The following is a 72,089-nucleotide window of genomic DNA, read 5'->3' as shown; positions in this document are numbered from 1 at the left end:
GGCTTGGAGGGGGCTGAAATATGGATGTCTTCGAATTGTCGTTTCTGCAGTAGAAAGGTAACTGGATAAGAAGAGGACATCAATGCTGTCGCAAAGTGGGCCGCAATATATTGAGCAAGAACCGACACACAGATACAATAACTACCCTGAAGAATAAGAACCAGGACAGTTGTTGTTAGTTGGCGCTTGGCCCACACCTGGCCATACGTTCCCAAGGAGAAGACGTATCGCTCCCAGCATTTCTGTTTACTGCTTTTAATTAGACAGCGAGCCTTACCACGAAGTTGCTTAAAAATTCAAAAAGTGGTTCAAATGGCTCTGAGCACTATGGGACTCAACTGCTGAGGTCATTAGTCCCCTAGAACTTACAACAACTTAAACTTAACTAACCTAAAGACATCACACACATCCATGCCCGAGGCAGGAATCGAACCTGCGACAGTAGCGGTCGCGCTGTTCCAGACTGTAGCGCCTAGAACCGCTTTTTCTTTTTATTCTCATTTTATTCGTTTTCGTTCGTTGTATGTGCTCAGGGCAGGCGTCGTAAGACATCCGTTTAAGTTCGTCTTTGATCGGTTAACTCAGTTTTTTTTATTACAGAGGGCTGCTAACCCTCCGACCGAACACGCTGAGCTACCCTGTCGGCAAACGCTCGGCCACTCCGGCCGGCTGCTTAAAAGTGATCAGGTTGATGTGCAAAGGATAGACAGGCAACTGCTCCTTGGCATTCATGGGGAGCTATCAGCTGAGGTGTCAGCAGGATTAACAGAATGTTGTCAGGGGGTCAACGAAAGGGGTACATAATAACAGAATGGCTACAGTGTTGGCTTTGAAGCGAAAATACGAGCCTACACAAATTTGGTGCCCAGGTGATGCTTAACACTGCATGCAGTGGCGACCATCTATGGTGTTCTTCCTCAATTGGTCCATTCTTCAGAAAAATTTGGAAAATGAAGGCAAAACACAGAACAGGATCCCACATTACTTCACTCAAAAGCTGGTGATGAAGAGTATTATAAGAAAGGGAGGCAGAACCACGGCAGTCGCTAGGTCAACATCAGAACTGCCACAATGACAATGAGAATGAGAGAAGTTAGCATAGTCAGAGATGAGAGATTGCAGCACAGGGGAGGAAATAGGTCCTGCAAAAGTTTAGGAGCTCGTGCACGCCACGCACATTCTCTCCAAGGGGTCATGAGCCCCGTGAGGGCTATTTCCGGCCACAACTTCCCCCACTGTTGTGCCTTCCTTAGATGGTCAGGAAAGCTACGGTTAAAATATTTGCAGTCGGGAATACAATATCGAAATTTTGTTTCGATACTGTACCAAATGTAACGACCATTTGGGAAATATCGATATTTGTATGTTAAGATTTGTTTTTGAAACTAAAGGAAAATATGGAAGTGCGCGCTACAGTTATTTCAACAAATGTTCAAAAATATTTTGTAACCACCAACACATGTGTCCAACAACAGATGTTCCCTCCGTTTTGAGAACATCAACGTGCTGACTGTCATCAACTACACTAGCTCTAAGGTAGTTATACAACAATTTTTGTACATCTTTGAAGAATAAGATTCCTTATAGAAAAACGTACCGACTGTAATTAATTAGCTTTTGTGGTATCCTGCCCATTCATGCAATATTGGGTGCCTAGGAAGCTGCTTTCTGTGAAAGCTAGACACTTACAAGCAAACCATTTTAATAGAGTTTCTTTCAGTAATTGAATTGACAGTTCTTAACTTGCGTATGTACAAAGTAGTGTCGCAAGCAATTGGCGACATGCAAATAATCGGTGCCCTTCGAAATATACAATTTCCATACGAGTAATTGATGTGGATCGCAAATCACAGTTCGTCTCCTAGTGCGCTCGATGCTAGGCGGCGAGTCACTTTTATTGTTTTCGTGTAGAGGCCTGCTGTAACGTTCTTGATCTTCGTGCCGGCGCTTGTCGTTACGCCGGAACAACTTTTATGTGATTTCGATTCCAATTCCTATAAAGTTTTCGTTACTCTACTTAATTTTATAACTCATTTTTTTCCTGATTAATATGATTTTAAGTTATTTTATCGATGTTCTCATGTCATTTTACTGACAATTTCCAAGGTCTTAAAAATCTGTGCCCTGCGGTTATCGGCTCTTTTTTTTATATTTATTAACTAACTGAATTCTCACTAGGGACAGCTGCCCCCACTACCTGCCCTCCCCCCTCTTGCGGGCACCCCAGTCTCTGTAAAACTATTTTCATCTTGACGAAATCACAAGCTCTTTCGTGGAAGGTTTTGCTGTGGTTTAGAAAATGAATAAAATTATCTTTGAGGTTCCATCAGAGTGATAACTTTACCAGATAGCCGAAATGCAGTTATAAAATAAAGATACGAGTGGATTCAAACTCTCGACTTTGGGTCTACACTGCTCTACGTACATCGTTTACTACGAACAGATACAGCTCGAGCGCAAGACAACACTTCTTCCACGTACTTCCGCCCTCTACCATGTTGCCAGATCGTGCAGATGGCCGGACTTATAATTCTGAGGGACGGCGGGTTTTTGTCCTGTCTTTTGTACTTGTTTCGGCTGTACTTATGGATGTGCTAGATATAAACTTTAAAATATAAGGGAAATCAGCAAACTAAGTAAAAAAGTATTAAAAAATTATGTGGCATTCATGAACAGCTGAATAATTCACATAGAAATATACTGAAGAGCCAAAGAAACTGATACACCTTTCGAATATCGTGTAGCCCCCCCCCCCCCCCTCTGGCATGGACTCGACTAATGTCTGAAGTAGTGCTGGAGGTAACTGACAACATACATTCTGCAGGGCTGTCCATAAATCCGTAAGAGTACGAGGGGGAGGAGATCTCTTCTGAACAGCACGTTGCAAGGCATCCCAGATATTCTCAATAATATTCCTGTCTGGGGAGTGTGGTCGTCAGCGGGAGTGTTTAAACTCAGAAAAGTGATCCTGGAGCCACTCTGTAGCAGGTCTGTGCATGTGGGATATCGCATTGTCCTGCTGGAATTGCCCAAGTCCGTCGTAATGCACAGTGGACATGAATGGATGCACATAATCAGACAGGATGCTTACGTACGTGTCACCTGTCACAGTCGCATCTAGACATATCAGGGGTCCCATATCACTCCAACTGCACACGCCCCAAACCATTACAGAGCCTCCACCAGCTTGAACACTCCCCAGCTGACATGCAGGGTCCATGGATTCATGAAGTTGTCTCCACACTCGTAAACGTCCATGCCCTCGATACAATTTCAAACGAAAGTCGTCCGACCAGGCAACATGTTTCCAGTCCCGTCAACAGTCCAGTGTCGGTGTTGACGGGCCCCGGCGAGGCGTAAAGCTTCGTGTCGTGCAGTCATCAGGAGTACACAAGTGGACCTTCGGCTCCGAAGGCCCATATTGATGATGTTTCGTGGAATGGTTCGCACGCTCACACTTGTTGATGGCCCAGCACTGAATTCTTCAGCAATTTGCGGAAGTGTTGCACTTCTGTCCCGTTGAGCGATTCTCTTCAGTCGTCGTTGGTTCCGTTCTTGCAGGATCTTTTTCCGCCCGCAGCGGTGTCGGAGAGTTGATGTTTTACCGGATTCCTGATATTCACGGCACACTCGTGAAATGGTCGTACGGGAAAATCCCCACTTCATCGCTACCTCGAAGATGCTGTGTCCCATCACTAGTCGGTCGACTGTAACACCACGTTCGAACTCACTTAAATCCTGATAACCTGCCATTCTAGCAGCTGTAACCAATCCAGTAACTGTGCCAGACACTTGTCTTATACTGGCGTTACCGGCCGGAACGCCATATTCTGCCACTATCAGTTTCTTTGCCACTTCATTGTATTATTTCTTAGAAACGTCTCTATCATTACGATTATTTTTCAACTTAGCGTTTACGTTTTTCAATAAAAAGCTTAGAACAAAGGCAAGTCATAAACTAATTCAATAGAAGAGCAAGTGCAACTTTATTCAATGAAAAATACGTAATAAAATGCATTTGTTTCTGAATATAATCGAAGTTGGGTTTAGTTCTATGTCATTTCTTCTTGCAAAGAAACTGTCGGTTCCATATTAACTCAAAACACAGGTTACGGGCCGAAAATGTGGCCGATTAAAGCTGGAAGTTGATGCGCACACGTGCAGCGTGTTATTGTTGGTTTTCCGCTCGCTACAACCGTATTTGAGACCGCAATTATTCGATTCGTGGCTTATCTGAAGCTCTGCATAGAGACCGGCTCAACCCGAAGCCGCACTCCAAGGGGAATAGTTCTTACACTAACAGCTCGTTCATTTGCAAACCCATTTAAGAGAGAGCAGCACAGTTCTATATTTGTCAACTAATCTACACAACCGCAGTAGCTATCATAGCAGTAATGTCACGCATGTCGAATACCTAACAGCCAGGCCAGCTGATGACCCTTTCCAGAAACCGTAAGCCAGCATAAACCCAAATCCGCGTCTCAGCAGTTTACGTGCCGTATATTTAATGGCGAGAATGACATAAAGGAAAAAAAATTATAGAATGGCTACTTTTTCGTAACTCTCGGGCGAGACGAATTTCCATCTCCGGTGGAAAGAGCCTTTGTGAAATGACCAAACACGGTACACAACAGTGAGTGCCGATAGAACAGTGCGCGTTTGTAGAATACCTACTGAAAGAAATCTATCTACGTGTGTATCTTATGGAATGACATTTTAAGGGAGGGCAACGCGGTGCTGTTTCTCATCGAGAGCGCTTTGTGCCTCCTATCTTCCTTTGTCGTTTCTTCAAAACACAGTTGTGTGAACTTCACATGAATGACAAGGTTTGCGCATGAACACTGTATACATCGATGGGGTAGGAGTATGCAAACCCCAAGAAAAGGTGACGCAGAAACTGAGGGTTGGTTTGAACAGAACAATACCAGGAGTAGTCCTAACAGGAGGTGAAAAGTTTTAGAGACTACGAAGTACCACTGTCAAAGGGCCTCTTCAGGGTGGTCTCTCGAACCGACTCTTCATTTACAGGACAGACTGCAACGCTGACATCCAGAAGGAAAAAGACCGTCATCCTCACCTGCTGTTATCGCGAATGACCGCTGGTCCCCAGTAAAGGTTTTAGCATATGGTGCAAGGATTGATGAGAACGCAGAGGATGCCAAAACAGTCGTGGACCAATGACGACACCACATAAGCAAAGTTTGGCTTCCATTTAAGGTAGGTGCACGTAAGTAAATGTCTTTTCACGATGTATTATAGCTTTTGTAGCTATTATTTGATAATAAATAAAAACTCGAACAATCATCGATGGCTTGAGGAATTAAATTTTGAATTAACACTAACTGGAAAATTGATGTAACAATGACGATACTAGATGATCATGCCACTGAGGTCAGAACTAATCTACACAACCGCAGTAGCTATCATAGCAGTAATGTCACGTGATATAGCTACGTCGAATACCTAACAGCTAGGCCAGCTGATGACCTTTTCCAGAAACCGTAAGCCGGCATAAACCCAAATTCGCGTCGCAGCAGTTTACGTGCCGGATATTTAATGGCGGAATGACATAAAAGAAAAAAAACTCCCGCGACATACATCTGCAGGTTTCTTAATGAAAAGTAATGAGAAGCGTGAGAAGATTTGTGTGATCTGGCACGCTAGTCACTGATCACAGAGCAGTAAAACGCGGTGCAACCCAAGCCTAGCGGTGCCGTGCCGTCGAGCGAGTGGTTTGCAGGTAATGTTTCGCTACTGGAAAAATGTGGTCCAACAGGGTGAGTCGGTGTTACGTTGCTGGCCAGTGGACCACTGAATCAGAAGGCGATATAGATAGCGCGGCTCAGTTAACGCCGCTGCCTACAGGCCGGCGGTGGTCCTCCGCCCGAGGCCCTTGCGGCTGCTCCCTCCTAGTTTATTGGCGTTACCTATAATTTGTCACCAGTCTAAAAGACTAAGTGCACTATTGCGACTGGAAATGCAATCGTAGAAACATAGATGCGTCGGGAACGCAGTACATCTGTATTGATGTCTATTAACACTGTACGTCACGTCAAAACACTCCAGGATGTATTTTAGGTGGCGGCACGAACGTCGTTCGTCGAGGGAAGGGACAGGACGGAAAGTAACGCAAGTCAACAAGCCTCTGGAAAAAAATTTTGGCGCTGAAGGGACGTTGGCTTCAGGATACCATTTCACCCAGCACATTCCTGTCGTCTGCTATCTGATGTTAACGTACTGTCGCCATACTTTGTCGTCTTACAAATGTGGATTTTGTGGCTCCTATTTTATTGCTTGCTGTCCTTGCGTGACATATTGCCAAGGTTTCGCTAGGAGTCGGACGTAATCACTCTGGCTCTGAGCACTATGGGACTTAACAAAGTGGTTCAAATGGCTCTGAGCACTATGGGACTTAACAGCTGAGGTCATCAGTCCCCTAGACTTAGAACTACTTAAACCTAACTAACCTAACGACATCACACACATCCATGCCCGAGGCAGGATTAGGACCTGCGACCGTAGCGGTCGCGCGGTTCAAGACTGAAGCGCCTAGAACCGCTCGGCCACACCGGCCGGCTCGGACGTAATAAATAAAAGCGAAACAGCATTTACGTTTTACCGTACAAGGATAACTAAAAAGCTTACACAGAGCATGAGAAACTGTCTGTATCTACATCTATGCTCCACAAGCCATCTTACGGCGTGTGGCGAAGGGTACTTGGTGTACCACTGGCACTTTCCCCTATTTCTGTTCCAGTCACGTAGGGCTCGAGCGAAGAACGATTGCTGGTAATCCTTCGTGTGTGCTCGAATCTGTCTAATTTCATTTTAATGGTTTTTTTTTCGCGAGATTTATGCAGGAGGAAGCAATATATTGGCTGACTCTTCTAGGAATTTACGCTCCCGGACCTTTAACATACCGCATGGAACTTTAACATGGCGCGATGCAGAAAGCCTCTCTTGCAGCATCTGCCACCGGAGTTTGGTTGAGCACCGCCCTCGTGCTCTCGCGCTCACCAGATGAACCTGTAAAACTTTAATCTATGAAAATTAGCTTATCAGGAAGCTCATCTGAGGAGGAAAATAGTTTTTGAAGTTATTTCACAGTTTGGAAGAAAACAAGGTGCAAAGTGTGAAACAAATGGGCGACATGAATTGTGTTCTAAGTATTGTTGTTGTGCATAAGAGTTCTTCATCAAATTAATGTTGATGTTTTGACCCATGAGAAGCGTTCCTGTTCTTTACTTCCCCGCAGTGCGCAAAATTTACCGTATGAGCTGCAAATAACATTCATTATGATTTTTTTTTGGTCATTAATAAATGCAGCTACTACTATTGTTCGGTCGCCTGCTTAGCTCTGCAGTCGGCGAATCTGACTGCTGCGCGGAGGAAACTGCTTCAGTTTTCGGTACAGCAGGTGGGATGACTGAGACGGGGTGCACTCAGGCTCGCAACGCCAATTCAGGAGCTACTTGCAGAAGAAGTAGTGCCTGGGAAGCTGAAAATGGCCGACAGAGCTGCGTGCTGATCCCATACCCTCCATACCGCATCCAAATGACGCCGTATGATATAAGAACATCGCATGGTCCTCTGGGCCCGATCGCGGAGTTACTTTTTCACTATCACTATTGGTTCCTTAATTCGGAGACTACAGGCAGTCGGTTTTTGTAAGACGGGTGGTGTCCCACAATCCAGCGATGAGCAGCGTGACAAGAGGTCATGTTGATGTTCCGTGTACTGTTATTACCATTTCACGTGGAGTCGTTCGGAGACGTAATTTTCGTTTACTTTCAATGTGAATTCATCTTTACTGCTAGCCCCACCGATCCCTACCATACCACTTCATCCTTTCTTCAAGGTTGACACTTTCATAGTGTAACGCAAAAAAAAATCAAAAACTGAAGTTCGCAAGTAGAAACCCAACAGATAACGTGGGAAATATTCCGCACTGACATATGAAAAACAGAAACGCGAGGATACAGTCAAATTAGAGTTGAGGTTTCAGAAGTCATCGGCGTGTCTGTAAACTTGAACTCAAGGTAATGGATCAGAAACAGTCAAATGAAAAATAAATTATCCGCACAGGCGAATTTTTAAATACTGCCTGAGTAGGTTTTGAAAAATGTATCCCAAATGTTGACTAAACGCCCTTGTTGTAGAAGTTTGTAAGTCACGACAGAATCCTGCATACAGAAATTCTCACTCACTCTCCTCTTTTGCAAAATTATGTTCATGAATGTCTTTAGTCACCTCTCACGAAATGGTGAGACATGCAATGAACGACATAAATTATAGAGTAGATACTGTAGCCCAAACTCTTGAAAACTTCATAAAAGAGTTAACCTCCTCCACGAGCACCTGTTTACACTTTTCTGCCATGGTAGGAAAGACTGGGAAACAGTGTAGCGTCCGCTCATTCCTTGTGACTTTACACTTACTGGTGACCTGAAGAAAGACTTTGTTTTATGACGGAGCAGAAAGAGTGAGACAGGATTGGAGGGTCGTTCCATCAGGAGCCTAAACAAATATATGTTAGGCAGCTCTAGACAGTAGATATTCAACAGCACTTCACGAAGAATGACTTTATTTTATTTGACACAACCTGTCCACTTATAGACTTAACATGTTGTAGGGGGGAGATGTTCTCATCTTTAGCATCGTCCACTGCCACACTGCAATTCCACATAAAGAACTCTAAGTTCCCCCATGGGCCAGCTGCTAGTCCTAATACTATTTCTGGGGATTATTTTGTTTACTTTTTCCGAATAAAACCACTGACATGCTTTCCAGATTCTGCTAATATTTACCGTTGCTTCAGTGGTACCGAGAAATGAACGTCATTGTGAAGAGGTTGTACCTGGTGCGACATAATGTGGAGAAAATTAGACACTGTGTTTGTTTGTTTGTGCGGCGGAGTGTGGGGGGGGGGGGGGTGTATGTGTTATCTTTTCTAGAACTTCTTGTCTTGTAGTTGCTTAATGTATTAATATGTCGTGAGACATACTGATACTGTAGTTTCGGAACCAATACGTTTGTAAGAGTGATACTGAAGTTCTCTCCGAGCTCCATTAGTTGAGGTGATCCACACTTTCGGTAGGCTTTATATTGTTTGGTTGTAAAACTGGAGACTGTTTTCTGTATCGGTCCTTCTATTTTCTCCCAGCTGAAACAGAAGAACGCTGTATCACACAGTCACGTTATATCTGAACGTTACTTCACTAGTCGGTAGCCATTTGTCTAGTGAAGAGTTGCAGAGGCAGCATGAAGACATAGACCATGACCGATATGAATAGATGAATGCATGAAAGTGCATTGTTTAGAAATAAGGAAATTATCGAGACTAGTGTCCAGTTCACTCTCTGAATTACGATTGTTTTATTGACACACCTACTATCATGACTACGGCTCGAGATAATGTGAGAGTGGCGCTCCACGTCTATCTCGAACACACAATTTCCAACCCATTAAATGTGTGAAAAGGCAGTATCACATACACAGTCTTCTCTGATTTTCTACAATATTTGTATTAAGTTAAGAATTTGTTTGTTTCTTTCGTTATTAGGATATAACAACTGAACAACTATTCATAGCCGGGCGTTGTGGCCGTGCGGTTCTAGGCGCTTCAGTCTGGAACCGCGTGACCGCTACGGTCGCAGGTTCGAATCCTGCCTCGGGATTGGATGTGTGTGATGTCCTTAGGTTAGTTAGGTTTAAGTAGTTCTAAGTTCTATTATGGACACCTACCTAGTAGCATATAGAATCCCATTTCACCCTGATGACGCCAGAGAAAACCCGGCTCATGACATGGACTACTCAAGACACTGAGAATGTGGGGGGAGGGGGGGGGGGGAGGTGGTTTATCAGCCATGACGGCTAAGCCACCACTGCCAAAACACTCGAGTCAGATAAAATCTGCATACTAAATTTTGCATACTGTTCTTGGGAGCTAAACTAACGCCCTCTTGTCTCCAATGTGCTCCTCAAACGTTTCAGACTGTTGGAAAGCAATGGAATGGTACATTACTGAGCCGTAGTTGTGTCCGGCTCTTCGAAAAGCGGGCCAGGCGGAGTGCTTTCCCTTCGCGTCTAGTGTCTGCGGTGGCGCTTTCGGTTTGGTGCGCTGTTTGGATCCCTACTGCCCTCTGGCGGGAGGTGGAGCAAGTGTACGGTCGCGTGACGATCGAGCAGGACGTACTGGGCGGTTACCGAGAGAGGTGGTGGCCCGAGCGGTACCCTGTTGTTGTGGGTGGTCAACTGCTCGCCACGTGCTTCGCCCGACCTCTTGGCTGCCAGGGGCTAAATGTGCCGTACCCGCATGTACGTGGCTTATGAAGCTTAGAAGTCGTAGTGCAGGAAATCAGCGCTTGGGACCCTATGTCTTCTTATCAGCCGTTGAAACCACTGGCAGCGGTTGGCTCTGACGACCATTTGGAAGGGCAACGTGTTCCTGGCGGTGTGGTGGAGTGTGAGAAGTTTTTAAGTAACAGAGTTACTTTTTCAAGTTCTAGTGAAGTGTATGAATTTCTTCACCAATGGTTTTGTTGGGGACTTCCCACCACAGTATCCGTTTGCCTGTCCGCGGGAATGTGGTAATTGCTTCTTGGTCGGGCAGTTTCATTCACACCTCGATTGGGTGATTTAGGGTCGGTGTCGCGTGTCTCTGTGGTTCGGAGTCTGTGCAGGCACCGTCCTTGCTACATCTTCTGGTTCTGGGTAACTCGGGGACGTGGTGGCTTGTAATGGAAGTTTTGAGGCTGATCTGCTGTGGCCCTGTAGACCACCAATAACTATTGTGATTTGGGCGTCTTTACACGGGTCACTCCTTCAACGAGCTAAGGAAATTTTTTTTGGGAACTGCCTTTAATGTGAAGCCTTGTGTGCTGGCTTATTCTTATTTATCTTGTAACAACTGACATGTGTAATATAAGTTATTTAACTGACGAGAGACAACTATTTTAGCTTTAGTACAAACTAGCTACTTAAAGATGTTTTTTGAAGGAATTGTTCTTCTATAGATATAAAAACTTTAAAATCTTATTATTGGAAAGTTGTTAACGTCATACCTTGCAATATCCTTTACATAGAGAAAATATGCCAGCTATTTAAAACAGTTTTTCAAGTTAAAATCTTACTATTGGGAAGTTGTTAACGTCATACCTGGCAATCTCCTTTTCATAAAGAAAATTTGTCAGCTATTCAAAATTGTTTTAGAAATGGTTTTTTTTTAAATCTCAGATTTAAAAATTTGTTATTGAGATAGCCTTTTAAAATAAAAAGATAACCTTAGCAGTGTGTGTTATTTCATCAGCACCTCCTGGCCCGTACTTCCACGATAACGTTTTTGGAATAACATGCGTACTTGAGCTGTTGTTTGTGAACCGTCCTAATTGACGGTTCAAGTACGTTGCTAAATGTACACTCTTTGACATAAAACATGGCCGGCGGCCGCTGATTTCGGCATGGAATACATAATATGTTTACGCTTATATTTCTCTAAGTCTGGCTATCTGCAGAAACTGGCAACACTTTAGACTGCAGTAGTTCCTAGAGGAAGCCTTGCTTTCTGTTCGAGCGATCTTCCTACGTCTATGCCCATGGCCTAGCGGTAAACCACGCATCGTCTGACTGCAACATCTCGCTGACGAAACCACTCGTTATCTAAATTTTTATAGCGCCTTAAGTCTGAATGCTGAAGTTCTGAGTTTGATGGCAGCACAGCTGCAATATAATTCACATTCTGACACACCGGTAATGACTGTTCTATTCGACACCATTTTTGCGAAAGATTTCTTGGCAGGCCGTCTCTGCCTTTGAACGCAGCGTGTGCCAGAGCTCTCTGGTATCCATTTGCTGGCAACTGGCAGCGGCTGCAGCAGTGGCGCTGCACTCTCTCGCCCTTTGTTGAAAGCGCAAACTATCGACCATAGAGCGTATAAAATGCTTTACTGTTGTCGAGTAATGCTCTACAGAATATGTCTAAGATTTTCAATTCACGCTTTGTAGTAACGGAGGCATATGACACTTTTTAATATGATGAGTATTGTATTACACTAATGCAAGCTATGAGTATGCCTCAAATTCAATTTCATAGTTTGTGATCGAATCAGAATACCTCAAAATGTTATTCAATGCTATTATTAATTAAACTTCCGGGCAGATTAAAACTGTGTGCCCGAGCGAGACTCGAACTCGGGACCCTTGCCTTTCGCGGGCAAGTTATTATTAATGCTTTGTAACTCGTTTCTTTTACTTTTACAAGTGATTCTCCATAGAAGCTTTTCGTCAGGAATTCGTATGGACCCATGGTGAGTACCTGCAGTGTAATGTGTTTTACTGTAGTTGTTTGATTTCTTATGGTAAATTGTAGCTGATAAACTGTATGAATACCCTGCAGTGAATACTCTACAGCAGGTGCGGCCACGTTGTGGCAAACGGCACGCGGGCATTATGTGCGGGCTGCAAGAGGACCAAGTTCAGCCTGTCTCAGCTTTGCTCGTTCGTTGCCTGAAGTACTCGGTACAGCGCGACATTTCAATTAGCACTGCGGTACGGCAGCTTTCGATCGGCGAGATTCTCTTCAGTTTGACAGAATCGTGGTGTCAATGCTGTTTACCATTAGCTATTTGTCCATGGTATGACAGACATTCACATGTTCAGTTGCTGATCCCACAAAAAGGGGCAACTACCAATCTATCGTCACAAAACTTTAAAAATGAATGTGAATGACAGACGAGGGACGAGAGTTTCTAATATCTATTATGCAGTTGCGCAGGTGACATGTACTGCAAATCTGCTGTGAAACGACATTAGCAAAAAATTACAACTATCGACAGACGGGGTGCATTGTTCTGTTCCCACTGTATTAAAACTGCATGCATGGAGCACGTCAGGAAACTGAAATGAATTTCTGAAGTCTTATACGTTACTCCACTGTCTGTTTCATCAACTTTCGATGGAGCTGAACGAAGATTATGGAGACTTCATACACACTACTGGAAAAAAGTAGTACACCTGGCAAGACGACGTCGACTGATCTGATGATGGCGTTTGCGACGTGGGGGATTGTAGATGTACTGATAATGGTTTCAGTGTCGTCCGGCAACAAATAGCGTAGTGACATAGCGACCAAAACGCCATCAGTGTCTACGCTTTAACACCTGAATACTCCCAGCCGGAAGGCTCAATGTGGTCCAAACGTGTAAAGCAATCAGTCAACCATATCACGGAGACGCACTCCTGCTTCCTACAGTCAACTGAGAGAGTTTGAAACAGATCAAATTGTAGTCTTCAGAGTGGCGGGATGGTCCCTTCGGAGAATTGAGGCACAAGTTGGACGTGCTGCGTAAGTTGTGCAACGATGCTGGTATCAGCGGTCACGTGAACATTTTCACACCTGTAGACAAGGTTCTGGACGTCCATGCAGCACAGACGCTCGCCAGGATCGTCGTATTGTAAGGGTAGCAGTGGCAGATTGTACAGCACAGATAAGAGGGCTTGTGAGCCCAGACATGTCAACAGGAACTGTTGCGAGCTGTTTATTACACTACTGGCCATTAAAATTGTTACACCACGAAGATGACGTGCTACAGATGCGAAATTTAACCGGCAGGAAGAAATTGCTGTGATGTGCAAATGATTAGTTTTCCAGAGCATTCACACAAGGTTGGCGCCGCTGGCGACATGTACAACGTGCTGACATGAGGAAATTTTCCATCCGATTTCTCATACACAAACAGCAGTTGACCGGCGTTGCCTGGTGAAAAGTTGTTGTGATGCCTCGTATAAGGAGGAGAAATGCGTACCATCACGTTACCGACTTTGATAAAGGTCGGATTGTAGCCTATCACGATTGCGGTTTATCGTATCGCGACATTGCTGCTCGCGTTGGTCGAGATCCAATGACTGTTAGCAGAATATGGAATCGGTGGATTCAGGGGGGTAGTGCGGAACGCCGTGCTGGATCCCAACGGCCTCGTATCACTAGCAGTCGAGATGACACGCATCTTATTCGCATGGCTGTAACGGATCGTGCAGCAACGTCTCGATCCCTGAGTCAACAGATGGGGACGTTTGCAAGACAACAACCATCTGCACGAACAGTTCGACGACGTTTGCAGCAGCATGGACTGTCAGTTGGGAGACCATGACTGCGGTTACCCTTGACGCTGCATCACAGACAGGAGCGCCTGCGATGGTGTACTCAACGACAAACCTAGGTGCACGAATGGCAAAACGTCATTTTTTCGGGTGAATCCAGGTTCTGTTTACAGCATCATGATGGTCGCATCCGTGTTTGGCGACATCGCAGTGAACGCACATTGGAAGCCATACTGGCGTATCACCTGGCGTGATGGTATGGGGTGCCATTGGTAACACGTCTCGGTAACTTGTTGTTCGCATTGACGGCACTTTGAACAGTGGACGTTACATTTCAGATGTGTTACGACCCGTGGCTCTACCCTTCATTCGATCCCTGCGAAACCCTACATTTCAGCAGGATAACGCGTGTTGCGGGTCCTGTACGGGTCTTTCTGGATACAGAAAATGTTCGAGTGCTGCCCTGGCCAACACATTCGCCAGATCTCTCACCAATTGAAAACCTCTGGTCAATGGTGGCCGAGCAACTGGCTCGTCAGAATACGCCAGTCACTACCCTTGATGAACTGTGGTATCGTGTTGAAGCTGCATGGGCAGCTGTACCTGTACACGCCATCCAAGCTCTGTTTGACTCAATGCCCAGGCGTATCAAGGCCGTTATTACGGCCAGAGGTGATTGTTCTGGGTACTGATTTCTCAGGATCTATGCACCCAAATAGCGTAAAAATGTAATCACATGTCAGTTCTAGTATAATATATTTGTCCAATGAACACCCGTTTATCATCTGCTTTTCTTCTTGGTGTAGCAATTTTAATGGCCAGTAGTGTAGCAGTGGAACTACCGGCACACACACCTTTAGCCCGCCTTCCACTCATGCTACAGCATCGACGTACTCGGCTCGACTAGGCCATCAGAGGATCACTTGGGAGATGTAATGGCGCGCCGTGGTCTTCATCGATGAATGTAGATGCTGCCTGCACTCAAGTGATGGTCATCTGCGCTTACGACGTTGACCTGGTGAGAGCTGCCTCGTAGAGCACGTTTGTCCACGATACTCTGGCCACACCCCAGGCCCTATGGTATGAGGTGCGATAAGCTACAACTCTCGTTCACATTTGGTGTTTCCGGAGGGGACGCTAACCAGTCGTCGGTACATTCAGAGTGTTGTTAGACTCGTTCTTTTGCCGTTATTTCAAAAGGAAGGTGACGTATTGGATAATCTCGTCAACACATTTCCCGTGAAACTTACTGTGCTCTGCAAGGCTTGCAGCAACTTCCCTGACCACCACGATCTCCGGACTTGTCTCTAGTCAAGCACGGGTGGGATATGATGCGACTCATCAACCAGCGACTCTTTCAGAGCTATGTGAACAGGTCGGGCAGGCGTGGAATAACGCAGCCCAGGACAGTATTCGCCATCTGTGCGATCGACTGGATGCCAGAATCAGCGCTTGCATCATCGCGCGTGAAGCCTAAACCACTTACTAATATGGGTGCTGCAGCAATCTTCGATGCGTGGATCTTAGTTCCACTTGTGCTATTGATCTGTAAATGTAATCATTTCGTGTACTCCATATGCACTGTTGCAACAATAAATCTTGTGTGAACTGAAGCCTCTAAAAGGGTGCATTTGTACTTAAGAAATTTTTTTTGCGTTTGCGAGCTTCTTGTGCCAAAAACAAATTCCAGTATCCGCACGGTAAATCCATCGTAGTCCGATACTTATCTCTTCGGAATTGTTGCAGTAAATAGTCCATATTTTGGGGGCGGTCACTCTCTCTGTGACTTCATTTAACCAACAGGCATTGAACACCAGCCTGACATTTCCATCAGGTTTAAGTACCGCAACAAGGGGATTGTTCAATTCACTACCTGCCTGTGCAGTCATCTCCCAATGTAACACACGCTGAACATCTTACTCGTCTGCTTCCCTCCTAGGAAAATGAAACTGGTTAGGTTTTTTATAAAGACTTGCCAGGCTCCACATTTGAATGACACTCATACCCTTTCACAACACCTGATTTATTCGAAAATACATTGTGATGGTTTGTTAACACTTTCCGTAATTCTGTCCTTTGCTCACTTGAAATCAGCTCAATTGGCTGTATTTTTTGAGGATATATTTCTACTGATTTCGGTATCTTCTTTTAAGGATCCCTTATTGTTCATTACCCTAATGGGCAACTCCCATGTCTTTTTGTCACTAACTACATGCGTTCCAATGATAGGCACAGTAATTATTTCAGAGTTTGGCAAAGTTAATTCTACTTGGCTCTGATCGAGGTCAATCTTTCCTTGGTACCTTGATATGATATCAGTGTCGGTTAACAGATCCAATAATTCTTCTGTCACTAGTCTATAAATTTTTTCAGTAGCGCCTATTATTCTTAAACCAAATACTCTCATTACAGTTAACTTGTTAGGAACAGAACCAAAGAAAACTTGGGACAATGCATTTGCTTCATTGCTACTGTCCAGAAGACAGCGCACTATTATGCTTGAAATATTTCAATCTATAATAGTTTAGCTTATTCTGCTTTGTACAGGTGTCCCATGAAATTCTTCAAGCAAATCTTTTACAGTCTACCTCCTGCTAAAATAATCTCTTTCAGCTGAAATTACATTTACAGTTAGATTAACGGGATCATCAATAAGCACTGCTGCCTTTTCCACCAGTTTCAGATCAAAGTTGCTAACGACGTCTTCTATCCCTGTTTGCTGAACATCAGGTAAACTTTTTCAACCACTGTATTCCATCACATCATTGCTATATAAATTACCATCTCTCATTTTGTCAAGTTATCACAGCTCGTAAATTCCTCAACCATATTATACTTGCTACCCACTTCATGTATTAACTCCACTTCAAAACTTTGCAATACTGAATCTACTTCTTCCACACTAATCTTAGCCAGCACATTTCCATCAGTATGATAAATACAAATACTTACGTCAATTTCGTTACTGCTTGACACAAATGAATTCCATGTTATTTGTAATGTTTTCTTTTTCAAGCTTTCCCATTTTTATAGTGTGTCCAAAATACTTTCTATGAGATTATTAGTTAGTATGTCTGAACATTTTATCACTACTGGTAGTTGCTACTGAAACATGATCCATGTCATCGGTTTGTGTGTGTGTGTTGGTTTACTTTGGTCTGTCGGTCACTGGCTGTGCTAGTGTGTCCACCTGGTGAGCAATAGTTTCCTGATGCACGGAAATTAGTTTCCCCCATGCAGCCTACTGCTCTCGTAAATTACTTTTTTCATACATGAACGCATTTTCCTCCCCGTTCAGTCTCAAATGTAGGCCTACATTCACTACACGTCTGTTTTCAGCATAATTTTGGCAATGAGGAGGCAGTCTTCCTCTTCTTCCTCTGCCTCGTCCATGATAGTAAGGGATCGTATTTCGGACGTCTAAGCTCCGCACATTTACGTTTTCATCCTGCTCATATCTATTGTTCGCATTCCTGTCAGGGAGCCTATTATTATTGTGCACGTTTTCCTCATTAGCTGTTTCTCTCTCTACACGTTCCAGGTATTCAACAAACTTATCCTTATTAAGTCTAGGTGCGGAAATGATTATTTTCTAACAATACCAAGTCAGTTTACCTTCGAACGCCGTAGTTATCGTTTCCAGTTTTGTCTTTGCTGTCAGATGTGACAGACGCTAAACCCTCTTCCTAGAGTATTCTTTAGTAGATTCTCGACCAGAAATGCATTTTTTTACCAAAAAATAGTTCAAATGGCTCTGACCACTATGGGACTTAACATCTATGGTCATCAGTCCCCTAGAACTTAGAACTACTTAAACCTAACTAACCTACGGACATCACACAACACCCAGCCATCACGAGACAGAGAAAATCCCTGACCCCGCCGGGAATCGAACCCGGGAATCCGGGCGTGGGAAGCGAGAACGCTACCGCACGACCACGAGATGCGGGCACATTTTTTTTTTACCACTCCAGCATTGACTTAATACATCATTTTCTTTGTTATGGGAACACTATTCAGCCAAGAAGACCCATCTGGGCTCAGACAATGCTTTACACCATATCATGGCATCAGTTGACCAACGTAAAGCATATCCCAACAAATGACCTCTTATAAAAGAGATTTGCTCACATTCATACCACGCATTCGGCAACCCTTCTTGTCGACATCCGATAAAAGCTGTGCCAACAGAAGCACCATGTTGTGCAGCAGTGTTACACAAACTTCTAGAGGTTACTCCAATATGTATATTAGCAGTGCTAGAATTTAAATCTTCTCCTTGGAGCTCTATCGCCTCAACTTATGAGAAACTTTTTTCTCTCAGTTTTGCCCCTTTGACTTCTCTTTAAAACATTTTCAATTTAGTAATTATTTCTTCAAATTGACTAGTTCGGATTCCATGCCCATTCTTTCTGTTAACTTCTTTTCTAGTTGTTTATTCTCTTGTTCAAATTCATTGCGAACTTCACCAATGCAGGTTTTGAAAATATTATGCAGTATTATCTTCCTATCTTGATTTTCAGATCATTCTGATTGGGATAAATTTTAAAATTTAAGCTATCTGTGTCAGATTTCAATTCATAACTCAATGCACTATTACTGGAATCGTTTTTCGGGTTTAAACTGCTGTTTAGTTCATTGTTACTGGATACTATATCATACTCTAAACTGGACTCCAATTTATATTGCAGTTCATTACTACCGGATTCCACCTCATTTTGCAAGTCATTATTGATGGATTCCATCTTAGCAAACAGTAACTGAAACCAATCTGGCATCTATGCCTTCCCACTTGACACCATAACTTGTTTCGAGTTAGTCTCTTGACTTGACTGTATTTCAGACATCTCAAACTCAGTTTCGCTATCTGACACATTCAACAACTGTACTTTTTCTTATTTAAATGGGACATCTATTACAACATCAGAAGTTGGTTCTATCTTTGCTTTTACTTGGCAGTCTTCGTCTAATAACCCATCACCCAAAATCGGTTCAAATGGTTCAAATGGTTCTGAGCACTATGGGACTTAACTTCTAAGTTCTAGGGGACTGATGGCCTCAGAACTACTTAAACCTAACTAACCGAAGGACATCACACACACCCATGCCCGAGGCAGGATTAGAACCTGCGACCGTAGCAGTCACGCGGTTCCAAACTGCAGCGCCTAGAACCGCTCGGCCACTCCGGCCGGCTCGGACGTAATAAATAAAAGCGAAACAGCATTTACGTTTTACCGTACACGGATAACTAAAAAGCTTACACAGAGCATGAGAAACTGTCTGTATCTACATCTATGCTCCACAAACCATCTTACGGCGTGTGGCGAAGGGTACTTGGTGTACCACTGGCACTTCCCCCTATTTCTGTTCCAGTCACGTAGGGCTCGAGCGAAGAACGATTGCTGGTAATCCTTCGTGTGTGCTCGAATCTGTCTAATTTCATTTTAATGGTTTTTTTCGCGAGATTTATGCAGGAGGAAGCAATATATTGGCTGACTCTTCTAGGAATTTACGCTCCCGGACCTTTAACATACCGCATGGAACTTTAACATGGCGTGATGCAGAAAGCCTCTCTTGCAGCATCTGCCACCAGAGTTTGGTTGAGCACCGCCCTCGTGCTCTCGCGCCCACCAGATGAACCTGTAAAACTTTAATCTATGAAAATTAGCTTATCAGGAAGCTCATCTGAGGAGGAAAATAGTTTTTGAAGTTATTTCACAGTTTGGAAGAAAACAAGCTGCAAAGTGTGAAACAAATGGGCGACATGAACTGTTTCGGTTTTGATGTTATTTTAACAGTGTCCTCTACATTAAAGTCTCTCTTTGAGTTACTTTCTATATCTACCAAATCATCATCAAAAAGTTGTGCTACTTTAATTTTTGCATCACTCTTTTGAGTATGCTCCATCTATGACAACTGTGTATTAGCCGTTAACAAATATTTTAAGTAATGTTGACTTACTGGCTTGAAGCTGACGAACAATGCCAGTGCAGTGTACCAGAAATCGTGTTGCGACGCATCGCGACGTAATGTAGACAGCAGTGCAGCTATGGCGGCTATGATTGCGACATGTATCGCCAATTACAGTAACGCCGGTGGCGAGGGAGGGACGGGGGAGGGGCTGAATGTGTGTTCCAGCTCGTACACCCACGCAGCTCTGCGACGACCCACCACGTCCCTATGTAATCAGCGCTGGTGGTGATCGCAGTGTAGCGCCGTCTTCCTTTCTCCTGTCATGTTCAAGTGAACCCTGCCTCCGTATATTCCGCTTCTGTATCAAATGGTTCAAATGGCTCTGAGCACTATGGGATACAACTTCTGAGGTCATCAGCCCCCTAGAACTTAGAACTACTTAAACCTAACTAACCTAAGGACATCGCACACATCCATGCCCGAGGCAGGATTCGAACCTACGACCGTAGCAGTCGCGCGGTTCCAAACTGTAGCGCCTAGAACCGCTCGGCCACTTCGGCCGGCCCTTCTGTATCCTACGTGTGCTTATTGAGTTCATATTTCATGCCGATTATTTTCACTGTTCAGTTAACTGGTCTGATTTGCACCAGATGTGGGGCGGCAGGTAAAAATGTATTTATATGGTTTTTTGTTTTTACTTTTTATAAGTTGAAATGTTTGGTAGTCCTGGATACCACGGCCTTTTACGAGCACCTGATAACTGTTCGTGAGAACAGCCAGAAAGCGATGGAGAATGTACTGTTCCTAGTGTTCAGGCCAAATGTTCTAACTCTCTAAGAATAACGCAGAGGACTAAGGAACCACAACGATAAATAAAAGTCTACTGTCGTTTAACTGAGAAATATATTCTAACAAAATTCCACGCACACAACTATTAGTTTTGAAAATCATTAAAGCTTGTCCTATCGTACTCAGCACTCGACACAGTTTGGAGACGGTGCCTATTCTTTGTCCCTAATCACATTAACTTACGGTCTAAGGCACTGCAGTCATGGACTGTGTGGCTGGTCCCGGCGGAGGTTCGAGTCCTCCCTAGGGCATGGGCGTGTGTGTTTGTCCGTAGGATAATTTAGGTTAAGTAGTGTGTAGGCTTAGGGAATGATGACCTTCGCAGTTAAGTCCCATAAAAAAATGAAAAGAAATAAACATTAACTTAACTAGTCGCCTCAAAGTGGAGAATACTCTTACCACGTGATGCTATATAATACAGCAGGCGGCATAAGAAACGGAACATCCAAAACGAAATAGGAGCTTTTAAGTTAAATTATTAGTCCAGGTAAGTACACTGTTTCATAAGATATACGCGGCGTTTAATTCTATCGAAAAAACAGTCATGTCAGTTACCATTAAAGCCATCTGAGGCTCAAGCGGACATGGATGCAGACAGAATCGTGGCACATTCTGTAGTGGAGGGTAACACATTCCGTATGACCGATGATGATCAAATAACCTCCTCAGTGCGAATACGTCGGTCTTTATTTACTCGCGGTGCAGTCGACAAAGGAAACACTCGTTCCAAAATTGCTTCCAATGCCGGCAGCAGCACTCATCCAGCATCCGACTACAAAATTTTCTATATCGCTGGTAGTTGAAAACCTATAACGACCCCAGTTTTTCTCTAGAAAAATGTATACTTTGTTTGCACTGAATAAAATTCTCAGCCTGGTAACATTTTAATTTTAAATTCCAGAATTTTTGAAATGGAACTGGGGTAGATACTGTTCTCAGAATTGCCCCTTTCTAATTTATGTACCTTCGTTAAATTACAATTTCCCAGTGAAAGTTGACACAGTTTCATTATTAATGACATCAAATGCAATGCTCTCATTTTACCTTTGTATCTTTTTTACTAAGGTAATTTAATCCAACTCGTTTCTCCATTTTTACGATAAAATTGTTTTTTGTTTAATGATTCAAAAACTGAAGTACATAGCTTCGTCAAAACTTCTACCATAAGTATTTACGATAAACTGAACCCTAATTCCAATGGTAGAATTCTCTAGCTTCAATATTAGGGGCTTTTAAAATTTCGAAAAAAGTGGAATAATTCAAATATTAAAAGAAGTAGTTTCATGAAAACCTCTGCAGAATGTTTTAATAACCAACTGAACCTAATTCCTAATGTAGAACTTGCTAATTTTGAGACTGAGTGATGGATAAAATTTAATAATTCACTTGCCACTAGAGATATCGATAAGCGCTTGCTACCCTACAAAAGAAATGACAATAGAGGAACATATGAGTGCAGTCAGGAAGCGTATTGTTCAACAAATAATGGCAATGCAATGGAATGGCACGAAGATGTTACGTGATTGGGTCCACCAACACATCAACATATTGCCATTGCTGGAATTGTACACCCTTTTTAAAATGTCCTCCCTCGGGAATGGGTATGTGTGTTGTTCTTAGCGTAAGTTAGTTTAAATAGTGTGTATGCCTAGGGATCGATGACGTCAGCAGTTTGGCCCCTTAGGAATTCACACACATTTGAACATTTTGAAAAATGTACGAGAAATATGTTTCGTAACAAGTGTCTACCCTCACTGTGGATAGTTAGCTTTCTTACCTGATAAGAAGTTGTGGGTAGCACTCACTACGCACCACGAATTTCTTCGTCATTCATTCTAGTGTGCGCACACACACACACACACACACACACACACACACACACACACACACACACACACAACTAAATATAATTAATCTTTCATAATTCTAAAAATAAAAGTGTTCGAAGAAAAGTTTTTCATTCTACATTTTAGTTAGGTGCTAAATTTGATGATAATGTGTGGGAGGGTGAGAGGAACAGACAGCAAGGGGGAGGGGGAGGGCGGATGTACTAACTAATGTCTATTTGTACTCAGGGGTAATGGTATAAGAAAGGTTGTGTGGATCACTGCTATAGAGCATGTAGGCCCTGCTGCAAGGTGTTCACACAGTTAATAGCATAGGTTTACCGTTAGAAATCAAATAACGACAGAAAACACTTTACACCACAGTTCCTCACTGTGGCTTGACGAAAGGATCAAATTCCTGACGAGAAAATTGGTTGAAGAAACGCTTCTAAACAAAAAAAACGAGATTTAAGGCATTAATAATATTAAACGACGGATAGATCACGAACTATTGATCCACACTTATGTCTTCCATATTAGTGTAAGACAATACTCATCAGATTAAAATGGATCATCCACTTCAAATGGCTCTGAGCACTATGGGACTTAACATCTGTGGTCATCAGTCCCCTAGAACTTAGAACTACTTAAACCTAAATAACCTAAGGACATCACACATATCCATGCCCGAGGCAGGATTCGAACCTGCGACTGTAGCGGTCGCGCGGTTCCAGAATGTAGCGCCTAGAACCGCTCGGCCACACCCCATCCACTTCGTTTGCTTTCGAGCGTGAAATGCAAATCGTAGACATTTTCTGTGAATCATCACACAACAACAGTAAGCCATTTTATGCTTCCTAAAGTGATGGTCGGCAGCTGACGCTGTCGACAAAGGAGGAGGGAGCGCAACGCCGCAGCCACAGCCGCTGGCGGTTGGCAGCAAATAGGTCCCCGAGAGCTCTTCCACATACGGCGTTCAGAGACAGACAGTCTGCCAAGAAATCTTTCACAAAAATGTCATTCGACGGAGCTGTCATTGCCGGTATGTCAGAAAGTGAATGACTTCAGCATTCAGACGGAAGCCGCTATAAATAAATTAGGCTACAAATGGTTTCGACCGCAATACGTTGCATCCGAACGAAGCGTGATATACCGCTAGACCATAGACCAAGACTTAGCATAATAGCTCGAACGGAAGACAAGGCCTCCTCCGCCGCTAGCCAGGTTTAATGTGAAAGAGGCTAAATGCGCGGGGGACACACAGTAAGCGGACAAACAGATGCACGTGAACGGACAGTCGGTTCCTGTACAATACATCGATGGACCAGGAAGGCAGATGTACCTGGGGCCCTCTTCATTCTATACTCCTGGAAATTGAAATAAGAACACCGTGAATTCATTGTCCCAGGAAGGGGAAACTTTATTGACACATTCCTGGGGTCAGATACATCACATGATCACACTGACAGAACCACAGGCACATAGACACAGGCAACAGAGCATGCACAATTTCGGCACTAGTACAGTGTATATTCACCTTTCGCAGCAATGCAGGCTGCTATTCTCCCATGGAGACGATCGTAGAGATGCTGGATGTAGTCCTGTGGAACGGCTTGTCATGCCATTTCCACCTGGCGCCTCAGTTGGACCAGCGTTCGTGCTGGACGTGCAGACCGCGTGAGACGACGCTTCATCCAGTCCCAAACATGCTCAATGGGGGACAGATCCGGAGATCTTGCTGGCCAGGGTAGTTGACTTACACCTTCTAGAGCACGTTGGGTGGCACGGCATACATGCGGACGTGCATTGTCCTGTTGGAACAGCAAGTTCCCTTGCCGGTCTAGGAATGGTTGAACGATGGGTTCGATGACGGTTTGGATGTACCGTGCACTATTCAGTGTCCCCTCGACGATCACCAGAGGTGTACGGCCAGTGTAGGAGAACGCTCCTCACACCATGATGCCGGGTGTTGGCCCTGTGTGCCTCGGTCGTATGCAGTACCGATTGTAGCGCTCACCTGCACGGCGCCAAACACGCATACGACCATCATTGGCACCAAGGCAGAAGCGACTCTCATCGCTGAAGACGACACGTCTCCATTCGTCCCTCCATTCACGCCTGTCGCGACACCACTGGAGGCGGGCTGCACGATGTTGGGGCGTGAGAGGAAGACGGCCAAACGGTGTGCGGGACCGTAGCCCAGCTTCATGGAGACGGTTGCGAATGGTCCTCGCCGATACCCCAGGAGCAACAGTGTCCCTAATTTGCTGGGAAGTGGCGGTGCTGTCCCATACGGCACTGCGTAGGATCCTACGGTCTTGGCGTGCATCCGTGCGTCGCTGCGGTCCGGTCCCAGGTCGACGGGCACGTGCACTTTCCGCCGACCACTGGCGACAACATCGATGTACTGTGGAGACCTCACGCCCCACGTGTTGAGCAATTCGGCGGTACGTCCACCCGGCCTCCCGCATGCCCACTATACGCCCTCGCTCAAAGTCCGTCAACTGCACATACGGTTCACGTCCACGCTGTCGCGGCATGCTACCAGTGTTAAAGACTGCGATGGAGCTCCGTATGCCACGGCAAACTGTCTGAAACTGACGGTGGCGGTGCACAAATGCTGCGCAGCTAGCGCCATTCGACGGCCAACACCGCGGTTCCTGGTGTGTCCGCTGTGCCATGCGTGTGATCATTGCTTGTTCAGCCCTCTCGCAGTGTCCGGAGCAAGTATGGGGGGTCTGACACACCGGTGTCAATGTGTTCTTTTTTCCATTTCCAGGAGTGTATAACATACCTCCGTAACCTGCCTTTTTGGTTCTCTGTTGGTAAGCAGTATGCGATGTTTTATTTGATTTTCGACATGATTGTACCTTATCATCGGCGTGTAACAACGTGAATCGCGGCCCATCAGTTCAGACGAACTTCTCCAATACTTAAAATGAGCAATGGTGGTTTTCCTGCGTTCGCCATTATCTGTGTGCCATGTGCCGTGCAATGTCACGTCTAAGGCTGTGGTCTTACATTGTGGTGCTCCCGGTTATTGTCCGGACATTGAAAGGGCGAATGATTTACTAAAGTGTGACTCGTCTCTTTGTTGAAACAATCGCCACCAAAAGGTGGTATGGTAATCCCTGCCTTCAACATGTTGCTCACAGCAGTGTCGTTGTTTTGCTCGTTATACACCCTTGGCACACTGGCTTCATTTCTCTCTTTTTGTGCTGTTGCCTTACATTTGGTGCTGCAATATTTTAATGTAAGCTTTTATACGTTGCACAACTTTTAAGTTACTTCAAGTTTGATAAAAATCTTTCAGGAGTCATACAGATGCACATGTATTAATCCATCTGGATTTATCATTTTAATGTTTGCTTTACAAATTAACGAAAATGGAAAGTATACTTCAAATCCAATTTACATTTGCACTGCTCTGCCATTTATCAAAAGCATGCGAAGTTATTGTGCTTTGAGTGCCACCTGATGGTGTGCACATCCACTTCGTATAAGTATACAGGGTGTTACAAAAAGGTACGGCCAAACTTCCAGGAAACATTCCTCACACACAAAGAAAGAAAATATGTTATGTGGACATGTGTACGTAAACGCTTACTTTCCATGTTAGAGCTCATTTTATTACTTCTCTTCAAATCGCATTAATCATGGAATGGAAACACGCAGCAACAGAACGTACCAGCGTGACTTCAAACACTTTGTTACAGGAAATGTTCAAAATGTCCTCCGTTAGCGAGGATAAGTGCCTCCACCCTCCGTCGCATGGAATCCCTGATGCGCTGATGCAACCCTGGAGAATGGCATATTGTTTCACAGCCGTCCACAATACGAGCACGAAGAGTCTCTACATTTGGTACCGGGATTGTGTAGACAATAGCTTTCAAATGCCCCCATAAATGAAAGTCAAGAGGGTTGAGGTCAGGAGAGCGTGGAGGCCATGGAATTGGTCCGCCTCTACCAATCCATCGGTCACCGAATCTGTTGTTGAGAAGCGTACGAACACTTCGACTGAAATGTGCAGGAGCTCCATCGTGCATGAACCACATATTGTATCGTACTTGTAATGGCACATGTTCCAGCAGCAAAGGTAGAGAGTCCCGTATGAAATCATGGCGGTGAATCGAGGAAGTACAGTACATACTGACGAAACTAAAATGAGCTCTAACATGGAAATTAAGCGTTTCCGGACGCATGTCCACATAATATCTTTTCTTTATTTGTGTGTGAGGAATGTTTCCTGAAAGTTTGGCCGTACCTTTTTGTAAAACCCTGTATAGGCGTTGCCGACCGCAGCGCCGTATTGTGCCTGTTTACGTATCTCTGTATGTGAATACGCATACACTCCAGGAAATGGAAAAAAGAACACATTGACACCGGTGTGTCAGACCCACCATACTTGCTCCGGACACTGCGAGAGGGCTGCACAAGCAATGATCACACGCACGGCACAGCGGACACACCAGGAACCGCGGTGTTGGCCGTCGAATGGCGCTAGCTGAGCAGCATTTGTGCACCGCCGCCGGCACTGTCAGCCAGTTTGCCGTGGCATACGGAGCTCCATCGCAGTCCTTAACACTGGTAGCATACCGCGACAGCGTGGACGTGAACCGTATATGCAGTTGACGGACTTTGAGCGAGGGCGTATAGTGGGCATGCGGGAGGCCGGGTGGACGTACCGCCGAATTGCTCAACACGTGGGGCGTGAGGTCTCCACAGTACATCGATGTTGACGCCAGTGGTCGGCGGAAGGTGCACTTGCCCGTCGACCTGGGACCGGACCGCAGCGACCCACGGATGCACGCCAAGACCGTAGGATCCTACGCAGTGCCGTAGGGGACCGCACCGCCACTTCCCAGCAAATTAGGGACACTGTTGCTCCTGGGGTATCGCCGAGGACCATTCGCAACCGTCTCCATGAAGCTGGGCTACGGTCCCGCACACCGTTTGGCCGTCTCCCGCTCACGCCCCAACATCGTGCAGCCCGCCTCCAGTGGTGTCGCGACAGGCGTGAATGGAGGGACGAATGGAGACGTGTCGTCTTCAGCGATGAGAGTCGCTTCTGCCTTGGTGCCAATGATGGTCGTATGCGTGTTTGGCGCCGTGCAGGTGAGCGCCACAATCAGGACTGCATACGACCGAGGCACACAGGGCCAACACCCGGCATCATGCCGTGGGGAGCGATCTCCTACACTGGCCGTACACCTCTGGTGATCGTCGAGGGGACACTGAATAGTGCACGGTACATCCAAACCGTCATCGAACCCATCGTTCTACCATTCCTAGACCGGCAAGGGAACTTGCTGTTCCAACAGGACAATGCACGTCCGCATGTATGCCGTGCCACCCAACGTGCTCTAGAAGGTGTAAGTCAACTACCCTGGCCAGCAAGATCTCCGGATCTGTCCCCCATTGAGCATGTTTGGGACTGGATGAAGCGTCGTCTCACGCGGTCTGCACGTCCAGCACGAACGCTGGTCCAACTGAGGCGCCAGGTGGAAATGGCATGGCAAGCCGTTCCACAGGACTACATCCAGCATCTCTACGATCGTCTCCATGGGAGAATAGCAGCCTGCATTGCTGCGAAAGGTGGATACACACTGTACTAGTGCCGACATTGTGCATGCTCTGTTACCTGTGTCTATGTGCCTGTGGTTCTGTCAGTGTGATCATGTGATGTATCTGACCCCAGGAATGTGTCAATAAAGTTTCCCCTTCCTGGGACAATGAATTCACGGTGTTCTTATTTCAATTTCCAGGAGTGTACATTGTACTGAAGTTTTAAAGCATATGGTTCAAATGGCTCTAAGCACTATAGGACTTAACATCTGAGGTCATCAGTCCCCTAGAACTTAGAACTACTTAAACCTAACTACCCTAAGGACATCACACACATCCATGCCCGAGGCAGGATTCGAACCAGCAACCGTAACAGCAGCGCAGTTCCGGACTGAAGCGCCTAGAACCGCTCGGCCACAGCGGCCGGCAAAGCATTTGGTATGTATTACTCATGCACTTTACTGTATTTGCACTCTATTAATTGTGACCACTTCTGATTTTGTGATCTGTTGAAATAATTTGCATACCATGGATATTTTATTTCTCTTACTAACAATATTTTTTGTAATATGTGCAAAGAATTCTACATCCCATTTTCTGCCTCATGAAAGATCCAACAACGGCAGTTAGTCGAAATTTAGCCAGAATCATAAATAATAAAGTGCTTCATTATGGCCGCTGACCTACACTGAGGTGGCAAAAGTCGTGGGATGCCTCCTAATACCGTGTCGGACCACCTTTGGCTAAGTGTAGTGCAGCAACCCATGGCCTCAACAAGTCGTTAGAAGCCCTTGTAGAAGTATTGAGCAATGTTGCCTCTATAGCCGTCCACAATTGCGAAAGCGTTGCCGGTGCATGATTCTGTGTCCGAACTTATCTCTCTATTATGACATATAGAAGTTCTGAGTGATTGATGTCGGGCGATATGAATGACCAAATCATTCGCTCGAATTGTCCAGAATGTTCTTCAAACCAGTCGCGAGCAATTGTGGCCTGGTTACATGGTGCACTGTCATCCATAAAAATTCCATCGTTGTTTGCAGTAAACGGTCTCCAATTAGCCGAACATAACCATTTCCGGTCAGGGGTTGGTTCCACGTAAACACAGCGCACATCATTATGCAGTCACCACCAGCTTGCACAGTGCCTTGTTGACAACTTGAATCCATGGCTTCGAGGGTTCTGCGCCACTCTCGGACCCTATCATCAGTTCTAACCTACTGAAATCCGAACTCATCTGACCAGGCCACGGTTTTCCAGTCATCTAGAATCCAACCGATACGGTCTCGAGCCCAGGAGAGGCACTGCAAGCCATGTCGTGCTATTAACAAAGGTGCTCACGTCGGTCGTCTGCTGCCATAGCCCATTAACGACAGATTCGCCGCACTGTCCTAACCGAGTAGTCTGTCGTACGTCCCACGTAGATTTCTGCGATTATTTAAGCAATGTTGTTAGCACTGACAACTCTAAACAGACGCCGCTGCTCCCGATTGTTAGGTGAAGGCCATCGATCCTGTGTTGTCCGTGGTGAGAGATAATGCCGGAAATTTGGTATTCTCGACACGCCCTTTGCGCTATGTGCCTCGGAATATTAAACTGCTGAAACGAGTGTCGTGGGAGTTGGCAGAGGTGAAGTGTTCCAATTGAAGAATTGTGTCTCTGTGAGCGTGTATGCTTTCACAAAAGTGCCACGCACCTGCATTAACAACATCTGATAACTTTTGTTACATTTGTGGAGATGCCACTTGTGGTTCAAGGAGGCGACCATTGACTAAAGCAGTAAAACAAGCATGTGTTTTTTACTGTTCCTTTGAATGCATGATAGAAACGTCTCCATGAAGTTTGATGTGTCTGCTATTTGCCGTGAAAATACAAATCATGTATCGGATTCCTATTTTTATACAGTACCTCCTTTGAGGAAAAGAGTCAATACCAAAAGGAAGAGAATGATCAATACCCTGACTTGCCATCTATCATTCCTCATTCCAATATCTGTTCCCCGACATGTGTCACCACTAAGCAGTGATAGGGATGATGCTGGGCCGACACGTACGCCAGTGACATTGAACCTATATTAACACCAACTTCGTCGTCTGGAGAAATGCACAAAATAACACGGTGTAAAATCAGTTCTGTCATTAGAATTTAGACCTTCCAAAGCGTAAAACCGAACTCCTGGCTGCATGACTGCAGCTGTGGCACCTCCTCGTTGACGCAGTAGGTGTGTCTGTCTTTCGAGACTGTCAGAAAGAAATTGAGTGTCATTTCAGGACTTGCAGCGGGTCAGGGTTTAATTTCTCGTGTCTATTCGTCGTTGTCACTGTGCAAGATGCAAATTAAAATTCATCTACCTCAGAACGGCGTCTGTTCAATGTCCCTTCAATCGGCAACGTAGATGCTTACAAGATGATGTAAAAGCAACGTTGATAGAAAACACCACCTAATATCTACAATTACTGAAGCTGCGCAACTCTAGTTATGAAAGAAAGATCTGTAGAGATACTGTCATCCAATTTTATTGGGCATTAAGAAAAAGGATTGCCTTTCTGGAAAATACACTCCTGGAAATTGAAATAAGAACACCGTGAATTCATTGTCCCAGGAAGGGGAAACTTTATTGACACATTCCTGGGGTCAGATACATCACATGATCACACTGACAGAACCACAGGCACATAGACACAGGCAAAAGCATGCACAATGTCAGCACTAGTACAGTGTATATCCACCTTTCGCAGCAATGCAGGCTGCTATTCTCCCATGGAGACGATCGTAGAGATGCTGGATGTAGTTCTGTGGAACGGCTTGCCATGCCATTTCCACCTGGCGCCTCAGTTGGACCAGCGTTCGTGCTGGACGTGCAGACCGCGTGAGACGACGCTTCATCCAGTCCCAAACATGCTCAATGGGGGACAGATCCGGAGATCTTGCTGGCTAGGTTAGTTGACTTACACCTTCTAGAGCACGTTGGGTGGCACGGCATACATGCGGACGTGCATTGTCCTGTTGGAACAGCAAGTTCCCTTGCCGGTCTAGGAATGGTAGAACGATGGGTTCGATGACGGTTTGGATGTACCGTGCACTATTCAGTGTCCCCTCGACGATCACCAGAGGTGTACGGCCAGTGTAGGAGAACGCTCCTCACACCATGATGCCGGGTGTTGGCCCTGTGTGCCTCGGTCGTATGCAGTACCGATTGTAGCGCTCACCTGCACGGCGCCAAACACGCATACGACCATCATTGGCACCAAGGCAGAAGCGACTCTCATCGCTGAAGACGACACGTCTCCATTCGTCCCTCCATTCACGCCTGTCGCGACACCACTGGAGGCGGGCTGCACGATGTTGGGGCGTGACCAGACGACGGCCTAATGGTGTGCGGGACCGTAGCCCAGCTTCATGGAGACGGTTGCGAATGGTCCTCGGCGATACCCCAGGAGCAACAGTGTCCCTAATTTGCTGGGAAGTGGCGGTGCTGTCCCATACGGCACTGCGTAGGATCCTACGGTCTTGGCGTGCATCCGTGGGTCGCTGCGGTCCGGTCCCAGGTCGACGGGCACGTGCACCTTCCGCCGACCACTGGCGACAACATCGATGTACTGTGGAGACCTCACGCCCCACGTGTTGAGCAATTCGGCGGTACGTCCACCCGGCCTCCCGCATGCCCACTATACGCCCTCGCTCAAAGTCCGTCAACTGAACATACGGTTCACGTCCACGCTGTCGCGGCATGCTACCAGTGTTAAGGACTGCGATGGAGCTCCGTATGCCACGGCAAACTGGCTGACACTGACGGCGGCGGTGCACAAATGCTGCGCAGCTAGCGCCATTCGACGGCCAACACCGCGGTTCCTGGTGTGTCCGCTGTGCCGTGCGTGTGATCATTGCTTGTACAGCCCTCTCGCAGTGTCCGGAGCAAGTATGGTGGGTCTGACACACCGGTGTCAATGTGTTCTTTTTTCCATTTCCAGGAGTGTATGTCCAAAATTTCCACATAATGATGTTTTGTCCTTGATAACCAAAGAAAAGGTACTATTCAGTGCACATTTGAACTATTGGCTATTTCCTTCCAGTTCACGACTCATATACACATTTCACACGCACAGCAGCCAGAAATCTGTCCAAACCTGACCAAAATTAAACAACGTTTTCACAGTCATTAATTTCACCACTAATATGAGTTACTGAATTCGTTCCTTCTTGTGGATTTCTAAAAAAAGAAACTGCTCGCCAAAAATGCTCAGTAGTTGAATACTGAAACATTCCACATGGCTTCTATGAAGGCGAATATTTCGCACGCGAATATCTGTCCAACAGATTTAGTCAAAACCTCTGAAATTTCGCCAAGCAGTCCTCAACAACAACTGCTATCAACTTAGCTCACCAATAACTAAAACACTATGTAATTCTTCATCTAACACATTATTTTTACTGGCACTAGTAACATGACCGTCCACATTCAAAGCTAGCGAGCAACCTCCTTCTTCCAGCCTCACTCCCAGTATAACCATCAGGTAACGAGCGGGAACTGTCTCAGTTCTGATTTGCTGACCATACTGACTGCCAATCAGAATACTCGCTCGTGATCATACTCGCGCCAAAACTGGTCTGCACCAATCCTTATACACAGGCGCATTTGCGTCAATCTGACATACAAATATTATAGTAATGTTTAATAAACGAAAACGAAAAGACAATAATTCTGGACACATTCCTTAGATACAAATTTTACGGTATATAATGCAGTATTGAAATTTGAGAAATGTCCCACATAAACACTCTCATTTACTCACAGGCTCACATAACATATAATAAAATAAATATTGATTGTTGTAGTTCTTTCTGAAGTAATTCTAGAATTCATACTACGAAAATTGTAAGGTCTTTGAAATTTGTAAATTAAATTTCAATTAAACAATTCTATAACCTGATACTTAAGGCGAGTATTTCAATTGATACCCAAAAACAAGTCATAAATGTTCCCAAATGAATTTCCTTTTTTAAGTGTAGTTTTTCCAACTTTAAAGTAAATTTTTCTATCTCCGAAAATATGTCCACTAGAAAGCTGAGATTTTCACACCACATTTCTATTAATAATAAAGTGTAGTATACAAATTTTGAAAGCTATTACACAAAAGCTACTATCCTTTATTTAGATTCTTTTAGGTGGTGAATGTACGCGTTCAGTAAGAGACATTGAATGGCTTTCCCACGGCAGGCAGTGACAAATGCATGTGTGTCTCCCGGGTATGCCGCTAGATGTCAGCCCCCGAAGTGACATACATCAAGCTATCCTAAAACAAACGTTCGCTCGGAACAACTCGCGACGCTACAGACTGAAGGCGACTTCATATTCAGAAGTGACATTGCCGACATTTTGGAAGACCTCAACATTACATGCAAACCAGATGAGTGGAGAATCTTTATAGATGGCTCAAAAACAAGGTTGAAGGCAGTACTGTTACACAGTAGTAATGATAGGCAATCCACCCCTGTCGCACATGCTGCCTTAGCTAGTGAAATTTATGCAGTGTTGAAGTCCGTTGTAAGCTATATTAATTACAATAAGCAAGAATGGCTGGTATGTGGGGATTTTAATGTCATTGCGATGCTGATGGGTCTGCAAGGGAGTTACACTACGTACCTGTGTGAGTGGGACATTCACGCCGATATGTCTCAACCTACCATGAAATTTTTCATGCGGGAAGAATACACCAAAAGAAATACACTGCGAACCGCTTATAACCACTTTTTGTACAGCTCTTCCAGCCTAGAACGGAACTATCGAATAAGCAGACGCAGCTGCGATACGAGAATGTAGTTCCTCGTAGCGCGAAGTCCAAAGTGCATACATGAGAATTTTAAGCACTTAAATCATACCAAAATGTTTCAAAACCTACGGTTCTTATCGGCAGCTAAACTGTTGCAGATGTAAGTGTTCCATGAGAGATTAGCAGAGGAAAGAAAATCAAGGCAGTGCATGATGTTACATTACAGACGACTTCTGTCAATCGGGACTTTGATTTGTTGACATTAGATATTTTATAACAATTCATATAGCATGTTTCTTATGATTGTTTGTGAATAATGTATATTTTAGTAACTCCTTTACTCTCTAGTCGTCATAAAAATTTGAAGTGTCTACTGGATGATGTAAGCTAACCTTTTCCTTACAACAGGCACACCTATAAAAGAAACATTAATGCACTTCACAGTAATTACTAGTTTTATGTAGACAGAATTGGGATGGGGGAAGAAATGGTCCTACACGTTGTTCTGAATATTGCGCTTTGTACTAGGAAAGCTTGATCAAATTCGTAAAACATGGTGACCCAAACTGACAATGCACAAATGACTAAAGTTTCCGAATACTGCTCCACTGCTGAACCTGAAATGACAAAGTGCTATCGGAAAGTATATCGTCCGACAGTTTTCTGAAAAATGCTTTACACTATTGAAAAATTTCTTTATCGAGGGGCTGAATCACTTAGTTCCCTGTGGTATCTGAATTATATTAAATCTTTTCGGCGTACCGGTACTCCTAGAGACAGAACTGTCGTTATGTCCAGACCAAAAGTCTATCAAAAAGAATGAATTATTTTCTGTAACTGGTAAGAAGATATCACCTGTGATGTCAGTATTCTAAGACAAACTGAGGCATTGAGATCAAAAAGGGGATATTTCATTCAACTGATGTTCTGAGATATTTTGAAAAAACTGTATAATCTGAATAGCGTTATTCCCAAACCTTATAGTTAGTCCCACAGATTCGTGAGGAAGAATGTAATGTTATACCAACAATCTGTAATCGTAGGATGAAGGCAACTAATAGAAAATAGTAATAGAAAATGACTGACATATCCCCTTTTTGATTTAAACAACAGTCATTGTAGTGAAATATTGTATAACGAAACAAAATACCACATCAACAAGCAAAATACTATTTTTAATCATTTCAACATGGTCATACACATGTAACATGGGAGGGTTATTTCCACATGTTTTACTTACTAAGCCACAGTTTTTATATTGACAGAGATATATCTTCATAAATTTGTCACTCTTGGTTACTGTCCCAAACTTCGCTTCCAGATTCATTGGCGTCCTCTCCACCAGTCAGTTTATTAATGTCGCATTGCTTTAGAAGGCTATCAAAATATTCACAAAACTGCAAAGGGATAACGTCAATCATGCGTACAATATCTTTCAGTTTCTCAGGTTTCGGTAGAATGACGTCCATGTATGCTCTCGGCACATTATGGAATGGGAGACTGTCACATACTTCTTAAAAAATTAATTTAGATGTTTCTTATAGTCAAGAAATTCGTCTTGTGTGCATAGTTCAATGTGCATACGTTTCCTTGCTTTCCACTGTACTGTGAACCATTTGTGGGGAATATACACTGTGTCCTGTTTTCTTTTCCGTAATTCCAGACTTGTAATGTCCCTATCACAGGCATTGTAGGAATGCCCACAGGTTGGTAACATGTGGAAAACGTTGGAAAATGTACGACTATGAACTAAAGTGTACCAAAATTGAACCATTCTGCGATTCCTATTCTGTCCTGTACATGCACCTGAAAATGCATACATTTTCACACTAGAGGCCACATGTTTAGTTATGAAATCCATAAAGAGATAAACCACTGCATTAGGATCCTTCTTAGAGGTTACTTCATCAAACATATAAATGAAAGATTTGTTATCAGAAAATCTATGAATACCAAATATAATTACCCATGGCTGCCGCAAATAAAACATGTTATTTACCGGTACGTGTGGAATAGGCACGTTCTGAATGGAATCGAATGTGATAATTTCTTATTTTCTCACCTCTTCTCCTTGTACAAGTTTTCATGACATGCCATGTTATCATAGAACTGATGTGCGCCAAGCTTACGGAGTTTCAACTCATTTTGCGCTGTAATCTTGATATCAGGGTTGTTCTCTCCTCCAGTTGTACATGTAAGCCTTTCACATTCACCACAGACATCTACTCGAGGACGACCAAAGCCATAGTTGTAGTGATTCTTGAAATAGTCATAAAAATAACGATATCGTACCTTTGGTTTGAACAACCCAGGGTCAGTAGTGTTACTTTGAGACCTATAAATGATGTACATTTCGGGGTCGTATTTTTCAAGAAACATTTCCCACATGGTTTTCACAAATAAAGAACTTGAGAGGTATCTCTTCTTCCTACCACAACGTCCATAATGTGCCACCCTTACTGGAAACGACTCAATGAATTCCGCTGTCATGACATTGGTATTTTCTGGAACGGATAAATGGTTTTGGTGTCTACCACGACCATCATGTGACGAAGTCATTCCTCCTTGACTTAAGCGGCACAGTCTCTCCACTCGGCGTTTTGTTATGCCATGGAGTGCAATAAAAGCTTTCTTGCATACCATAGTTTCCTTGCAACCAACTTTAACCTGCAGATACAAGTGAATTAGTATCGTAAAACAAAAATCTACATAATCGTAGTACTGTAGCCCTATTAAATATATGCCTTCCTTAACTGTTTGCCTTAAAGATTTTACAAAACGTGGATCAATGATGTACATAATTCGGGAACGAAATGCTTAATAATATAATATTACAGTTGTCATGCCAGTTACCTTATAATAATAGTTTTCTGTCATTCCACTATTGGTGATGGAATTTGAGCGTGGTCTCCTTGCTTTTGGAATGAAGGGAAGAATGTGAGCACTCAAGTATCCATCCTGTCCATCTTCGTTGGGAATATTGTTGAATTCTGTCAACAATAGTTCCTTCTCAGCAAATGAGAACTTCTCAAAACATTTACGTCGTCATCTGTAAAAAGATATTAGCGTATTATTAACCTATATACTCGGCGAATAACATGTTTTCACCGATTTCCTGTATTACAACTAAAAAGTAAACTGACACTTTGCGTCCATGAAAGCAATTTATATTCACATTTTGGTACAACGTTTCTATGCAACTTGCCTCTGCTACATAATATTACATTATGTATAGAGAATTCAAACAATGAACGTTGTATGACTATTTACCTGCAATCTGCACCTGTTTCCCTCCTAGGGGCATGTTTCCTTTCCGGTTGGTGTGCTCCAAGCACTTGACCTTCTTTTGTTTAATCACATTCCTCTTCCACAATTTGGAGAGTCTTTTTTTCCTTCTAAATTCATGTAAATCGTCTTCGGACTCGCCTGACGGCTCGATCACCGAAGCCATTTTGAAATCTCACAGTTGATTACTGCAAACCGCTACGGTGCTGCCCTCTTTCGTGCAATCTAGGGACTTGTCTCTGTGAAAAGCCCTCTTTCTGCAAGAAACGTACTTCCAACACTGGTTTTGACAGGAAAAAAAACACTGAAAAAGTCCTATTTTAGAATCAACAGATGCGGAATCGTGTGAAAATACTGACTACAGCAATAACTCATATACCCCAAAAATGATGACAAGTCCCCTTTCTGATCTCAACGCCTCAATTATGTCAAGTGTTTATACGATTTTACTGGATAATTTCGATACTGTACTGCTTTAAAGGAATATGGGATGCTTTTAACTAATCTGTTGTACCATACATCCCAGATGATGGTTAATAAGCGAAACCGGTAGATGACTAACTGGACAAATAAACAGCTTCTGGTTAAAATGCATTTTATAAATACTTTTACGGCTGTTGAACCTCACCGTATGGAAACAGTTTTAGATGTAGTATTGAAAACTATTCTCTCCCATTTTTTCAGGTTTTTCCATGTCGATTATAAGGTTTTTTTTTGCAGCTAAACAGTCCCTTTTTTAAATTTTTGCTCCTAATTTGCTGTGGGGTTCCTGAAGATAGATATAACGATAAAGTGGGCTTGAACGAAAGCTGAGTGATTGGCTTTATACACAGCATTTTAGGGGATAAGAAGAAGCTAACATCAGCTACTAACTTCTCTGTAGTTTTACCTACTAATGACATATTCTGTACTTGAAGTAAACTTCGTGATTTTGCGGCTTTCTTTTCCGTGTAATTTCCTGTATCCGTTTAACGCGGTGGAAGTAGCATGAAAATCAACAGTGTTTATCGCCTATACAATTCAAAGGACCCAGTTTCGTACGTCTCTCTTGGTGCTAGTGCACTGAGCAGTTCTAAATCTTTCGAATAGTTTCTCTTTCACACTTTTGCGCGTTTAACTTTGGCGCATATTTCGTACTTTGCGTATACCTTTCTTCCGTTCATACAATTCACGTTCGTATTTCACGAAACGAAATAGGACCACTGCTTACTTGTAATCATTTTTCCCACCTTCGTTTGACCAAAGAAATTACGGCCTTTTCTTTGTCACTGGAAGCTAATACTGTACATATTTCCTGTACTTTGGGCGGAGAAGATACTGTATTTTTGTACTGGACTTTAATTAGCACAACAACTGCAATTCACGGAATCGTCAGAGTTATTTCCTGTTTCATCTAAGTCTCCTCCCATAATTTCTAAAGAAATGTCAACATCATTCGAATGAACGTCAAAGAAATTAACTAACATAAAATTCATATGTAGATCTTCAGAAGAAGTAGGTGATATGGACTGCATACCGCGTTCTTCATATTTCATCATTGTAAGTTCGAAAACATTATTTCGATTCCATATTACTATTAAACTTTAGAACCTGCGCAAAGACAGATGCTTTTAACAAGGATGTACGAAGGAAACACGCAGAAAATTAAGGTTTATCACCATTGTTAACACTTAGCTGTACCACAAAGGCAACTGCAAATTATTATGGATATTAAATGAGTTGTAAAATGGAGCAAATAGCAACTGTGAACAATTTTGCTAGAGAAATTGTCAATGGAAAATGAAATACGCTTTATAAATTACGACCGCGTTGTGCCTTGTCATCTGTTTACCGAAGTGCGCCGGACGCAGTGCCCGAACGGTTCTAGGCGCTACAGTCTGGAACCCCCTGACCGCTACGGTCGCAGGTTCGAATCCTGCCTCGGGCACGGATATGTGTGATGTCCTTAGGTTAGTTAGGTTTAAGTAGTTTTAAGTTCTAGGGGACTGATGACCTCAGACGTTAAGACCCACAGTGCTCAGAGCCATTTGAAACATTTTTGAACTGATGTGCTGTCAACCAAAGCTAGACGTATGCTGTATTGCGTGTACCTGTCTGCTACAGCTGCGGCAAGGGTCTACATCTCTCCAGATTCCTGGCGGCTATAAATTTGGTAGTTTTCAACTTTTTTAAAAACTTGTAGTGTGAAACTTCCTGGCAGATCAAAACTATGTGCCGGACCGAGACTCGAACTCGGAACCTTTACCTTTAGCGGACAAGTGCTCTACCACCTGAGCTACCCAAGCACGACTCACGCCCCGTCCTCACAGCTGTACTTCTGCCAGTATCTCGTCTCCTACCTTCCAAACTTTACAGAAGCTCTCCTGCAGACCTTGCAGAACTAGCACTCCTGAAAGAAAGGATATCGCGGAGACATGGCTTAGCCACAGCCCGGGGAATGCTTCCAGAATGAGATTTTCACTCTGCAGCGGAGTGTGCGCTGATATGAAAATTCCTGGCAGATCAAAACTGTGTGCCGGACCGAGACTCGAACTCGGGACCTTTGCCTTTCGCCGGCAAGTGCTCTATCTCATTCTGGATACTTGTAGTGTGTCTCACAAGGGAATGGTCCAATAAGACATGTCGAAACATATTCTGAAATTTTCTTACACAGGGAGAAGACAACGAAAGAAATGCACTGTCATAATTTTAGCTGCTAAGAGACACTGCAAGTATTAAAAGAAATAGCTGAAAATTGTCAAATTCGTAACGCGCCAAGTGGCGATAGAAACGTACACCCCCTACTGGCGCTGTAGCAACTGCTTACACACAGCAGGGGTCGGTGGTACATTTGTAAACAGGAAACACAACACAACCCGATCGTAATTTGAAAGGACGTTTCGGGTTACCGTTCGTTGATAGTTTCTCTGACACTACAGTACACCGCCACCATTGGACAAACAGAGCCCCTTGTCAGACGCTGATCCATATGCAGGTACCCGCACGAGGTAAGCATATTGTGCGCCTGGGCAGCACCTTCGACCCGGACATCTCAGGCGCCGCCGCATCTATACAGCTAGACTACTTCAGTTACTGTGCTGCACCCTACCTCACTTCAATGTAGGAAGACACAGGAGCAACTTACAGACGTGAAGGCTTCCTTCTATTTTCCCTTCTCTGAAGGATTGGTACACTCCTGGAAATGGAAAAAAGAACACATTGACACCGGTGTGTCAGACCCACCATACTTGCTCCGGACACTGCGAGAGGGCTGTACAAGCAATGCTTTTAACGCACGGCACAGCGGACACGCCAGGAACCGCGGTGTTGGCCGTCGAATGGCGCTAGCTGCGCAGCATTTGTGCACCGCCGCCGTCAGTGTCAGCCAGTTTGCCGTGGCATACGGAGCTCCATCGCAGTCCTTAACACTGGTAGCATGCCGCGACAGCGTGGACGTGAACCGTATGTGCAGTTGACGGACTTTGAGCGAGGGCGTATAGTGGGCATGCGGGAGGCCGGGTGGACGTACCGCCGAATTGCTCAACACGTGGGGCGTGAGGTCTCCACAGTACATCGATGTTGTCGCCAGTGGTCGGCGGAAGGTGCACGTGCCCGTCGACCTGGGACCGGACCGCAGCGACGCACGGATGCACGCCAAGACCGTAGGATCCTATGCAGTGCCGTAGGGGACCGCACCACCACTTCCCAGCAAATTAGGGACACTGTTGCAACCGTCTCCATGAAGCTGGGCTACGGCCCCGCACGCCGTTAGGCCGTCTTCCTCTCACGCCCCAACATCGTGCAGCCCGCCTCCAGTGGTGTCGCGACAGGCGTGAATGGAGGGACGAATGGAGACGTGTCGTCTTCAGCGATGAGAGTCGCTTCTGCCTTGGTGCCCAATGATGGTCGTATGCGTGTTTGGCGCCGTGCAGGTGAGCGCCACAATCAGGACTGCATACGACCGAGGCACACAGGGCCAACACCCGGCATCATGGTGTGGGGAGCGATCTCCTACACTGGCCGTACACCTCTGGTGATCGTCGAGGGGACACTGAATAGTGCACGGTACATCCAAACCGTCATCGAACCCATCGTTCTACCATTCCTAGACCGGCAAGGGAACTTGCTGTTCCAACAGGACAATGCACGTCCACATGTATCCCGTGCCACCCAACGTGCTCTAGAAGGTGTATGTCAACTATCCTGGCCAGCAAGATCTCCGGATCTGTCCCCCATTTAGCATGTTTGGGACTGGATGAAGCGTCGTCTCACGCGGTCTGCACGTCCAGCACGAACGCTGGTCCAACTGAGGCGCCAGGTGGAAATGGCATGGCAAGCCATTCCACAGGACTACATCCAGCATCTCTACGATCGTCTCCATGGGAGAATAGCAGCCTGCATTGCTGCAAAAGGTGGATATACACTGTACTAGTGCCGACATTGTGCATGCTCTGTTGCCTGTGTCTATGTGCCTGTGGTTCTGTCAGTGTGATCATGTGATGTATCTGACCCCAGGAATGTGTCAATAAAGTTTCCCCTTCCTGGGACAATGAATTCACGGTGTTCTTATTTCAATTTCCAGGAGTGTATTTGGTTTGACATGTTTTACGCAAAGTCTAATGACATCAGACGTTTCTACAGGATTCCTAAATGGAAGCAGTCAAGAAAGGTAAAGATGCAAGTTTAGAGATTTAAGAGTTGCGGCAGACTGCAGAACTGTTTACTACAACAAAAACACTTTTCACGTAATGACAGCTAAGGTAAGAGAAATCAGGAATCACATGCAGGCATTCATTTGTTTTCCCTCGCTAAAGAATCGTTACCTGATAACCTGACATGTTTACGCAAAGTCTAATGATACGGTAGGGTACTGAACCGAAATCAAACCAGCCTCGCCCCTTATCTTTACACGTATGTCTGAGCTATACACTGAGGTCACAAAGGTCACGGAATAGCGATATGCACATGTACAGATGACGGTAGCTTCGCGTACGTAAGGTATGAAAGGGCACTGCATTAGCGGAGCGGTAATTTGTACTCTGGTGACTCATGTGAAATGGTTTCCGACGTGGTAGGATTCTGGGCCACTGGAAAACCGTGGCCTGGTCAGATGAGTCCCGATTTCAGTTGGTAAGAGTGCTGATAGTAGGATTCGAGTGTGAAGTAGACCCCGCGAATTCATGGACCCAAGTTGTCAACAAGGCACTGTGCTAGCTCGAGGTGGCTCCACTATGGTATGGGCTGTGTTTACATGGAATGAACTTAGCCCTCTGGTCCAACTGAAACGGTCATGGAGTGGAAATGGTTAGTTCGGCTACTTGCAGACCATTTGTAGCCATTCATCGACTTCTTGTTCCCAGACAACCACGTAATTTTTATGGATGACAGTGCAATATGTCACTGGGTCACTGTTGGTCGCGATTGGTTTGAAGAACATTCTGGGCAATTCAAGTGAGTTGTTTGGCAGCCCATCGAACGTTTATGAGACATAATGGTGAGATCAGTTTGTGCACAATATCCAGTGCACCAGCAGCACTTACGCAATTATGGTAGACTATGGAGGCAGCGTGCCTCAGTATTTCTACACGGGACTTCCAACAACTTGTTGAGCCCGTGCCATGTCGAGTTGCTGCACTAAGCCGGACAAAAGAATGTCCGACACGAGGTTAGGAGATGTTCCATCACTTTTGTCACCTCTGTGTATGTACCAGTTATGTAAGACATCTTTTATGTTGTGGAAGACGTCTCTGGTATCGTTCGACATCTGCTGTTTATGCTTACTTCAAAAACACCGAAACAAACTTCTAGAATTGATCATACTAGCGCCTTCTACGCTATTTCCTCTACAGTACATGGCATTTCCGAGAATCCTTCCGACAAATTTAACTCCTCCATGTGCTGATCCTAATACTGCTTTATGTGATCGTCTCATTGCTTACATCAAACCTACTCCCCTACCGTTGAACCTATAAACCGAAGAATCGAACTCAGAAAAGGACACGGCATCAGATGTTTACGAAATTCTCGTCCGTTTCTGATTCGACAGTAGCGATTTTTTCCATCTATTCCAACAGAATGCATAATAACCACAAAGAGTTGAGGAATGGGTCGTTACTGAAATGTGTCTGATAGCTGCACTGAATACATGTCAGAACTCTCAACGTTAACTTGGAGATGATTTAACACCATCCAAAATTCCAAGGTCGTTATTTTAAAGCAAAATCATCCGAGCAGTACCACATCTCGTCTGCACGACACACACCTTTAAGGACTGTATAGTCACCTGAAGTTTTCCACACAACATTGACGAAGCTACTTGACAGAGAACACTAAATACACGAAAGCACGTAGTCGTAAGCCCGTCCCGCCATTTACGAGTGGAATAAGAAAGGGAAAAACTAGTAGTAATACAAGATACCCTCCACTATACGCTACCTAATGGCTTCTACGGTATGTATGTAGATGTGATTTTGAAACAGAAACTTGTAGTGACACACCTAAGACCACCTTGGTGCTTACAGGGATCACACTTCAGAAAATGCACGCTTTCCAATATGAAAGCGTGTAAACATTAGGATGGGATCAAAAAACAGAATAGAAAATGGACACACACACACACACACACACACACACACACACACACACACACACACACGCACACAGCAAATCGGTCAGTTTAGCGTCAGACTCAGTTAATTTCATGTTAAAATCAGTTTGTATAAGAGATTCCAAGCAAACAGTGCTTGGGTTGAACGGGCTGCAAAGGTCGGTCGGCAGAATATACGTTTATAAGTACGGTATAGACTTACACTGAGGAGACGGAAGTCATGGGATAGTTATGCACACATATACGGATGACGGTAGCATCATGTACAAAAGGTATAAAAGGTCACTGCATTGGTGGGAGCTGTCATTTGTACTCACGTGATCCATACGAAATGGTTTCAGACGTGATTATGGCCCCACGACGGGAATTAACAGCATTTGAATGTGGAGTGGTAATTGGAGCTACACCCATGTGACATTCCATTTCGGAAATCGTTAGGAAATTCAATATTCCGGGATCCACAGTGTCAAGAGTGTGCCGGGAATACCAAATTTCGGGCATTACCTCTCACCACGGTCAACCCAAGGCCGATGGCCTTTACCTAACTATCGAGAGCAGCGGCGTTTGCGTAGAGATGTCAATGCTAACAGACAGGCAACACTGCGCGAAATAGCCGCAGAAGTCAATGCGACGTACGACGAATGTATCTGTTAGGACAGGGCGGCAAAATTTGGCGTTAATGGGTTATGGCAGTAGACGACTGACACGAATGCCTTTGTTACTGGCACGAAATCGCTTGCAGTGCCTTTCCTGGGCTCTTAATGATATCTTTCGGTAAGAGCTGATGGTAGGGTTCCAGTGTGGTACAGACCCGCGAAAACACGGACCAAAGTTGTCAACAAGGCACTGTGCAAGCTGGTGTTGTTCCATAATGGTATGGGTTGTGCATACGTGGAATGGACTGGGTCCTCTGGTCCAACACAGCTGGTCATTGACTGGAAATGGTTATTTTCGGCTACTTGGAGGCCATTTGCAGCGATTAATGGGCTTCATGTTCTCAAACAATGGCGGAATTTTTATGCTTGACAATACGCCATCTCACCAGACCACAGTTGCTCGCAATTGGTTTTGATGAATATGCTGGACTATTCGAGCAATGATTTGGCCACCCAGATCGCCCAAAATGAATACGATCCAACATTTATGTGACATAGCCGACAGGTCAGTTCGTACACAAAAACCTACGCTTTCGCCGTTGTGGCTGGCCGTAGAAGCAGCGTGGCTCAGTATTTGTGCAGAGGGCTTCCAGCGACTTGTTGAGTCCATTCTAAGTCGAGCTGCTGCACTACATCGGGCAAAAGTAGTAACAGGAAGGTCCGACACGTTATTAATACGTATCCCCTGACTATTGTCATCTCAGAATAATTTTCCACAAGGGTGTTTGTCCCGTAAACCTTTTGTTGTCAAAGATTGCGAAAACTCACAATAGCGAGGGTTAGCTGTATAGAATTTACACCGCAGTCTGGATGTCGATTTAGCGTTATCGGCAGGTCAGGCATGCTACACTGGATTATTAGGCTTCCAGAGGTATCTGACATTACATGTTTACACACAACTCCCGTAAATTGCAGACGTAGAGCCAACGTCCAATAGTGTCCCAGATGCATTCAGATCAGACGAGTCTGATGGCTAAGATATCAACATGAGTGTTCCACGCCGGCCGCGGTGGTCTCGCGGTTCTAGGCGCGCAGTGCGGAACCGTGCGACTGCTATGGTCGCAGGTTCGAATCCTGCCTCGGGCATGGATGTGTGTGATGTCCTTAGGTTAGTTAGGTTTAAGTAGTTCTAAGTTCTAGGGGACTGATGACCACAGCAGTTAAGTCCCATAGTACTCAGAGCCATTTGAATTTTTTTGAGTGTTCAACAAACAACTGTAGCACGGCTTGAATCTTATACCACTGTCAGTTATGTAGGTGCTTGTGAAGGAAAACGCGCTATAGTTCTTAAAGACGTATGGTCGATATGACGCAGTTGGTAGAGTACTAGTATTTGTTGTGGCAGTGCATTCATTCCGAAAATTCAAACAGTACGTCACATGGTGAATTCAGTAAGATAGTAGCGGTAGATTCATACTATAGATTCAAATAGGTTCTCAAACAACTGTAGCTAGAGTATATTTATACCAGTGCCCGCCCGGCTAACCGCGATGTCAATTGTGCTGCTTCCCGAGCGGGAATGCGTGCCGGCCCCGCTACGAATCAGGCCGACGGATTCGTTCATATGGTTCAAATGGCTCTGAGCACTATGGGACTTAACATCTGAGCTCATCAGTCCACTAGAACTTAGAACTACTTAAACCTAATCAACCTAAGGACATCACACACATCCATGCCCGACACAGGATTCGAACCTGCAACCGTAACCGTCGCGCGGTTTCGTATTGAAGCGCATAGAACCACTCGGCCACACCAGCCGGCCCGACGGATTAGTGTCGAGGTCCAGTGTGCCGGCCATCTACCTCCGCTAACATGGCCTGATTCCCCCTATTCCGTCTCAGTTACACTATGTCGGGGATTGCTGCGCAAGCGCTGTCTCCACGTACGCGTACACCATAATTACTCTACCACGCAAACACTTGGGGTTACACTCGTCTGGTATGAGACATTCCCTGGGGGTCCACTGGGGGCAAACCGCACAATAACCCTGGGTTCGTTGTGGGGAGGCGGTGGGGTGGGTGGACTGCTGTGTCCTGTTGTGGGATTGTGAACCACTGAGGGCTACGGCGTTCCGAAGCCTCTCCGTCGTTTCTAGGTCCCCGGTTTAATGCACAATACAATACACAATATTTATACCATAAATTCTCAACGAGTTGTACTACAACCACAGAATTTTTTATGGATGACGCTACTTTTCCTTAAATAGCACTGATCGTTGGTGCGATGGAAATTATGTATTTATGTAGACGAAATCGCTCTTCCTGTAAACATAAAGTGATCTAATATCTAGGCTATCATTGCATTTTTAAGTGATGTTTTGGTGAGTCCTCACGTAAAACGTATTTTACGTTATACATAAATCACCTAACATATCCAGAAAATTTCGAAGTGGCGAGAGTTGGGGAATCTGAAGGTGTAAGCGATATGTGAAAGTTCTTATCTTTGTTTCGGATTGGCTGGATGGAGGGGCTTCTATTGCAAGCTTACATGCCATTGGATTTATAAATCATTTTCTGATGATTGCCTGTATGATTCTTTCTACAAGGGCACTCATCCAGGAAATCTTTTACCCGTTATGAGAGTGAGGCCAGGAGATACTATGTGAGAAGTGCACATGTGCAGACTTGGAGAAATTCTACAAGCTTGCTAAACTTTAGGACATGGAAATACACTGGTTTTCACTATAGTAAAATATTTGACAATCGTCGAACTTGGAGGCTAGAGGAGTTTGATTTTGTGAAAGCTAGTCTGAATTATTTTGAATGAAATTTGGAGTTTGAATATTTTATATGAAATGGGTATATGAGAAGAAATTGAACTATACATGTGTTGATCAGTGGATACTATGTAACACTTCATCCTATACATTTACATGTTACAGCAAAAATTATAATAAACTGCTTCATGTTGCAATGAAATAGTAACAAATTGCTCCATGTTACAGTAAAATTGTAACTACTTGCCCCATGTTACAGTAAAGTTTAGCAAAATACCTTATTTTACAGCAAAATTCACCGAACTCCTACAAGCAGTAGAGGACCACAAGAGCTTGTAGGCAGACCACAGACAAAAGACAGCAGATCGGTACAAGTTCTGCACCACTGACACATGAGTCAGGGTGATACGAAGGCTATTAATAGACGTAATGCCATAGCTTTCAACATGTGGTATCGGCCGCTACTCGGCTTTCAAATACGCGTTACGCCGCTGCATTTTCTACAGCCACCACCGTGGCACGAAGGCGCTGCCGCTAACGATTACGCTACTGCCAGTGAGATACAAGCATCCCCTCGCCGGATCGCCAGGAAACATTCATGCACTGAGCCCATTTTGTGTGTTTGCCAGTCGAATAGCAGTTAGAGACCAGTGGCCAGGGCTTATGATCTACCGATTAGTTACTGTACTGAAGACTGACTGATCTGTAAAACTGCAGCATCTGTATATGTTTCAACATTCAAAGCTACTATTAGCAACTGACGCTGCAAGTGCAGCAACGAAGTCATGTATTATTTTTACTATTTGATATTAGGTGTCAAATAAATCAGTATTTGAATTCTCTGATCATGAACAGCATCTGTTTCTCGCTACTGTATCCACTAAAGAACCACACAGCGTGCAAGGCAGTTATAACAAAACACAGTCATAGGTGCAGGATGTTGTCATTTCGGTTATAGCAATCGAGCTATTCAGTTATTGCAAGGCAGGCCAGGCTCGCTCAGTAAAACCTGCCAACACAGTGGTAATGCACCGTTCTTGCAGTGCGGGCAAGGTGATTTCTCTGCAGGTTTCGGTGGTGTCGCCGAGTAAATGAAAGCGACGCACTGGCATAACGGATCCGCTGCTACATTGTGTAAATGGCTGTAATTTCTGTAGCAGTTTCATTTAGAGCGCATCTGTTCTAGCTGGATGTGGAGGTTACGCTGGGTGAAGGGACATGGAGCCTCAACTCTCCGCTCCTTGCTTCCTCACATTGCAACCACCTCTCCACACCCAGGGTCGGCTATCCTTGGCGTCAGATGGGATGGCATTCTCTCTTATGAGCAGCAGATGATTCATAGTCCACTCAGCACATAGCCTGCAGCATCAACACAGTGCGATGACATAGAGAACTGTTGGTTATTTTTGATGTGTGTGACAGACATGGGTGAAGGAGCGAATGTCGCTCTGACTTAAGGGTCACTTTGTTTGAGCCAGCAGAACTGATAGATTTGTCTGAATTTCAGGGTAGCTGCAAGGAGCAGTACTTGGAGCCTTTTAGATGTTTCTAGTGTAATCTGCTTGGGCATTCTGCACCATGCACTGAGTCAGTGTCTGTAACTGTTTATACATGCAACCATTATAGTCACATTGCAGGGGAAAATATGGAGTCTATATGGTTAATTATAATGCGTATAGTGTGATTTGTTCTTCGTTTTTTTTTCATTTTATGAATTGTAGTGTATTTATATTATACATATTGTGTGTGGATTAGGGGTAAAGGTGTTGCAATTGCAACATCAGTGATGTAGCAAAATTGTCAGCAGCTAACACCGATTTGCGGGGCCATGTTGAAGTTGAGGATGAGCAAATAGCGTTGCTCCAGGCAGCAGACCATGCGACAGGACCAGCTGCCATTAACCTAATCATTCACATTTCTGGAAATTCGTCTGAGGGTGTGGTGTTGTTCGTGAAGGACCTGACAGTGTCAGCGAGTATGGGTGGTTGGTCTGTAGTCAGTAGTTATGGGTGGCAAAACTGCGTCTAGTGGGAGAGGTGAAACCTTTTGTGAGACACAGAAGCATTGAGGAAGGCAGATACGTTCGAACAGTTGAAGCAGGGCCTTCTGTAGAGGTAGAAGAAGCATAACAGTGTTAGGTTCTCTCGAGAGTAATTGGGTACAGTTCAAAGAGGCATGCGGAAGCCATAGAGGATTTTTTCAATTTTGCCAATAGAATAAGGAACGTGAATGTACTTGTATATGAGTTGGGGGAGATTGATGAAGGAAATAAATTTTGCTGCAGGAAGCTAAGCAAAGAGTGTTCGATGCTTTCCTAAGAGGCTTACAACCAGATATGTCAAGGAGGATGTGCACAGGTGCTCCTAAGAAGCTCCAGTCTGCTGTTAGGTTGGCAGTAGATTATGTGGAGGTTGATACGTCGGCAGCAGTACGTGATAGGCGTGTAGTGTTCTCCCTAAATTTAAGACGCTACAGGTGTGAGTGTGCAGGGCATCTCCAGAGGCAGTGCCGCCAACCTTAGTGGGAATAACGTAATATGTACCAATAACGGAATTTTTGTAACGATAACAGAGGTAGACAATGAGGAAATAAGCAGCTGTTAAATGAAAGAGGGAACCTGAAGTCCGCCGAAAGGCAATCCCGTTAGACTTAAATGCTGCGAGCAGCTATGTAGAGGTGGAATGTACAGGGTGATTCAAAAAGAATACCACAACTTTATAAATGTGTATTTAATGAAAGAAACATAATATAACCTTCTGTTATACATCATTACAAAGAGTATTTAAAAAGGTTTGTTTTTCACTCAAAAACAAGTTCAGAGATGTTCAATATGGCCCCCTCCAGACACTTGAGCAATATGAACCCGATACTCCGACTCGTTCCACACTCTCTGTAACATATCAGACGTAACAGTTTGGATAGCTGCTGTTATTTCACGTTTCAAATCATCAATGGTGGCTGGGAGAGGTGGCCAAAACACCATATCCTTAACATACCCCCATAAGAAAAAATCGCAGGGGGTAAGATCAGGGCTTCTTGGAGGCCAGTGATGAAGTGCTCTGTCACGGGCTGCCTGGCGGCCGATCCATCGCCTCGGGTAGTTGACGATAAGGTTTCATAACTAACCTTTTTCGTAGGACTCTCCATACAGTTGATTGTGGAATTTGCAGCTCTGTGCTAGCTCTGCGAGTCGATTTTCCTGGGCTGCGAACAAATGCTTGCTGGATGCGTGCTACATTTTCATCACTCGTTCTCGGCCGTCCAGAACTTTTCCCTTTGCACAAACACCCATTCTCTGTAAACTGTTTATACCAACGTTTAATACACCACCTATAAGGAGGTTCAACACCATACTTCGTTCGAAATGCACGCTGAACAACTGTCGTCGATTCACTTCTGCCGTACTCAATAACACAAAAAGCTTTCTGTTGAGCGGTCGCCATCTTAGCATCAACTGACACTGACGCCTAGTCAACAGCGCCTCAAGCGAACAAATGTACAACTAAATGAAACTTTATAGCTCCCTTAATTCGCCGACAGATAGTGCTTAGCTCTGCCTTTTGTCGTTGCAGAGTTTTAAATTCCTACAGTTGTGGTATTCTTTTTGAATCACCCTGTGCAATGATAGGTGTTGCTGGAGCAAGAAGTTTTAGTTTTCGTTTGAGGCAGTAGCCCATATGTCAGTAGCAAGCAGGGACCTAGTGCGGCGGAGGCAATGGAACCCGCCACACTATAGGTTGTGTGCGGTGGGAGATAATGATGTAAGACCATTGTGATCAGTGGAGGTAAGTTTTCAAGTAGAGGCAGTTCGGTATAGGCCGTGTATTGAACGAATGCATCCTGTAAGCGAGGTTAGACTTCTTGCACCAACATCGTGCCTTTGGTGACATGTAGAGGAACATAGTGGAAAGACATTCCAGACATGGGAAGCTATTGCCAGTGCAGAGCTATCGCAAGGTGCGTCCGTCATATTGAGCTATCCGATTAAACTGCGTACAAATACACTAGGACTTGATTCACGTGATTGTGCGCCAAGTAACACCGGAAAGACGCTATGGGTGAGTCTGGAGCCAGACTCGATATGATGTGTACAACTGAGCTGATGGGAGGGAACGATGTGTCGGATTCAGCGAGATATTTTGTTAAAAGATATATGGTATGTGTACAGGGGAGATATGGCAGGCAGATAGTATGCGTGGATGTAGTTCATTTTGGCGCTGAAGAGGTGAAGCTGACGAACGGCAAGCTAGTAGCAAGACTAGATAGTATGGATGAGGATGAATGGTGCACAGACGGTGTAAACTACGGGCAGGTACAGGCGGACACCAAGACTGCATTAACTAAAAACGTGGAGCATCTAAAGGGAGTAAAGAGAGTGAGTATAGAGGAGTTAGTGTCGGAATTTAAAGACATTTTTCTAGGTGTATGTTACCAGAAGCGTTTGTCACACAGCCACAAATTCCAACAGGAAATGAAGCTCCAGTGTCCCAGAAACTATACTGGATATCTCGATATTATATATATGTCGTATGACTAGGGCCTCCCGTCGGGTAGACCGTTCGCCGGGTGCAAGTCTTTCGATTTGACGCCACTTCGGCGACTTGCGAATCGATGGGGATAAATAATGATGATTAGGACAGAACAACAGCCTGTCCCTGAGCGGAGAAAACCTCCGACCCAGCCGGGAATCTAACCCGGGCCCTTAAGATTGACATTCTGTCGCGTTGACCACTCAGCTACCGGGGGCGGACATCTCGATATTTACAATCGATTATGGAGGAGTTTACCATCCAGCAGTTGGCTGGTGGGATAATAGAAGAGAGCAATAGTATACGGTGGGTGGGAATTGTTATCGTGCCTAAGAAGTCGGCAGACATTTCTAAGAACTACAGATTCTGCTGTGATTACTATCATATGAATAATAAGACAGTAACAGATACATACCTCATACCCAACATCACGGAGACCACCGATAACTTTGGGCAGTGCCGGTATTTCTCTACCATGGATTTAAGAAGCGGAGACCGTCAGTTATATGTGGCGCCGGAAGACCGAGGTACGGCAGCATTTTCGATACCCTGGGGCCATTAACAGTATCGGAGGATGTCATTGTGGTTGAACGATGCTTCTACGACTTTCAGCAACTATTAGGCAGAGTATTGAGGGGATCGAATCCTCGTCTGTGTCTAGCCTTCCTGGACGATATTACTGTGTTATCAAAGGACATGGAGGAACATAAACAACAATTGAAGGAACTATTTAATATGTTGTGGGCTGCAGATCTGACATTAAGTACGGAAAACCGTCATTTTGCCTTGAAGGACGTGGGTTACTTAGGGCACGTAATCAGCAACGATAGGGTGAGAACGAATCAAAGACAGGTACGGGCGGTACAAGATTTCCCAGTTCCAAAGTCGAGTAAAGAGCTATAATCGTTTCTGGGACTCTGAAACTATAGTTGGAGGTTTACGAGGGCGATAGCTGGTATAGCATGACCACTCCCACGGAGCATGTTCGAAGAGTTGAAATAAGTTTTAACATCAGGTCCAGTTTTAATTTTCATGTGTTTTGAGAAGTATTTTATACTACCGTTGATGCATCTAACCGTGCTTTGGGGTTGTCCGGAGTCAATAGGTCAATGGTAAGGAATGCCTTGTGGCTCACACATCGAGACAGCTTAATAGAGCAGAGAAAACTACTCAGTCGTAGAGAAAGAGATTCTTAACCTCATGTGTAAACTCACATATTTTCGATATTACCTTTACAGGAAAAAATTTAGACTAGCAGCTGACCATGCTGCTCTACAATGGTTATTAGGATTGAAAGGCCCACACAGCAGAATAACAAGATAGGCTTAAGACGTAGTGAGTTTGACTACAAAGTGGTACATAAACCCCAGAAGAACCAAGGAAATTCGGATGCATTGAGCAGAAAGATTGCGACAGTGCAAATGTTGGGTCGTGGCCTTACTGAATGACAAGCAGTGCAGAAAGTTGACAGCAAGCTGTTCGAAATGCAGCCAAATTCCAGTATGTAAGATGGTCTACTGTGTAAGGTAACTAGTTTAGGGCTGAGGATAGTCCGGCCTCCTAAGTTGGAGGCAGTCGTGACGGGGTGCATGATCACGTATACCTGCTCATGAAGGGCGCAGAGCAACTAAGCGGAGGATGACTGACAGATATTGGTGGAAGGGAAGGAATGGAGATGTGGATTAGTATGTGAGAAATTTTGTGAAGCATGTGTAGAGTGCCAACTTCAGTCATAAACTAAAACCATTATAGAGACTGCCAGAAGCACTGAAGCTGTTTCAAATGATTGGAGTGGATGTGTTATAACCATTTGACTGGACTCCAGCAGAGAACCGTTTTTGTTGACAATAATGGATCACTTTTCTCAGTAAGTGAAGATGATTGCTGTGCCAAACCAGCAAGCAACTACAATTAGAATGGTCAACAGTTGGATACTTAAGTTTGGGGTGCTGTCGATGATGATTACAGATCAAGAGACAAATTTTACATCGCATTTGATAGAGGAATTATGCCGCTTGTTACATATTAACAAACTGAGAACTTACACACTCCATCCACAGTCAAATGGTGGACTGGAATGCGTGCCTCGTACAACTGGCAGATTGGGAAGTTACTATGTTAACTCACACCTCAATGATTGAACACATATCTCTCATTTCTCGTGGCTGCGTACAGTTCAAAGATCCACACTAATGCAGGATTATCTCCATATGAGAGAGTGAATGGCAGAAAAATGCGATCGCCGTTTGAAATGAGTAAGCCAAGAAGGGGCGAGGATAGAGTCAGTCCGTGTTTTTGCCAGAACGACGAGAAGTATGGGAATGAATTCAAAAGGTGACAAACAGGCATTGGAGAGACAGGAGTAAGCTATGTAACGCACAGGGAGCTTAGCATATTTAGAGTGGGATAATGGGTAATGCTATCCAGCCGTTACGTGCAAAGGGTAAGATAAGAAATTCGTCCCAAGGTACCAAGGATCTTACTAAGTGGATGAAACTATGTCAGCAGTCAGCGTTAGTCTACAGTTGCTGACGACATCGACATTGGTGCATGTTGGATGCCTGTGGCCGTTCCAATGTGTTTTAGAGTCTAACCGAAGAGTAGGAAGAGCACAGCCTAAGAGAGACTAAAGAGGGATAAGAGGAGGAGACGTGAAAGTGTCAAGGAAGGGACAAAGGTATTTTTTGTGTTTATCAATAATTATGTGCGATCTGTCAAGGTGTAATATATTAAGGGTAAAGGAATACGGTTTTATGTTAAAGATTATTTGAATTTTCTTTGTATGAGAGTGCTGACTGGTGGCAGCAAACTATCCTCAAGTTGATGTATCAGACCGTCTTTGGAATAACAGATGCCAGTGACATTAGAATCAGAGAGCTGAATGGGACAGTGGAGGCAGTGAAGAAGATGGCAAAGGATAGCAAGTCGGTGGCGGAGTGGCTTATCGGGAAGATAGCAAGCTTGGAGAGGGAGTGTTCAACAATTCACGTATGCTATAGAAGCTGACGAGAGGAGTGATGGAGTAAGCAAAGGCATTAGAGCACACTGTAAATCAGGATCTTGGAATCATGCAAGCACGAGTGGTTGTATTGGATGCATGAATCACAATGAAAAGGTTGTTACAATCGCTAGCTCAAAAGTCTTCAAATGGGTGTGAAGTCTTATGAGACTTAACTGCTAAGGTCATCAGTCTCTAAGCTTACACATTACTTAACCTAAATTATCCTAAGGTCAAACTCGAACCTCCTCCGGGACCAGCCGCACAGTCCATGACTGCAGCGCCTCAGACCGCTCGGCTAATCCCGCGCGGTAATCGCTAGCTGACAGCGTATGGAACGCACGAGTGGTAATGGCTGGTTTACAGGAAGCTATTCATCATGCACTGCCTGGTCAGCTGATTCCTGTCCTGTTAACATCAGAGCAATACTTGCAGAGGTTGCAAAAAGCGCAGGAGAACTACCGTCAGAACTGAGATCTATAGCAGAGCCCAGTAGCCATAAATTACCATTTTACTACGTGTGGTTCTTGAAGAGGGGCACGAGCCTAATTAAGTTAAGACAGCTCCCAACACGACAAAATATGCAATACTTCCTATAACGTACTTTACATAGCCATATCAGTTTTATAATTAATTTTAGCCCATGAGGCGTAACTGTCACCGTTACGTGCTATAGTAATTTTAAACATCTAGCACATTACAGACATGAGGAAAAGTAAGATTTGTGATTTTTACATAGTTTTACTCGTAATAATTTCATGTTACTATTTAGTTACTGTACAATATAAATATTACAAAAATGTCGTCAAAACTGTAACTTCAGGCGCAGGCAGTTGACAAGCAGTGTGGAGCTGGGGGCAGCAGCAGTGCTTGCAGCAGAGGACACGCGGCGCGGATCAGCACGATGTCTTTTCCTTCTTCGCCAGGACTGGAAGTAATTACAGCCCTCTTTCAGTAGTTCTGCATTAGCGAAGCTTATTTCTTGGGCCGTAACAACTTATTCGATGGTCTCTATAAGTGCAATCATGGTTACACTACAAACTTTTATTTTTGGTATTATACAGTCAGACAGTTATCTTTCTTGTTTGTTAACATCACTTAATTCGCTAGAGGGAGAATGTTCCGCGTCGGCTGCTTCTTGCCGCTTGGGCCTGGCTTACTTAACGCCGTATGCACAGCTCTAGAGCATTTCCTAGCGCGGCTTGCTATTTGTTTGTAGTCGCTCGTCCTGGCTGTCTGTGCTCAAGCTGAGTATCTTATGTTATCTGATTTGCACTGTAAACGAAATTTTGCTGTCGGCCAAGAGGCCTTTGATTAACTGGTTTCGCACAGGAAATTTTACTCTGAATGTTTAATACATATTGTACCATATTTCTTTTTGGGTAATCACTAAAGTTCCTTTGTAATCTTTTGGAGACCTACCTAATGTATTGGATTTGAATTCATTTGAAAAAAAATTATCTAGCACTACTTTAATTATTTTAATTAGAACCTTTATTTAAAATTATTTAATTTAAAATTTTTAAAAAAGGCCAATATTGTTAAGGTCTTATTTCTTCAATTTTTTGAGGTTATTATTATTGTAATTCTACAGTTGTCTCAGTCTCTATTTTGAACTCCTTCATATCTGTAATGGCAAATTAACTTCTATTTTCCTGTCTGTTTTTCGAAGGGGGCCTGTTGTTACCCAAAAAATATGTAAAAATAAATGTTATTTTCCAAGGATAAATGATGTTGGCAAAAGGGGCCTAGTGCTTCTATGCCTTTTCCCTAATCCTGGTAATTACTGATTTCAGTTACTAAAGTACAGATGACAACAAAATTCTTCTCATATGCGTTAATCTAGCTAAAGGGGCAGTCGGGACATATCTCGCTAGGAGGAACTGGAAACATTTACCTGTGGACAGAAGCATGCAGAAAAACAGTAGGTCAGATTTCAGTAAGTAGTTGTCCATTCACAGGATACATACATATCTAGTGATCAGTCATTTATATGAGGGGGGAAGAGGGTGTCCAACTTTACAGTCCAGCTATTGCTGTATCAAAGAAACTCGCAAATTTTACATTAAATTAAATTTAACTGTTCAAGTGAAGCAATCTCAGAGAGAGGCTTAACAGTGCATACCTTTCCAGTTGCTACCACTGTGTTAGAGACAAACTTAGAAGTTCATTATTAGAAGAGGCAAAATGTGTGTCGAATGAAGTTCCTCAAAAATGAAGGTATGTACTGGAGAACTATGCAAGATGTCTTTGAGAGAGAGGGAGGGAGGGAGATCGCTCACCTCATGAGTGCCAGCCTTACGAACGGGGTACCCGATTTGACCGGCGTTGTAGATTGACGCAGTGCCCGGCATAGTACAATGCACTACATGGCATATACGATGTGCTGTGCGGTTGTCTGTACCTGGAAACCGCTGGGTGCGGCGCTAAAAGCCGGTCGCGAAGCAGAACGGGCTGCCACTCGCGAAGGGAGCAGCCTGCCTGTCTCCCTCCCTGAGACATCTTGCATAGTTCACCCGTACATATTTTCTGTAGGACACACACATTTAAGGGCTGTATAGTCAGCTGACGTTTTCCTCATAGCATTACCGAAGCCAGTTGACAGAGAACACTTAATACACGCAAGCACATGGGATGGGGGGTCCACTGGGGGCCGAACCCCACTATAACCCTGGGCTTGGTGTGGGGCGGCGGTGGGGTGGGTGGACTGCTGTGAGCTGTTATGCGGTTGTGAACCACTGAGGACTACGGCGAGGCGAAGCCTCTCCGTCGCTCCTAGGTCCCCGGTTTAAGATATCATACACACACCATCATAGGCGCTGTTTGACATTGGAATGCTGCAATGTAACCCATTATTTCTGCTACTGTTTTATTCCTACCTTATAATTCGAGATTTAATGTGCTAGTTTTCCGGTAAAATCTGTTTAAAAATGGTAAATCACATTGCCAGTCTAAATCACGCAATGGCTGATAATCATCACCTCTCTCTTCAAGGAATTTTATTATTTCGTCCAACAGATCTCGAAATCTTTGCAAAAACTTGCTTCGACTCAGACACTTCATGTCAGAGTAAAATTCCAAATCTTGCTCCTTCAAGTCTACTTGCTACTTACAGAGCCGCCTTTGGAGAGATTTTCCTTTTATGGAACTTACAATCTTGAAACAAATCTCCATTATGTTTTGTTTTTAGTCTCTTACTAGCTAGTAATTGTTGATGAATTATGCAGTGGTAGGTAAGAAGTCTGGAAAGTCCTCGTTTTTTGACAGAGAGCAATAAAACGATTATGAATACCTGTCATTACAGGAGCCCCAACAGTTCTACATCTACAGCCATACTCCGCAAGCCACCTGACGGTGTGTGGCGGAAGGTACCCTGAGTACCTCTATCGGTTCTCCCTTCTATTCCAGTCTCGTATTGTTCGTGGAAAGAAGGATTGTGGGTATGCTTCTGTGTGGGCTCTAATCTCTCTGATTTTTATCCTCATGGTCTCTTCGCGAGATACACGTAGGAGGGAGAAATATACTGCTTGACTCTTCGGTGAAGGTATGTTCTCAAAACTTTAACAAAAGCCCGTACCGAGCTACTGAGCGTCTCTCCTGCAGAATCTTCCACTGGAGTTTATCTATCATCTCCGTAACGCTTTCGCGATTACTAAATGATCCTGTAACGAAGCGCGCTGCTCTCCGCTGCTCTCTATCTCTTCTATCAACCCTATCTGGTACGGATCCCACACTGTTGAGCAGCATTCAAGCAGTGGGCGAACAAGCGTACTGTAACCTACTTCCTTTGTTTTCGGATTGCATTTCCTTAGGATTCTTCCAATGAATCTCAGTCTGGCATCTGCTTTACCGACGATCAACCTTATATGATCATTCCATTTTAAATCACTCCTAATGCGTACTCCCAGATAATTTATGGAATTAACTGCTTCCAGTTGCTGACCTGCTATTTTGTAGCTAAATGATAAGGGATCTATCTTTCTATGTATTCGCATCACATTACACTTGTCTACATTGAGATTCAATTGCCATTCCCTGCACCATGCGTTAATTCGCTGCATTTCAGTACAATTTTTCATTGTTGCAACCTCTCGGTACACCACAGCATCATCTGCAAAAAGCCTCAGTGACCTTCCGATGTCATCCACCAGGTCATTTATGTATATTGTGAATAGTAACGGTCCTATGACACTCCCCTGCGGCACACCTGAAATCGCTCTTACTTCGGAAGACTTCTCTCCATTGAGATTGACATGCTGCGTTCTGTTACCTAGGAACTCCTCAATCCAATCACACAATTGGTCTGATAGTCCGTATGCTCTTACTTTGTTCATTAAACGACTGTGGGGAACTGTGTCAAACGCCTTGCGGAAGTCAAGAAACACGGCATCTACTTGTGAACTCGTGTCTATGGCCCTCTGAGTCTCGTGGACGAATAGCGCGAGCTGGGTTTCACACGACCGTCTTTTTCGAAACCCATGCTGATTCCTACAGAGTAGATTTCTAGTCTCCAGAAAAGTCATTATACTCTAACATAATACGTGTTCCAAAATTCTACAACTGATTGACGTTAGAGATATAGGTCTATAGTTCTGCACATCTGTTCGACGCCCCTTCTTGAAAACGGGGATGACCTGTACCCTTTTCCAATCCTTTGGAACGCTTCGCTCTTCTAGAGACCTACGGTACACCGCTGCAAGAAGGGGGGCAAGTTCCTTCGCGTACTCTGTGTAAAATCGAACTGGTATCCCATCAGGTCCAGCGGCCTTTCCTCTTTTGAACGATTTTAATTGTTTCTCTATCCCTCTGTCGTCTATTTCGATATCTACCATTTTGTCATCTGTGCGACAATGTAGAGAAGGAACTACAGTGCAGTCTTCCTCTGTGAAACAGCTTTGGAAGAAGACATTTAGTATTTCGGCCTTTAGTCTGTCATCCTCTGTTTCAGTACCATTTTGGTCGCAGAGTGTCTGGACATTTTGTTTTTATCCACCTACCGCTTTGACATAAGACCAAAATTTCTTAGGATTTTCTGCCAAGTCAGTACATAGAACTCTACTTTCGAATTCATTGAACGCCTCTCGCATAGCCCTCCTCACTCTACATTTCGCTTTGCGTAATTTTTGTTTGTCTGCAAGGCTTTGGCTATGTTTATGTTTGCTGTGAAGTTCCCTTTGCTTCCGCAGCAGTTTTCTAACTCGGAAATCATCCTGTCACTGATAAGAGTTTGTACAAAGATAGCTTAATCTTGGCAGTATATGCTTCGAATCCCGTGAATAAATCAAGGTCACGAGTTTTTCCTTTTAAGGAAATCAAACTTAGCAGCTCTTCTTTCGTCTACAAATTTTCAAATACCACCCGAATAAAAATAAGTAATTGTGCGATATCAGTGATATGTGTTGACTCTTCAAGCTGTAGCGAAAAAACAACGCAGCGAACGATATCTCTTTGTAGTTGTTCGTTTGTTTTCATTCATCGTTTCGATACGGTGCATCGCAGTATTTCGAGACAGTTGCAGACCATGAATAGTTTTCTTAATTTAATTTTCACCTTTGAAATCCGCGAACAGCGAATATGACATTTCTTCGAAAATTTCCTTGATTTGTTCTCTATCGGAAAAAGGTTTGCACTTTTGTGCAGTTCTGTAACTTACCTGGAAAGGAGCTTCAGTCGTAGTCTTACTTTGCTCAATGTGCCTAGAAAATATGTTTTCGTGGATTGTTAATTGCAATTTCATTGCTTGCAATTTACTCTTTCCTATTTCGATGTTAGCTGAAAGTCTGTCCGTTATTTACTATGAATTATATTAAAATATTGCTCTAAATTTCCGTTTTGCGGTGTTACCACGGAAGTATTGCATATTAAGCAGCAACAGTTTTCTTTCACCATAGTAAAATAGTCCAGTTCCCATTTTTGGGGAAAGCGATAAGTTTTTGATTTCTTTGAAGCATATTTTTCGAGGATCTACAAAAATAAAATTAAAATGTCAATAACATAATTCGTATAATAATAAAAGTATATATATATATCTTACCACTAAGTGTGTATTAAATTATTATTTCGTAATGATGGCAAAAAGATAGTGAGTGAACGTTATTTCTAAGTTTTTATTTATTTACGCTTTTGATCAAGCGGGATGATTTCCGATACCGAGTGGATTTCGGACAGTATAGCTTATCTTCTCTCTCCCGCTGTATAGCAAGAAATTGACGCTGTCACCTCCACCCGCTGCTCACTTTGAGCAGACGAATGTATTTCTCGCGTTTCGCGACTTGTACAATGGCTCGATTGTTTACCTACAAATTATCTAACGAACAGTCTGACTGTTGAAAGTTCACGCAGTATTGTGAAGCGGAAACTTTCTATTGTTGCGGCCGGTGGAAAAGTACTGTAGTTGCAGTTCTCAAATAGATCAGTAGCCTACGGCATTGTGACAATTGCTGTACAAGTTTGTTAAGATTTTCGTGTAAAGTTATTAAATAAAGGAGTTTTTACAAAACTGTGTATTGTGTGGTGTGATCTCGTTTTGCATATGCCCCACTACTTCTGTAACAAACAATGCAATCCAACAAGACCTGTGGAAGTTATGGTGAAAATAATCCCAAAATCGTCCGAAATTACCCCGCTTGACTTGTCAGGGGGGTAATTCGCTTGATCCACCGATAATATTATCTTACTTTGTTCGATGAACCTTCAGAAGCATTCCTTTCTCCATTTGAAGAACGTTCAGCGTTTCTCTTCAACCACATATCCAAAACGTATGAGGCGCGATGCAGAGCCTAATTCTGATTTACATCGGTAGTCCTTGACGTCGAAACACCGCTAGTCCCTGCAGTCAGCTGACGGTTTGACACTAGACCCCCCCCCCCCCCCCCCCCGCGTCTCTCACGCTTCCCGTCTATTTCCATCAAGTGCCGAAAACAAAAGAGCTAGTGCGTGGAACAGAGGATAAACAACGCGACGGAACGGCGGCTAAAAAACGATAGAAGATTATCTGCACGACATTTGGTGATTACGAAGCGGAGTGTGTTGTACGTATTTTTTTCACATATAACGATTATTATTCGGTATATTAACCTTACATGCTTTTTGTCTTGCCACAGTCAACTGGACTAAAGGCCGCGAACGACTGGTCGATCGCGATCGACCGGTTGGCCAACCCTCCTATGTAGTGGCTTGTACAGTATGTGTTTAGACGTGATTTTGAAACAGAAACTTGCAGTGACACACCTAAGAACACGTAAGTCCTTACAAAGATCGCACACTGTTCAATAAACGCATGCTTACCACAACGAAAGAGAGCTACAAAGATTCTGGATGAACATGTGCAGCCGGCCGCTGTGGGTGAGCGGTTCTAGGCGCTTCAGTCCGGAGCCGCGATGCTGCTGCGGTCGCAGGTTCGAGTCCTGCCTCGGGCATGGATGTGTGTGATGTCCTTAGGTCAGTTAGGTTTACGTAGTTCTAAGTCTAGGAGACTGATGACCTAAGATGTTAAGTCCCATAGTGCTTCGAGCCATTTGAATTTTGAACATGTGTAAACATTTGAATACGAATCAACGAAATGTACTCGATAGGATTTAAGACGGGGAACAGGCAGGCCACACCATTTCCCGAATATCTTTTCCTTCCAAGTGCTGCTCCAGCTGTGTGTTCACTGCGGTCATGCGTTATCATTTATAAAAATGAAGTCAGTGCCGATTGCACCCCTGAAGAGATGCACGTGGGGGAGAAGTACAGCGTCGCAGTAACATTGACCAGTGAGTATACCGTTTGGAGGTCAGCACACCCATCCAACATTATCTGCCCAAACTGTAACTCGTGGACCACCAAAACGGTAATTTTCGGTACCCAAATACAGCGGGAGGTGGGAACACATGATGCACCCAGGTACATTGTAATCCTTTTGGTAGTCCAGATGTTAAGGTTTGGTGGGGCATATTGTTACATGGGCATACCGACTTGCAAATCTTTGAACACAGTTAACTAACCAGCCGACATTATAGTGACATTGCACTCCTTCCCCACGTATGTCTTTATGGGACGCATTCGGCCTAGACTTGCTTTTTATGGATAACAAAGTGGGCTCACATTGAACACTGCAGGCAGAGGAGTTCTTAGAAAAAAATGATTCAAATGGCTCTGAGCACTATGGGACTTAACTTCTAAGGTCATCAGTCCCCTAGAACTTAGAGCTACTTAAACCTAACTAACCTAAGGACATCACACACATCCATGCCCGAGGCAGGATTCGAACCTGCGACAGTAGCGGTTCCAGACTGTAGGGCCTAAAACCTCTCGGCTACTGCGGCCGGCGAGTTCTTAGAACAAGAGGATATTTGACGAATGGACTGGCCCTCCCGTTCCCGCAAATTAAATCCCATTGAGTACGTGTGGGGCATATTGCAGCATATCCACATGCACCAGTGACCATCCAGCAATTTGTCAACCCCACTGGTTGAGGAAAAAAATCCCCTATCACAAGAAGTCCTTGCCACACTGCAGGCGTTTGTGTATTGAACATAGCAATTATTTGCGTCGGTTTCTGACATAACTGATGTCATTCATAGTCTGAAAGCACTACTTTAAAGTCAGTAAATAGTGGATTTTCAAAAATTACCATAACTTTTAAATCTTGATCCGAGAAGATGCCCACAACTACGCGTTCACTGTCACTTGCGTTTAACTTGCATGTTTCAGTGTACAGCACCACTTTGATAGCTGCATTAAAACGTGGTAGCGGCTTGATGAGTGGTTTAGGCTTTGATGAGAGTGGAAACTCGAAGTCTGGAAATAATTCTGTGTCCTGCCCCTGTATATCAGGCACCGCATTATGGCGTCATTCTGTGTGCTGATTTAGTGGTGCAGGAGATGGATACAGTTCTGCATGTTGACTCGATTACCTCTCCAATGTGTTTGCAGCTGCATCAGGTGCTGCTGATGCTGCTTCTGCTCAAATGTATCAGGCACTCCATTGGATATGTCAGAGAGCTGTTGAACTGAGGGAGAAGTAGAAGAAAACCATGAAAACCACACACATACACAAACATTAAGAGAGGAATTGTTTAATACTTACAACCGATTTTACGAGTTAGTTCTTAGTGCCTAGAGGTGGGAGACCTCTGATGGCGCTTCAAGATGATGATCAGCCTTTCATTGTGGAAAGAAGAGCGTAGGGGGTGGGTCTTCTTGATGACTAGTAGGCCTGAACGCTAAGTATGAGTGGTGGGGGTATACGACGGCAGCATCACAGGAATTCGAGCAACTACTTCATACTGTGCCCATGTCTCCCAGTCAGCCATATTGGATTCTACTTGAGGGGTTATAAACTAAGACTGATGTTGGTTAGTACTTGTAGGGCGGATCACAGAAATGCCGTTACCCTTTTCAGTGGTTTACTGTGTTGGAATGTGACATGAGAATAACATACTAGAAATTCATAGCAGTCGGAGACTTACTTTGAAATGTTCTGAGGGGTCAGTGCTGTAAAGTTCCTCCAGACAATTCCATAAGATATGTACATGTAAGGATATCACGCGCTGGATGGTTTTGCTGACATGCGTCAGGTTTCTGAAAGTGGGCGCACTGTATGGCATTCTTGTTGTTGACGTATATTTGACATGGAAATTCTCTGAATTACATGGAAATGTAAGTAGAGCAATGCAGTACTGTTCAAATGATTTTACTTTAACATATGAACGTAAGGATTGTTGGATGGTGTTAAATCGTCATTAGCACGTCAAACCCATATTACAGAACCATAAGAAATCCACTGCATGTGCTGTATGCCCTATGTTGTATGTAAAATATTTCCACTTTTGGTGAGATTCTGTCAGCTCTATGCATAAGTTTCTCTAACCATTAAAAAAACTCCGTTCGAACAGGCCATGACGGCCCGGCGGTGCCGACCGGCCTCCGTGTCATCCTCACGGCCCACAGGCGTCAGTGAATGCGGATATGGAGGTGCATGAAGTGCAGCTGCCAAAACTTTCATTTCAGACACGACTCAGGAAGACACAAAACTACGAAACTGGAGTATATACTGGCTTCGCCGTGTCTACAGTCAAATATGAAACCATTTGCGTGCAGCTCATTGCACCCAACGAGTGGCGCAACCCAATGTCGTCCTGGAAACTAGACTTAACGATCTCCAGGAATTCGCCAATTATAAACCCTTCCATCGGATTACCACAGGGTAGAGTGTGATTCATCACCCCAAATGACTTGTTTCCAGTGAGCCAATGTCTAGATGCGTCCTCTTTTCACCACTTCAAGTGTCTCTTAGCACTGACTACAGAAATATGTAGCTAATGACGAGCTGCTCGACTACTGCACCCCGTTTTTTTAACCTCCTAACCACGGTCATTCTGGTAGCTGAACTGCTGATAGCACTTGGGAACTCATGAGTGATTCCTTCCGCTTATTTCGAGTGATTTTTTACAACCACCATCCGAAATACTCGACAGTCCCTGTCCATCAATAGATGTCTGCGTGGTCTTCATTTAATTGTGGTTCTTCCTTCGTGTTTCCATTTCACATTCACATAACCAACAGTCTACTTGGGCAGCTTTAGAAGGGCTGAAATTTCCGTGACTGATCGAATACTCAGGTGACATCCACATGCGAAGACAATGAGCTCTCCTGACCGAGCCAGTCTGCTGTTACTGCTTTCCTACTGACAACACAATACTCCCAGCTTCATTTTATACTGGCTGCTCCACCTCTACTGACATTTAGTGCTCACTTTCTCATTATATACAGACGTATAGATATTTTAGATCAGAATTGTGTGTACTTTTCGTGAATGTGATACTACACTGTAGCGCCAAAGAAACTGGTATAGGCATGCGTATTCACATACAGAGATATGTAAACAGGCACAATACGGCGCTGCGGTCGGCAAGGCCTATACAGGGTTTTACAAAAAGGTACGGCCAAACTTTCAGGAAACATTCCTCACATACAAAGAAAGAAAATATGTTATATGGACATGTGTACGTAAACTCTTACTTTCCATGTTAGAGCTCATTTTATTACTTCTCTTCAAATCACATTAATCATGGAATGGAAACACGCAGCAACAGAACGTACCAGCGTGACTTCAAACACTTTGTTACAGGAAATGTTCAAAATGTCCTCCGTTAGCGAGGATACATGCATCCACCCTCCGTCGCATGGAATCCTTGATGCGCTGATGCAGCCCTGGCGAATGGCGTATTGTATCACAGCCGTCCACAATACGAGCACAAAGAGTCTGTACATTTGGTACCGGGGTTGCGTAGACAAGAGCTTTCAAATGCCCCCATAAATGAAAGTCAAGAGGGTTGAGGTCAGGAGAGCGTGGAGGCCATGGAATTGGTCCGTCCGCCTCTACCAATCCATCGGCCAACGAATCTATTGTTGAGAAGCGTACGAACACTTCGACTGAAATGTGCAGGAGCTCCATCGTGCATGAACCACATGTAGTATCGTACTTGTAAAGGCACATGTTCTAGCAGCACAGGTAGAGTATCCTGTATGAAACCATGGCGGTGAATCGAGGAAGTAGAGTACATACTGACGAAACTAACATGAGCTCTAACATGGAAATTAAGCGTTTCCGGACACATGTCCACATAACATCTTTTCTTTATTAGTGTGTGTGAGAAATGTTTCCTGGAAGTTTGGCCATACCTTTTTGTAACACCCTGTATAAATAAGACAATGTGGCGTCCCCGCACTCCAACCGCGTGCTGATATTGTCGCCGCCGTAGGGCTGCTACTGCCACAGCCCTCGCAGTGGAGTTGAGACACGATGCGCTATGACGTAGGTCCCCTTTGGTGAACGGGAGACAGAAATGCGAACTCGTACGATGGATGCTTCTTCTTGATTTAAGATTGAATGTTTCGTTGCCCGGATATGCAGTAGTTGTTAAATCTTATCTCATCCGCATCGTACACACCACCAATTGCCAGGAAACATTGTAAATATCAGTCTTCTCGTACGTTGTCGGCTCGTTGCTATGGAGTTGTTGAACCTGTACGAAGAGAGATCCACAGATACTCTTTGATCACGTCTGAGTTAACCTACACCGTGATGTTAAAAAAATGTTCAAAAGTTCTCGTTTCAATTAATGAAAGAGGTATTTTGATATTCAGGTTAAATTGCCCCTGCTGAACAGTCGTTGTTTAACTATCATTGATTAAATCACTTAATAATGTAGTCCACGCTTGATATTTCACGTGGAACGAACAGTTTATTGTTCCTTGGCCACTAAATACTTTATAACTTTCGCAGCACACGCACACGCAGTTGGTTGGTAAAGTCAGTTCTACTAAAATTAAGTTTCTTGACAATTACGACAACTTGACTCTTCAGCGTAATTGTATTATCTTCGTGAAGTCGTGTAATTGTGTCCTGCTCGAGACTAGTTGAGTGTAGTCCTTTGATATACTGTACTATCCATTCTTCTTTTAGTTCCACCTATTTGAAAGTCAAGTCAAATATTCACCAGTTTCGACGGTAAAGGTCAATTAACCCGTTGTGCACGGTTAAATGCGTCTATCAGTTCCTGTCTCTGCTTAGAGAATCAGTTTCCGAAGTTAGTGAATCACGTCACGCAAGAAACACTTCTGAATACAAAACAATCTCGTCGTGTTCCGTACCCTCAATAACTAAGACAAGAATTGTTCTCGCACGTCTTTACAGGACGAGAGCCAGCGAACGACTTCTTCTCTGAAAGAGTATTGTAGGCGCAGTGAATTTCTTCGTTGCGCTTACAACACTCTTCCGCACAAAAGTTATTTCTGCTAACATCACCTTGGACTTAGCTTTCAAGATATTAATTGCAATTATCACTTGGATATTTATCCATTAATTAAATCTGAGGTTTCTTCCTCCTCTTTCCATAACAGAAACTCTCAGTGATGTATAATGTCGTTGTTAACATAACTTCTTGGTGTTAGCTTATCGGCAGCGATGTCGTATTTGCCGAGATAACACTTCCCTACTTCATATTATGATATTCTGTCTTAATTGACTTTAAGGGGGTCGTAGGGGTGTTATAACAACAAGTGAAACTTCCTGGCAGATAAAAACTGTGTGCCAGACCGCGACTCGAACTCGAGACCTTTGCCTTTCGCGGGCAACTGCTCTGCCATCTGAGCTACCCAGGCACGACTCACGCCCCCTCCTCACAGCTTCACTTTTGCCAACACCTTGTCTCCTACCTTCCAAACTTTACAGAAGCTTTCCTGCGAACCTGGCAGAACTAGCGCTCCTGAAAGAAAGGATGTTACGGAGACATGTCTTAGCCACAGCCTGGGGGATACTTCCAGATTGAGATTTTCACTCTGCGACAGAGTTAACGCTGATATGAAACTTCTTGGCAGATTAAACCGAAGTGCTCTACCATCTGGCTACCCAAGCCCTACACACGCCCCCTCCTCACAGCTTGCTAGTTCTGCAAGGTTCTACATCTACATCTACATTTATACTCCGCAAGCCACCCAACGGTATGTGGCGGAGGGCACTTTACGTGCCACTGTCATTACCTCCCTTTTCTGTTCCAGTCGCGTATGGTTCGCGGGAAGAACGAGTGTCTGAAAGCCTCCGTGCGCGCTCGAATCTCTCTAATTTCACATTCGTGATCTCCTCGGGAGGTATAAGTAGGGGGAAGCAATATATTCGATACCTCATCCAGAAACGCACCCTCTCGAAACCTGGTGAGCAAGCTACACCGCGATGCAGAGCGCCTCTCTTGCAGAGTCTGCCACTTGAGTTTGCTAAACATCTCCATAACGCTATCACGGTTACCAAATAACCCTGTGACGAAACGCGCTGCTCTTCTTTGGATCTTCTCTATCTCCTCCGTCAACCCGATCTGGTACGGACCCCACGCTGATGAGCAATACTCATGTATAGGTCGAACGAGTGTTTTGTAAGCCACCTCCTTTGTTGATGGACTACATTTTCTAAGGACTCTCCCAATCAATCTCAACCTGGTACCCGCCTTACCAACAATTAATTTTATATGATCATTCCACTTTAAATCGTTCCGCACGCATACTCTCAGATATTTTACAGAAGTAACTGCTAGCAGTGTTTGTTCCGTTGTCATATAATAATACAGTAAAGGATCCTTCTTTCTATGTATTCGCAATACATTACATTTGTCTATGTTAAGGGTCAGTTGCCACTCCCTGCACCAAGTGCCTATCCGCTGCAGATTTTCCTGCATTTCGCTACAACTTTCTAATGCTGCAACTTCTCTGTACACTTCAGCATCATCCGCGAAAAGCCGCATGGAACTTCCGACACTATCTACTACGTCATTTACATATATTGTGAAAAGCAATGGTCCCATAACACTCCCCTGTGGCACGCCAGAGGTTACTTTAACGTCTGTAGACGTCTCTCCATTGATAACAACATGTTGTGTTCTGTTTGCTAAAAATTCTTCAATCCAGCCACACAGCTGGTCTGATATTTCGTAGGCTCTTACTTTGTTTATCAGGCGACAGTGCGGAACTGTATCGAACGCCTTCCGGAAGTCAAGGAAAATAGCATCTACCTGGGAGCCTGTATCTAATATTTTCTGGGTCTCATGAACAAATAAAGCGAGTTGGGTCTCACACGATCGCTGTTTCCGGAATCCATGTTGATTCCTACAGAGTAGATTCTGGGTTTCCAAAAACGACATGATGCTCTAGCAAAAAATATGTTCTAAAATTCTACAACAGATCGACGTCAGAGATACAGGTCTATAGTTTTGCGCAACTGCTCGACGACCCTTCTTGAAGACTGGGACTACCTGTGCTCTTTTCCAATCATTTGGAACCTTCCGTTCCTTTAGAGACTTGCGGTACACGGCTGTTAGAAGGGGGCAAGTTCTTTCGCGTACTCTGTGTAGAATCGAATTGGTATCCCGTTAGGTCCAGTGGACTTTCCTCTGTTGAGTGATTCCAGTTGCTTTTCTATTCGTTGGACACTTATTTCGATGTCAGCCATTTTTTCGTTTGTGCGAGGATTTAGAGAAGGACCTGCAGTGCAGTCTTCCTCTGTGAAACAGCTTTACACACGTCATCCTCTGTTTCAATGCCATCATCATCCCAGAGGGTCTGGATATGCTGTTTCGTGCCACTTACTGATTTAACGTAAGACCAGAACTTCCTAGGATTTTCTGTCAAGTCGATACATAGAATTTTACTTTCGAATTCACTGAACGCTTCACGCATAACCCTCCTTACGCTAACTTTAACATCATTTAGCTTCTGTTTGTATGAGAGGTTTTGCCTGCGTTTAAACTTGGAGTGAAGCTCTCTTTGCTTTCGCAGTAGTTTCCTAACTTTGTTGTTGAACCACGCTGGGTTTTTCCCGTCTCTTACAGTTTTACTCGGCACGTACCTGTCTAAAACGCATTTTACGATTGCCTTAAACTTTTTCCATAAACACTCAACATTGTCAGTGTCGGAACAGAAATTTTCGTTTTGATCTGTTAGGTAGTCTGAAATCTGCCTTCTTTTACTCTTGATAAACAGATAAACCTTCCTCCCTTTTTTATATTCCTATTAACTTCCATATTCAGGGATGCTGCAACGGCCTTATGATTACAGATTCCCTGTTCTGCACTTACAGAGTCAAAGAGTTCGGGTCTGTTTGTTATCAGTAGGTCCAAGATGTTATCTCCATGAGTCGGTTCTCTGTTTAATTGCTGGAGGTAATTTTCGGATAGTGCACTCAGTATAATGTCACTCGATGCTCTGTCCCTACCACCCGTCCTAAACATCTGAGTGTCCCAGTCTATATCTGGTAAATTGAAATCTCCACCTAAGACTATAACATGCTGAGAAAATTTATGTGAAATGTATTCCAAATTTTCTCTCAGTTGTTCTGCCACTAATGCTGCTGAGTCGGGAGGTCGGTAAAAGGAGCCAATTACTAACCTAGCTCGGTTGTTGAGTGTAACCTCCACCCATAATAATTCACAGGAACTATCCACTTCTACTTCACTACAGGATAAAATACTACTAACAGCGACAAACACGCCACCACCGGTTGCATGCAATCTATCCTTTCTAAACACCGTGTGTACCTAAATTTCGGCAGAATTTATCTCTGGCTTCAGCCAGCGTTCTGTACCTATTACGATTTCAGCTTCGGTGCTTTCTATCAGCGCTTGAAGTTCCGGTACTTTACCAATGCAGCTTCAACAGTTTACAATTACAATACCGATTGCTGCTTGGTCCCCGCATGTCCTGACTTTGCCACGCACCCTTTGAGGCTGCTGCCCTTTCTGTACTTGCCCGAGGCCATCAAACCTAAAAAGCCGCCCAGTCCACGCCACACAACCCCTGCTACCCGTGTAGCTGCTTGCTGCTTGTAGTGGACTCCTGACCTATCCAGCGGAACCCGAAACCCCACCACCCTATGGCGCAAGTCGAGGAATCTGCAGCCCACACGATCGCAGAACCGTCTCAGCCTCTGATTCAGACCCTCCACTCGGCTCTGTACCAAAGGTCCGCAGTCAGTCCTGTCGACGACGCTGCAGATGGTGAGCTCTGCTTTCATCCCGCTAGCGAGACTGGCAGCCTTCACCATATCAGATAGCCGCCAGAAGCCAGAGAGGATTTCCTCCGGTCCATAGCGACACACATCATTGGTGCCGACATGAGCGACCACCTGCAGATGGGTGCACCCTATACCCTTCATGGCATCCGGAAGGACCCTTTCCACATCTGGAATGACTGCCTCCGGTATGAACAGGGAGTGCACATTGGTTTTCTTCCCCTCTCTTGCTGCCATATCCCTAAGGGGCCCCATTACGCGCCTGACGTTGGAGCTCCCAACTACCAGTAACCCCACCCTAAGCGATCGCCCGGATCTTGCAGGCTGAGGGGCAACCTCTGAAACAAGGTTCACAGGATAACGTCTGTAAAGTTTGGAAGGTAGGAGACGAGGTACTGGCAGAAGTGAAGCTGTGAGAAGGGGGCGTGGGTCATGCTTGTGTAGCTCAGATGGTAGAGCACTTGTCCGTGAAAGGCAAAAGTCTCGAGTTCGAGTCTCGGTCCGGCACACAGTTTTAATCTGCCAGGAAGTTTCGTATCAGCGCACACTCCGCTGCAGAGTGAAAATCTCATTCTGTAAGACTAAAAGTGTCTGGCACAGTTGTTAGATCGGTTACAATGACAGGTTATCAAGATTTAAGTGAGTTTGAAAGTGGTCAGCGCACGAGCGATGAGATACAGTATCTCTGCGTTAGCGATGAAGTGGGGATTTTCCCGTACTACCATTTCACGAGCGTACCGTGAATATCAGGAATT

The sequence above is a fragment of the Schistocerca gregaria genome, chromosome X (assembly GCF_023897955.1).
Source record: "Schistocerca gregaria isolate iqSchGreg1 chromosome X, iqSchGreg1.2, whole genome shotgun sequence".
Taxonomy (NCBI): Eukaryota; Metazoa; Arthropoda; class Insecta; order Orthoptera; family Acrididae; genus Schistocerca; species Schistocerca gregaria.
This window is presented reverse-complemented; position numbering follows the sequence as displayed.